Raw genomic sequence first — 71491 nt, 5'->3', positions numbered from 1 at the left:
CAAAAGACAAAATTGCCTTTCAATTTTTTTTAAAAGCTCCTCAGCCACCAACCGCCAGTGGCCAGACCACCCCGCCGAATAAGCCATTTGAACTCTAACAATAGTAGTTGGATCACTATCAGAGCTCCGACGTCAATCACCGAACTAGCGAGGGAGGCAAATTATTTTTTTTTTTAAGGTGGCCAAGGTGGGGTTTGAACCCATATCCTCTTGGCCGTTAAAAAGATTGTTAACTACTAGGCTAACAAATCCTTTTAATTATATAATGCAAAGTTATATATATACTTAATTTTGTTTTCACTTTTCATATCAACATTTATCAGAAGTTCAATAGTTACTTGTCATTTTACAAATGACTTCTTATTAAACTACTAATGGGACTTGCTAAAAAATTTTAATATATACTGATTTTTATAAATGCTTACTTGTTTTTATTATCAGGAATAACAAGTTTTCATTAAAAATTTAACAAGTAACCATTTGTAAAATGACAAGTCCCATTACTAGTTTTAAAAATTTTTCTTAATAACTTAACAAGAAAATTTTAGTAAAATAATAAGTTTCTATGAGTTTTTAATATGTAAAATATTAGAAATAAAAATAAGTAAACATTAAAAAAAATTATTTCATATTAAATTTCTTTGACAACTCCCCATTTATAATTTAACAAGTGATCATTTGCAAAATGACAAGCCCTATTACTAGTTTTAAAATTTTCTCTTAATAATTTAACAAGAAAATTTTGGCAAAATAATAAGTTTCTATGAGCTTTTAACATGTAAAATATTAATAATAAAAATAAGTAAACATTTAAAAAAACCACTCCACATTAATTTTATTTGACAAATCTCCGTTGATAATTTAACAAGTGACTAATTGTAAAATAACAAATCCTATTACTAGCTTTGAAAATTTCTCTATAAAATTTGATAAGAAAATTTTAGCAAAATAATAAGTTCCTACGAACTTTTGACATGTAAAATTTTAGCACAATAAATTAAGTAATGGGGCTTGTCATTGTTACTTAATTTATCATGACAAGTCCCATTACTTAATTTAACAAATAGCCATTTATAAAATGACAAGTAACCATTAAACTCTTGATAAGTGTTGACATGAAAAGTGAAAGCAAATTTTAAACATAATGGGGCTTGTCATTTCCCAAATGATCACTTGTTAAATCATCAATGGGGACTTGTTAAAGAAATTTAATGTGGAATGGTTTTTATAAATGTTTACTTATTTTTATTACTAAAATTTTATAAGTTAAAAGCTCATAAGAACTTATTATTTTGCTAAAATTTTCTTGTCAAGTTATTAAGAGAAATTTTCAAAGCTAGTAATGAGTGTTGTCATTTTACAAACGGTTACTTGTTAAATTGTTAATGGAAATTTATCATTTCTAGTAATAAAAACAAGTAAGTATTGATAAAAATCAGTGTGTATCAAATTTTTTAACAAGTCTCATTAGTAGTTTAACAAGTAGCGAATTGTAAAATGACAAGTAACCATTGAGCTTCTAATAAATGTTGGCATGAAAAATTAACATAGTTATATATATCTATAAAATCTTGCATTATATAATTGAAAAAATTTGTTAGCCTAGTGGCTAATAATTTTTTTAGTAGCCAAGAGAATGTGGGCTCAAATCCCACCTTGGCCACCTTAAAAAAAGTAGTCTGCCTCCCTTGCTGGTTTAGTGATTGGTGTCAAAGCTCCAGTGGTTGGTGGTTGAGGATTTTTTTAAAAAAAATTGAGGGGCAATTTTATTTTTTCACATTAAAAATTTATTACATTTTGGTCTATTGATATTGCAGTTTAATTTCATAATTATTTGGTCCTTGTTTGTAAATAGATTCCTCCAGCAATCCTTGAATGTAATTTTCCCATAGTTATAATACCTTAGAAGAACAGTGAGTCTAGGACAAAAAAGCTAAAACTAGAAAAGACATACTCCCTCCATTTAAAATTATAAAGCATTTTTAATTAAATCTTATTCTCAATAAAATAGTTATCTACTTTCAAATTAATCTTATATTTTCATATTTATCTCTATAAAACGCCCTACAATAAATATAAAGTCATTCATCAATAGGGGCATTTTTGAAAAAAAGGTAATGATTATATCTCAAAAAATTAAAAATGCCTTACATTTTTAAACATCCAACTCTTTAAAAAATACCTTATATTTTTAAACGGAGAGAGTATGATCTAGAAAGTTGCGCTATTAACAAGAAAACAAGTGTCAAAATATTAAAAATAAGGTGTTTAAACTAATATATAATATATATATTTTTACATTAAATAAAGTGCCCACATTTGAATACTTAAAGGTAAGAATAACATTTTAATTAAATTATTCTATTTTAAAATGTAATAATTTTAAAATTCACTTTTAACAACTAATTTAATTTTAAATTAATTTGATTATGTTTATTTGGATATAATTTCTGCTTTCAATTTATTTTTACAACCATAATTGTATGAAACATGATATATTTTAATTTAGTTACAACCAATTATAAGGACATTATAGTCTTTATAATACTTGTTTATTATTCTTTCTCTTATTTTCTGCTGTCTATCCAAACGAATAAATAATAACATTTTTTTTAATTTTTTCTTTTCTTTATTTTTTTCTCCTTCCATTTTCATTCATCTTAACTTTTCTTTTCATTCAAATAAAGAATAAATCACATATGTTGAACCATAATATCCTTATCTACTCATAGATATTATCTAAAATAAAATATTTCTGACAATATTAAAAATTAGATTAAACTGTAGGCTTTAAAAACAGTGAGAATGTCTTCGTAAATTTAACAAAGTGGAAGAGAGTTCATTATATTTTACTCTAAAAATTATTTGCCTCCTCTGTAACAATAATTAATTATTACCAAAGAAGGGTAAAGTTAAAATAATTCAAAATTATAACTACCTAATTGTTTTTCTTAGTTGTGTTTGCCTTAATTTAAAATATTTGAAACGAACGTAATGTATAAAAACATGTCTATTTTTTAACCAACAAGAAAATATCTCAAGCATGTCTAATTGGTATAAAATATTTCTTAATTTCATATGCCTAGTGCCAAGAGTTTGGCAATTTGGACAAACCGAGTTTTTTTTTAACATAAAAAATAAAATAAAAAAGCCAGAGTTGGGCAGATCGAGTTTTATTTAGGTTGATATGAAAAAGCCCAAATACACAAAAGTAATAAATAAAGAACCTCTGTACCAACAATTTGAAATAATAAATCAACTCGAAAGCCTGAATTGTTAGAATTTTTATCTTTTGGTATTTTATTTTTTTAAAACTTATCTCAAATTCTATATTCAACATCCAAATTTTAAGCAAAACTATAACACATTTACTCCTTACAACTGAGATTAAATTTAAAATTGAATATCATATATAATTTGAAATTGAAACATGTATACAATGACTCAATTCAACTAATTATACATGATACTTCCTTCGTCCTAAATTATAAAATATTTTTGAAGGAGATTCAATGTCATAAAATATAAGACACTTTAAAAAAATTAAGGTTTCATTAAATAGACTTATTTCAATATTATCAGTTCTTTCTATATGCAATACTAATTAATTGTAGATTTAGTCTAATTAAATGAAGGGTATTTTGATAGTTTTTATTTTTATTTATAAAAAATAAAATTACTAAGTGTATTTAATGAGGTTTATCACCATGTTGAATTTTGTATAAAAGTGTTTTATAATTTAAAATATAGAGAGTACATTAAATCATGAGGCTACGTCTTCTTCTTGTTTTTTTTTAAGGAATAAATGTTTGTAATATTACTCAAAACGAAACAAGGAACAAAAGATAGCAAAAAACAAAAACAACCTATATTCTTTAATCATCTTCCTCCCCCACATCAGTTGAAGGAGATTAAAGAGGCAAACATTTTCTTTCATAGTATGGGAATATCTAGCTAAAAAGAGAGCTCCCCTGTTACAATTCCTAGAAACATGAAGAAAATGAAAATGTCCCTCCCTAAGAAGGAGAGAATGGCCTTGCTCAACAATGTCCTTTAAAGGATAATTAACATCACAACTTTTTAAAAGAAGGTTAATGGCCTCAACAATCAGAAAAGATTTTCATTTTGGAAAACCTCTTCTCCCAGAAAATATTCAAACCCTATATAATGCTAACAAGCTCAACCATAGCAGGAAGAATATTGACTAATTTTGCTCTAAATCCACATATTCAATTATTGTTCCAATCTCAGATAGTGCCTTCACAACCGCTAATGCCATCACATTTTGCTTATCCATCCACTTAAAGTTTGAAGAATTCATCTTCTCCTCTACTAACCTATTCTTGTATAAGATTATTGGGGCCAAAAGGGGGAAATCATTCATTAGCTCCCTATCCATGCAAGCGCTAAATAAACTAGAAAAACCATCTTGAGTGATTCCCCATCCCTTGACCCAAAAGCAATATTACATCAATTAACATAAATGTCCCAACAAATATAACCAAATAGGATTACCCAAGAGATTTTCTTTGTAAATTCCTTTCCTAGTTTAGTCTTCAAATTCATCTCTACCTATTTTGTCCCTTAAAAGGAGCAAAAGATCTCCAATTTGTTTTCTCTAATTAAAGACTTCCACCTATTTATGGCATTAATACAATCATGGAGTAGGTGCATTGAGTCTTCCTTAGTATTACATCCCGCTAGGAAACTATCATTACTTTGAATACCCCTCCTAGCTCAAAGGTCCATAGTGTGTGCTCTTCAATGTGTGAAAAGCCACATCACCAAAGGAGCTTCCAAACTCTATCGGCTTGTCGGTGTGTAATAATAAGAAGAAATGCATAGGCATAGTTAATGGTGAAGGAACCATTAAAAGATAGTTTTCAAAAGTATTTATCCTCTCCCTTCTCTTCAAGGAGTAGTTACACTTGAGTCAGACAGTCTATAATATGCATGTTAAACCATCCATGAAGTTTCTCTCTATCCCACTTCCTATTATCCCTTACGTACTTAGAAACCATGGTATTCTTATCAATGAAACCTTCCAAACCCATTACAAGATCAATTAGAGGAATATGTATTTTTGACTAATTGTCAAACCAAAAGAAAATATTTTTCCCATTTCCAATCTTCTTCCCCACTCTTGCTTTAAATTTGTTTCACATTTCATAAATTCTCCTCCACAAAAGAAAAGAGCTCTTCTTCTTTTGAATGTTGAGGATTGGGTTAAGATCATGTATTTGCTATGAATAACTTTCACTAGAGTTGGTAATTTAGGTTAAGCCTGATGGGTTAGCCTGAATTTGCCTGAAAAAGTAAGAGCTGTGCTTAACTATATAAGTTTTTTAAAAAGGTAAGACACTTTAAGCTCGATTCGAATAAGCCTAGCACAACCCAAATAAGCTCGATCGCTAGAATTACCGGCTCTATATGTGGTATCAGTTTTAGGTTTATGATTCCTTTTTCCTACTTGGCACCTTAAATACATTACTTTTATGCTCTTTCTCTTTTACCACTAACCTAGACTAATATTGTTTTTCTTTCTCTGGCTTGTTCCTTTAGGAGGGGAGAAAGGTCCGTACGCTTGTGGCCGTATACCTTTCAATTCTAATATGGCTCGAAGGGGAAGGGGTAGATCGAGGAATGAGGAACAACCACCACCTCTACCTCCTTCGCCTCCACCTCCACCACCACCACAGGGGACAGATGCAGTCATGGCTAGGCTGCTTGAAGTTATGGTGGATATACAGTAAAATCTTAGAAGTCATACTGTTCCAGATCAGCATGTTGACTTAAGTGCTGGGCAGGGATCTTCTAGTACTATGGGAGCTCATGCACCAGTTGTTAATAATCGAGAGGATGACATATTCGAACCTTGGAAGGAATTCTCTCGCTCTAATCCGACCACATATGATGGTAGTATGCTTGATGGGAAAGCTGAGGAGTGGTTGGATCGGATGGAGCAATTATTTACTGTTGTGAGGTGTACATCTGAGCAGAGGGTTATCTTAGCTACGATGCAGCTTGTTGGTGAAGCCAAGCATTGGTGGGATTCTGTTAAGCCCACAGATAGAAGATCTATGTCTTGGGCTGAATTTAAAGAAAGATTTTATGATTTTTACTTTCCACCAGCTTTCAGAGATGAGAAAGAGGCAGAGTTTCATGCATTTCAGCAGGGGAACTTAGACGAGGAGACTTTTATGAGAAAATTCAATCAGCTGTCTAAGTTCTCAACATATCTGAAGGCTTCTAATGATAGCAAGTGGAAAGAAAAGAGGTTATTAGAAAAGATGAGGCCAGAATACTGCCAACAGCTATCTTTGTTAGGCGAGGCGATATATGATAAGATGTGCAATCGTCTGAGGATTGTCGCTCGTCGAGGCTGAGACACAGAGAGTAGCCGGAGTAGGGATACACGAGGTCGATTTTCTTTTGGGTTGGCTCCTACTGGTGGTGTATCCAAGAGAATGGGTTTTAGCTCTGGTTCTTTTTCTAGTGGCTCCTTTAGAACCGGGTCTTCTTCTGCTTCGGGTAATTGAAATTTAAATAGGGGTTCAAGATTTTAAGGTAATCGGGGTGGTAATATGAGATCTGGGGGTTCTCGTTTCTCTGGGAATGCTCCAGCATGTTCTTCACAGACCAGTCAAGCCCCAATTCTAAGCACAGCGAGGTCACCTTGCAATAGATGTGGTAGGGTTCATTTTGGTCGCTGCTTTGCTTGCTACAAGTGTGGAAAGTTAGGCCATTTGATCTGTGACTGCCCTGATTTATATGAGAGCTCGGACCGGAGGAACGTGATTCCTGGTAGAGTGTATACAGTATCTCAGGAGAAGGCTAGAAAGTCATCGAATCTAATCACTGGTATGGTTTCTATCTGTGGCCTCGATTTAGAAGCTTTGTTTGATTGTGGTGCGACGCATTCTTTTATTTCTGCTGAGTGCTTAGATAAAATGGCTATGCCTGTTGACCAGTTGCCCCATGATATAGAAGTTTCCTTTACTTCTGGTTTGATTGGTCGATCCAGTGTGGTGTGTAGGAGTAAGATGACTTTTAATGGGCGATTGACTTGGGTGAATATGATCAAATTACCTATGCAAGGGATTGATTTAATTATTGGTATGGATTGGTTGACAGCTTATGGTGCTGTCTTAGATTGTGTGGCTAAGACAGTGACTTTGGTAGAAGTACCGAAGGTGATCAAGGAATACCCTGGTCATTCTTGTTTTCTTTCTTCTTTGCAAGTTGAAAGGTTGATTGAGCAGGGTTGTGAGGCTTACGTGGTAGTGCTCGCTACCCAAGGGTCTGAGACAGGTATAGTGGATGAAATTGAGGTTGTTAGGGAGTTCCCAGAGGTGTTTTTTGAGGATGTATCAGGATTACCTCCAGAACGTGAGGTTGAATTCTCGATTGACCTGGTAACGGGGACTCAGCCAATTTCAAAGGCTCCCTATAGAATGGCTCCTTCAGAGTTAGCTGAGTTGAAGAAGCAACTTGAGGAGCTGTTAGATAAGGGATTTATTAGACCTAGTGTTTCTCCTTGGGGATCTCCTGTCTTATTTGTGAAGAAGAAGGATGGTAGTTTAAGATTGTGTATCGATTACAAGCAGTTGAATAAGGTTACGGTGAAGAACAAGTACCCACTGCCTCGCATCGATGATCTCTTAGATCAGTTAGTTGGTGCCATGATTTTCTCTAAGATTGATTTACGTTCAGGGTACCATCAGCTGAGGGTTAGTGAGAAGGATGTGGCAAAGACTGCTTTCAGGACTCGATATGGTCATTACAAGTTTTTGGTTATGCCATTCGGGCTGACTAATGCACCTGCGGTTTTCATGGACTATATGAACCGTATTTTTCGACCTTTCTTGGATCAGTTTGTGGTAGTTTTTATTGACGATATACTGATCTACTCTAAAGATGAGGAGCAGCATGCCAGACACTTGAGGACTGTCCTAAGGTTTCTGCGAGATCATAAGCTATATGCCAAGCTCAGTAAGTGCGAGTTTTGGATGAGAGAGGTTAGGTTCTTGGGACATATCGTGTCGGCAAATGGTATTGTAGTTGATCCATATAAGGTTGAAGCAGTCATGCAATGGGAGAGACCAAAATCGATAACTGAGATCCGTAGTTTTCTGGGATTAGCAGGTTACTACCGGCGTTTTATCAAAGGTTTCTCTCAGATTTCTATACCTTTGGCTAGACTCACAAGGAAGGATAGGCCATTTATCTGGGATGATAAGTGCGAGACAGCTTTTCTTGAGTTGAAAGAAAGGTTAACAACAGCTCCAGTGTTAGTGATTTCGGATCCTCAAAAGCCCTATGATGTGTATACTGATGCCTTTCATAAGGGTCTTGGTTGTGTTCTAATGCAAGATGAGAGAGCAGTGGCATATGCATCTAGACAACTTAGACCGCATGAGGAGAATTATCCAACACATGATCTCGAGTTAGCTGCGGTGGTCTTTGCGTTAAAGATCTGGCGTCATTATCTTTATGGAACAGAGTTCAGGGTCATGAGCGACCATAAAAGTCTCAAGTACCTGGTGGATCAAAAAGAGCTGAATATGAGACAGAGACGTTGGATGGAGTTTCTTAAAGATTATAATTTTAAATTTAAGTATCATCCGGGAAAGCAAATGTGGTAGCAGATGCTCTTAGTCGCAAGACCTTACATGTAGCCTATTTAATGGTTCAGGAGTATAGATTGATGGAATCTTTGGTTGAAACTTCTTTGGGTATGACTAAGTTCTCTTTGAATGGTCTTAATACTATGGTTATTTCTAATGAATTTTGGAAAGAGATACGAGATGCTCAGCTTCAAGATCCGATTTTGTCAAAAATAAGTCAAGACATCGAGAATGGTGAGATAATGGACTATTGGTTTAGTGATGATGGGTATGTGGTTTTCAAGGATAGGGTGTGTATTCCTAACAATGAGTCTATTCGGAAGAAATTGTTGGATGAGGCACATCGAAGTAGCTACACCTTTCATCCCGATGCTACTAAGATGTATCATGACATGCAGTGTCATTGGTGATAGCCAGGCATGAAAAAGGATGTCACAGAGTATGTTAGTAAGTGTTTGACCTGTCAGAAGGTCAAAATAGAGCACCAAAAGCCATCGGGGTTATTACAGCCTTTGGAGATTCCTAAATGGAAATGGGAGAGTATTTCAATGGATTTTGTATCTGGTTTGCCGAGGACCCAGGCTAGTTTTGACTCTATCTGGGTAATTATAGATCATTTGACTAAGTCAGCACATTTCTTACTGGTTAAGACCACCTATACGGTTGATAGGTATGCTGAGATCTACATTAAGGAGATTGTGCGACTATATGGGGTACCGAGGGATATTGTTTCAGACCGTGATCCTCGATTTACATCAAATTTATGGCAAGCTATGCAAAAGGCTATGGGCACGGATCTGAAGTTTAGTACGTCTTATCATCCACAAATGGATGGACAAACTGAGCGGACGATCCAGACATTAGAGGATATGTTGAGGTCGTGTGCCCTAGAGCTTCAGGGAAGCTGGGATAAGCATTTACCTCTGGCAGAGTTTGCTTATAATAACAGTTATCATGCCAGTATTCAAATGGCTCCTTATGAAGCATTGTATGGAAGACGATGCAGATCGCCTCTTTGTTGGTATGAGTTGAGTGAGAGGACAATGATGGGACCGAATGTGGTAGATGAGACTACAGAGAAAATCAAATTGATCCAACAAAAGCTTCTTACAGCACAGAGTAGACAGAAAAGTTATGCAGATAATCGTCGTAAGGACTTGTCTTTTGAGGTTGGGGATCATGTCTTTCTCAAAGTTTCCCCATTGACGGGCGTTGGACGCTTAATTCGGGCTAAAAAGTTATCTCCTCGATATATGGGTCCTTTTGAGGTTTTGAAGAAAGTTGGGACGGTGGCTTATCAGTTGGCATTGCCGCCTCAGTTAGCGGGTCTACACAACGTGTTTCATGTGTCACAATTGAAGAAGTACCAGCCAGACCCATCGCATGTGATAGAACCTGAGGAGGTTGAAATTCAAGAGAATTTAACCTACCGGACTGAACCAGATCATATTGTGGATGCTAAGGATAAGCAACTCAGAAATAAGACAATCCGGTTGGTAAAAGTGATTTGGAAAGGGACAGTTCCGGGAGATGCAACCTGAGAGACTGAGGATCAAATGAGGAAGGAATATCCACTACTATTTCCCTAGATATGTTTATCTCTTTGGTTCATGTATTAGCTTGGATTTTGGGGACAAAATCCTTTTTAAAGGAGGGGAGAATGTAACATCCCGAAATTTTAAGACTCGAATTTATAAAAATAAAATAAAATATCTATAATTAAATTAAAATTTAGAATAATTTGATAGAGGTCCAGAGTTTGAATTTTACTAAGCAAAAGTTTAGTTTTATTTGATTTTTAACTATGGGAAAAAATTACCAAAGTTGACCTGGGCTTTTGTGCAATAATAAAAAATGTTGGGCCATTTCTTGTAATTTTTCCCAAACTTTTAGATCAGCTTTTAGAAGAGGAAAAACAGACCAGAAACGAAGAAAAGAAAACAAGGAAAGGAAAGGAAACACGTGAGAGAGAGAGAGGAAGAAGAAAGGAGAAAGAGAGGGAGTTAGGCTCGGATCTAGGAGTCTTTGCGACCGTTGCGAGCTCGGCTACACGATAGGTAAACTTTCTATTTCAATCCTCTTCTCTTTCTCTTAATTTTCTTCAATTTCTGGAAGAGGAGATTTTTGGATTTTGATCCCAAGGGCTTTATTCTTGTAAGCTTTTGTTTCTTTGGATCCTAGGGAGCATGTTTTGAGTTTCTATATAGTGATCTAATTTTGAGTGGATAATTGGATGAAAAGAGGTGTTTTGGGCATAAAATAAATCCTGAGAAATTGGGTTTTTGCTCTTCAATGGTTTAAGCTTATTGATTTAGTTATAATTTTGCTATTTGAGCCCAATAAGATTTAAATTAAGGTTTGGTTTTCATTATAAGGGCTAATGGTGAAAGTTGGTGGCACTAAGTAAAGGTTTTTAATTGATTGAAAATTTTATATAAATTAGAAATTTAGCCTAGTAATGGATAATAAATGATTTTGATGGTTAAGTGATGCTATGTGAATGGTTGGTTAAATATATGGACCATTGGGATGGATTATGGCTCATAGACCTAAGTTGTGTGGTATGAGTTATAGTCTTGATTGATGCTATTTGTCATGATAAGTGATGTGGATCACTTATATGTTGTAGAAAATTATTGGTGGAACTTATTGAGAAGTAAGGAACAAGCCGAGCCCTATTTTGTACAAGGGGAACCCTTTTGGTACCAAAGGGTTGAGGTAACAGGGGAATTTATATTTTTTATTACTTTGTTTTAGCTATTTTTGAATAAATATTACTAGTTATCATGCATTACATGTTTTAAAAGATTAAATGTGCTTTATAAGGGGTTATGGGGTACTACTTTGATTATAGTGCAAATATGTTTTCTAATTGTTTAATAACAATATTTTTATGGAAATGAGATTTATAAATATTATACTACTTTAGAGTGTTGAATGGTCAATACTCAGGAAAGGTAGACAAGAGTAAAAGGCATGATCTCGGTGGGAGTTCACCAATAAGAAGGTGTGAATTTTTGATATTCTATGGCACACTGTCAGTACTCAGTGTTGTCTTACATATTGTGGGCTCAGTGCACTAAAGTGGTTAGTGTATTGAGTGTTCGACACCTCTCAGTAGGGGAGGGAATCCAACATATGAAGTTGAGGTTGAGTGCCTAGGCCAAGGTAGCCCTCACATGGAAAGTAAGTTGGGCTGGCTCTGGGAGGGAGTTAGCTTTAACTGCTTAGGATTCACGTCGAAGGGGCATAGGAAGTTCGGTGGATTAGATCATGCCTTAGATTATGTTTTGTGCCTGTGGAGGTACAAGTAGGTATAAGGTTTACCTGCGAGTTAAAGAGTACCAGGGGGCATTCTGTTGGTCATGAAAGGCCATACCGGCCTAGGTCATGCATACATGCATTTTAAATGGCTAAATTATATACTATGTTGAATTTATTATTCGTTTATTTGATTATGGCTTACTTTGTAATAATCAATGTAGATTTCACTGTTACTGAAACTGTGGTTGTCTCACCCCTTTCTTTTCAATATTCTAGGTCCAAGCGAAGGATCCAGTAGTGGACAGGGAAAGGAGCAAAGCTAGGAGTTTGCTTGTGATTTGTAAAGAACTGCAACTCATTTCTTTTGAGCAAATATATTGTAATGTATTTAAGATTAGGGTGCCAGTAGGATATGATTATGTGTGCGTGTGTGTGAATATGTGTGGATTGTGTGCTTGTGTATGAATTTTTGTCTGTTTGCAGACTTGTGGCTAGGAAACTTGGTTATGGTGTGTGGTTTTGATGGATTTACTTAGTAGACCAAGTTTCTATTACAAGCAGATCTTTATTTTGATATATATGTGATTTTATAAGCAAATGCAAAGTGGTTGCATTGCAAATGGTGTGCTATGGGCAAACATACACCTTGGATAGAGAGAGTGGGTGCGTGGGCCCCACAAGGAGCTCTGAGCCAAGTGAAAATGTTTAGCATATGTATTTATATAAATACATGGTATTTAGATTGATTTGTGACCACCCTTGTATGATTTGTGTATTTTGGAGGTTTAGGGTCCATTTTGGGAAATGGCACCCGGGTGGTCAAATTTTGATGTATGGGGGTTTTCCATCATTTGAATGTTCTATTAGGTGTTTTTAGTCTTATTTGACGTGTCCAAAGTGTTTCCATAGGTTTGTGATCATTAGGATGAGATTTGGACAATTTTGAAAATGGTTTTTTTTACCAAAAAGCTGCACTTTTGCATCCGGGTGTCCGAATCTTAATCTGACCATTGGATTTCTCTAAAATTTGGGTCACAAGTAAAACCTTTTATAAGATTCATGTGGGCTTTGGAATCATGTCGATCGGATATCAGACGAAGAAACGATGCACTCCAAAATTTGGTCTGGAGGTGCTGTCATGACAGCATTAAATTGCTGTCATGACAGCTACAGTGTTGATTTTGTAACCTACACAAAATTCAATCCGTCTGTTGGATCTTTTCAAAATTTAGTATGCTAATAGTATTCTTTAAAAGTGACATGTGGGCTTTAGAATCACTCCGATTGGAGGTCAGATGATGAAATGGTGCACTCCGAAAGTTGGTCCGGAAGTGCTGACAGCAAAAATAATCAAATTTTTAACATGTCTAATTTTAAATCCGATCGTTGGATCTTTTTGAAATTTGGTATACTTATAGTACCCTTTGAATGTGACGTGTGAGCTTTAAAATTACTTCGATCGAAGGTCGAATGACGAAACGGTGCTTTCTGGAAGTTGGCCCAGGAGGGCTGTCATGACAGCAATTTAATGCTGTCATGACAGCATCTTTTTATTTCACTTTCGTCTAGCTTGCTTCCGCGTGCTATAGGTAGAACCTATAAATCTTTTTTTAAAAAGGCTTTAAATATTTACTTTGCAATTGTGTATTTGCTTAATGATTTAAATGGTTTGTTTCCTAAGTTGGTTTTAGAATTAATTCCTTAACCACACTTAGTTTATTTGAATTGTGTGAATTTTTGGATAACACTCGGGCAAGTGTTACAAAAAGCTAATAATTTAAGCAAAACCCAGGGAGCTAGATCGAACCTACCCGAAAAAAGTTAGGGTTGAGCTTGTATATATGAGCTTTTTTTAAAAAAAGGTAGGATAATTTAAGCTCGATTTGAATAAGCCTAGCTCACCTAAATTATCAGCTCTAACTTTTACCCATAAAGATTTATTATTGGTGAGAAACTTCAAATAAAGTTTCAGGATAAACACTTCATTTTGCTTTCTTAAATTTTGTATGCCTAATCCACCTTCATTTTTCTCCCTAGATATATGATCCCACAATATAAGATGGAGGCCATAACTATTGTCCAAATGACCCTAAAAGAAGTTTCAATTGAGTTTTCAATCTCATTTAGTAACTTTCTTAGTAACAGTATGGTTTGCATATGGCATGAGGGTAGGGCTAATATAAATGTAGCTCTACTTACTTTGTTAAGGAACTTCTCTTTCCATCAACAAAGTCTTCCCCTCACTTTATTAATAATAAAAGCAAACATAACGTAAGAAGCCCTTTTATAAAAGAGACATTCCTAAATACATACCCAAATCACATATTGTTAATGATAGGCTCTTAGAGTAGTACATCTTGGTTTAGCATTATTCATACTTTGCTTAAAAGAGTTACAAAATTTGTTCAAGCAATCAGTCATTACCTCCACTTGAGTACCCAGGCCTCTTCAAACAAAATAAGATCATTAACAAAAAAGACAAGTGGGAAAGTAAAGGACTACTAGGACAGAGTTTAATACACACCTATTGCTTATCTTCTACAATGTCTATGATTATGTGATTTAATCTTTCTATACACATATGGCAAAAATTTATGGTGAGATTAGGTCCCTTTGTCTAACTCCCCTTGAGGGATTAAGAGCATTTGAAGGTTCCCAATTCCATAGGACTTGAAATGAGGTAGATCTAATATAGGCCAAAATTAGACTATTAAGACTATTTAATAAACCCACCTACTTAAGTGTATCATAAATGAAGGACCATTCAAGCTTGTCATAAGATTTTTAAAAATCAACCTTCATCGTCATCATGCTTTTAAAATCCCTCTTAAGCTTTATGAAATGAATAACTTACCAAGCAATGATAATGTTATTACTGCTCTGCCCTCTTGCTATAAAGTTGCACTGATATTGTCTAATGAGTTTTCTCGTTACTCTTTATAATCTCATACTTATCACCTTAGAAATTATTTTCTACAAACATTATAGAGTGAAATAGGCCTAAAATCTTTCATCTATTCAGGATGGTCCACTTTTAGAATTAAAACCATATGAGTCTTATTCAACATTGAAATTTGATCTGAATTCTAGAAGGCTTCCTTTTACCAACTTACAAATTGAATTCCCTACTAGATACCAATAGTCTTGGAAGAGAAAAGCTTGGATACCATCTAGGCCTAGGGCCTTGAAGCACCCATATCAAAGACTGCTTCCTTAATCTCCTTACTGGTGACATCCACTATTAACATAGAGTATTCCTGCTCTTCTAGCCTAAGAAATTTATTCCTAGTTGTCACAAAGGTAAACTAATTTTGAGTACCATTGAAGAAATTTTGGAAATATGTCACAGTCAATTTCTTAAGTTCCTTATTACTCGAGATTCATTTAGAATTCAAATCCTTAAGACAATCAACACGATTTTTCCTTCTTTGACAATACTAGAGGCATAGAAGAATTGACATCCAATCCCCCTATTTAAGCCAATTTTACCATGACTTTGGGTACTAAATTTACTTTTCTTAGGCTACCAATTTATTATACTCCTACCATAAATATTTTTTAATGTCCTTAAGCCATTAGTTATCCCTTTTACCTCTAGCCCTTTTAATTTCAGTAATACGGTTAAACAAAGAGCGTTTTTTGGCTGGAATGTTCCCTACTTTCTATTTATTCCACTCTATAGATACAATCATAATCATTCAATATTCTCATTCCAATTGTTAGAGTCTCAAGATTCCTTAATAATATCACCAAAATCCTTCTCTAAAAACCAAGCTGCTTGGCAACAAAAAAGAAGATGGCTTCTGTGAGAATAACCACCAAAATTGCACTTAACAAAAAGAGGCCAATGATCAGAGCCAAATTTACTAAGATGGTAGACTTTTGCAAGAGGAAAGAGTTCCATTGAGAGTTAGAGAAAGCCCAATTAATCCTCTCCTTTATGAGATTCCTTTCCCACATAAAACGTTCTCCCATAAGGTCTAATTTAATGAGATCAAAGATAGAGATGCATTCATTAAAATTTTTCATAAGCAAACTATTATAAGCTGAGCTCATTTCTTATCTTCCAAAGACATATAAGCATTAAAATCACTAATGACTAATTTGATTTTTGCTCAAATTAATAATATCAATCCAAATATTTTTCCTCAAGATATAATTTAGTTCAACATAAATGCAAGAAAGCTAAAAATGCTAATTAGACTAACTTACAGTGACTTCAATGTGAAGAAATTATATAGTAAAAGACTTATATCTAATTGATATTTCATTTAGTTGTCAAAGAAGCTAAATTCCCCCAACATATCTCGTAACTTCCACTTGAATCTAGTTATTGAATCCCAACTTTTGAACAATAACATTACCCTTCATCCCACTAACTCTCGTTTGAGTTAATATCAAAATATTGATATCTTTTTCCTCTGATTAGGTCTCTCAATCTTCATTAAAAAGTTTTTAAAGGCAGAGCCTTGACAATTTCAAGTTATAAGATTCATAAAAGAAACAAAGAGGGGTAAAGAGGATCTCTTTATTATGAAAACCTAAGATCCATCATGTTCTCTGATTTTAGCCACCATACCTTCTCTTTCTTCTTTGTTGGTTTCAAACCATAAGTCTATATTTTTTGATTCAAAAGTGTACTTAGTTGAAACTTGTAAAGGATTGAGAGGTTTTTTTTAGGAGAATTCACAAGATGCTTGGCTAAATCCCTCATGTTACTCGTTATAAAGCTTATCGAAATTTCCCTAAGTTTTAGACTCATGTCCCTTCCTTGTTGTGAGTATTTATCAAGTTTAAGACTGGATGTGTATGCATGGTTAAAATCAAGTGGTCTAGTTCCTTGATTTTAGGTTGAGTTCCTTGATTTCTTTTCAGCCCATGGCCTTTCTTTTCATGTTTCCTTGGCTTCTCTCATTAACAAGCCCAGAAGGTTTACTGGGTTTTTCCTTTAGGGCATCTTCTCTTACTTTATCTTTTTCTTCTTTACTGCCTATAACATTTTTTATGCTCTAAATGAAGGTGAAAATCACTTTCAACTTGCTTGTTACTCTCCTCTTTTTCCATATTCACAATAGGTTTCCTCTTTTTTCTCTACTCTTTGCCACTTTGCATATCTGAGGTATAAGTTTGTTTTTATTTTCTTCTCCACATTGTCGCAGGAGCCTTCCCTTTGTTGTTATTCTTTTTCCTCTAGGCTAGTCATTATCATTAAGATTTGATATGAAATCAAATATGAATGTTAGGGATTCTTTTTATTCCTTGCTATTTGACTTCGTAGCTTCAAGCTTTCTTTAAAACACTTTTCTATCATGTCTACCATAAGGGATCTTAGTTTGAACGTCTTTTTATACTTCATCCAAGATCTATATGCCTCCTCAATTGAGAAGGTCGAGCATGGAAAACAATGAATGTTCAAGTAACTACTCCTCATCCTCTATTGTTTATTCTCCATTTTTGGTATTGTTTTTTGATAAAGATGGCAAGTACATCAACAACGTCACTTAGAGGGAAATTCTCTTGTGTATGCCAAATTTTCCATACTTGAAACTTACGATCTCTAACCCCCTATAAAACTACTAGATACACCTTTTTTTAGATGACAAAACATGATTGCATGGTTTTATTGAGGCTTATTTCCATACTAACTCTCGTGAATTTTCCCCTTTCCACATGTTGTTGTTGCTTTGATTTAAGCTAAGATGTTCAAGTCCACCATTAAACCCTTTCCAATCATGTTTCCCAATTCAAACATAAAATTGCTCAAAATAATAGTGCAATGGCAGAGAATAAGCTCAAACTCAAATGGTTAATTTCTTCACTTTGTTGCAATATGGATTAAAATTTAGGCTCCACCTCTAGATGGCTAGATAATGGCCTCGAATTATTCAAGGTCCATAAAATAATAGCCTTATACAAAGTTCTCTATCTCCTAACTTTAAAACAATAATCATTTTCTAAGTCTATGAGTTCTCAATTTTGTGATTTGAGCATCTAAAATAACCTATCTTTCATTTTGCTTAAGTTAACCGGAACCTAGTGAGAACTAAGGCATTCGTTGTAATGTCTATCTTGACTTTACCAATAATCACCTCAAACAATTACTACACACAACAATAGTGAGAAGTCATTAATTCCTCTTAACCTTATTGTAATCACAAAAGGGTTAAATTAATTAAATATTTGAAATACAATTGCAAACTTTTGAGATTCCAAAAATTCTTCAAATTCATAGTTTGAACCCAAATTAATTAGTCTTTAAAAGCATAAGAAGCATGGAAGGACAAAGAATGACATAACACAAAAAAGGGATAGAAAAGTCATTTTCCATACATCTGACATACATGCCACAGCTTGAGGTTTATATGCTACGTATATGACACATAAAGCTTAATTTTGCTTCAATGTCATACACCACAACTTATGCAAACATGTCGTGGTGCATATACCATTTCATGATACCAAAAGTTTTCATGACAACTTTTTGAGCCAGCTTTTGGCGTGTGCTATTCTTGCATCTGATATTTAATTGGAGTGATTCAAGCGTTTACGTGAAGCTTATTTGATAATTAAGCTAATTGCACAAGTTTTATTTCAATTTGATATCCCATTTAAAAATTGAATACTTGAATGTAAAATGACCATTTTAAAGTAGTTTCATACATTCAAGTTGCCCAAATCTCAAAACTTATATTATTAACCAATTTTAAGGCTTGAACCAAGTCAAATGAACCATTATACATCTAATTGAACAAACATAAACACAATAAAATATTATATTCAAGATTTCACCACAATTCCTTGATTTCACACAAATAGGGCCATTTCATGAAATTAAACATATTTCATTACTAGGTCAAATCTTCACAACACAGTACATCTAATCACAACAACATACACTTGTATTCCTATTTTAGCTTATTTCCATAATGTTTTCTTCAAACATACACATAAGGCTTAAATATCACAATATACATTACAAGTGTGGTTCAACCATATATACATTTATACCAACTTAGTGTTTGTATTAATATTTTAGCTCTTAAACATGTATCCCAAAACATATATTCTCAGGTTAAAATATCAAATACACAACTTATAAAAGTACCATGTAAAATATATGAAATCCCTAATTGGCAATCATATATTTACATGTACGTTCACATACACAACCCAAAATAAGGGCATTATTAATAGTAGACTAACTACTTTTTGACAGGCTAGAACTTGTAAAATAATAACTATAGGGTAAGATAAATGTCTTAATAACCAGAATGATTCACATTACTCATTAATAGGCAAAATTATAAACAAGTATTAAAGTAAGGTATTTAAAACAATTATAGTATATCATAAATAGACATATCACGTAAATAGCATGCAAGATCATAAATTCCATCTAAACCTTCGCTACTCTTGATTGAATTTGTAGACTTTACCACTAGACCAAACCACCTCATTCGGTATGCTCACTTTCAGTGAAAGAGTTACTCAACTAAACGCACTTTACCACTTTCACACTATGGATTTCTCCTATCACGCATAACTGCCTATATGTCTATGGAAATAGTTTGACCATATGAGTTTTTTTTTATCACTTCTTCCCAGGGTGAATTCCTACCCTCGTATTATGATTTTCACCATAATCACCATATCATACAATACCAATTCACCATAATCATCATGTATGTACAAATCACATTACCACAATTTATCAAGAAAAAATGCTCTAGTTTCAATTTAGTAATCATGCATTAGTTAATACTTTTACTCTCTTATTAAAAAAACATTTAGGCATGCATCACCTTTTAGTCCACATATGCTCTTATTACTTCCTTAATGTCAAGAAGATCCTAACTACTAAAATCTACAATATGAAGCACTATATGTCATTTTTTTCAAGTTAACGTTAGTACTTCTGAGTAGAATTTAACTAGATTTAGCTACCCACAACCCATATCATTTATCGTTGAGCTATTCAAAGCTACAACCCACTTATTATTCTCAATTAGCACTTATAAAACTCAATTACTCACTTAATCCACTCCTATAACTTCAAATTCCTAAAATCAAGTTAAGGTTTATTCAACCTACAACACCCAACCCCTTAAACTTCAGAAAATCACTCATCCCAAGATAAAGAAACTTAAATCAAACTCTTGGAGTCATATGCAAGCCTTTAAACATAGATCCCTAGCCCCTTCAACTCAAGACAACTATGCACACTCTCAAATCCTGTGAAAACAATATGCAAAGGTAGAAATGAGGAGTAGAAAGCTTACCCCAAAGTTTGGTCTAACTTAGCTTTCAAGATCACTCAAATTAAGGCCTTAGCAGAACATATCTTTTTTCCTTTGAGCTCACCAAAACATAAGCCTATCTTCTAATTTCTCAACTAAATTTCACACTTCTTAAAGCTAAAATTATACCACATGCCGCGACATGTGTGCACAAGCTATGATATGTGATACAATAAGTAATTCTCACTTTGCCCTATGCTATTCAAACCTAATTCCATCAAATTTTTGCCCTAGTCCAATCTTGAAGCTATCTATGATCCAAAATGTTAATTAACAACTAAAAATATGATTAACTTAATTAATTCACAAATTTACTAATTTATTCTTAATTAAAAATTAGGTTTCCAAATTAGAAACTTGAAAAGTTACATCCTTCCAAGGTAAGCATAGTTGTGTCAGTATATCAATAGGCAAGTCCATCTTAAGAAGGGAATCAACAATCTTCTTTTGTGCCTCAATAAGGATAGGTGTCGTATCCTCTTCCTCCTTTAGCCATTCTTTCATCTGTTCTTCAAAATCTTGTTCAAACTTCTCCTTCCCTGTAAGCTTTTCCTTATATGAAGTCTGCGTTTTTTGGTGTTTTGAAGCATCGTCTTGCATCTATTTCTTCTCACCTTGTGTTTTTGAAGGCTCAGCTTCCTTCATGTCCTCATCCTTAGAGTCTTTTGCTTTGTCTTCCATAACCATATCAGAACTCATCTTTTTTATATTCCTAGCAACCACATCTACTTCCTCTTTTGGCAAACCCCTACCCTCATGTCCAGTTAAAGAATCAATTGAGGCTAAAGGATTCGAGCTCACACTCTTAATCTCACAGCCTTTCTCGCTTATCTCTCTCTGTACACATCTTCTACTAATATTCGGTGAACGTGTTAACATGTTAAAAAAATCATGTGTAACTTTTCAATTTTTTTTCTAATTAATTTATCTGAAGTTGATGATAAAGGATTAATCAAGGAAACTCTTTTGAGATGAAAGTTTAAGAGGAATTAGTAGAAAAAAAGATTATAACAACCTATTTAATTAAATTAAATTACCCAACAAGCTAATTAGAGTTAAACTATTTGATGGATTATTTGAAGCAACAAATAATATCATTTTGAAATGGGACTTTTTGCATTTGACTGTAGACATTTCAAACTTTTCATTGATTTCAAATTCATAATTTTTGAAGATTTTGGAGAATACATTATGAAATTTTAAACATTATAATGTTACGGCTAAAGCATATTTTTAGTCATTTAATTTTGCGCCAAATTTTATTTTGATCTTTTAATTTTATAAATTTTTTTAAAATCTTTTAACCCTAATACTGTTAATTTCATTATAAAAAAATTATATATTAAACTTTCAAACATAAACAAGACGTTCTCAAATGTTAACATGTTAAGTTTAATTTTTTTTAAAATAATAATAATTGATATAAAAATTAATCATTTAAAACTATTGGTATTAGAATTAAAAAAATTAAAAAAATATTTTTTAAAATTAAGAGTTTAAATTAAAATTTTATATAAAGTTAAAGGATCAAGAGTGAAATATCTTTGGTTGATGAGTAATAAAGAAATAAAAGTGGGATGTGTTATCAAAGCAAAAGGAAAAAAACGATACCCCAAAAAAAAAAAAAAATCCATTCCCAAGTACCCAGACCGTTTTGTTTTTCTGGGAGATCAACATTTGACCGTTGAAGACGCACCAATTTTAAAAACCAAAACCAAAAACGGAACTAGCCGTTACGCTGATTATCTTCGAAGCCCTAATCTAGTGCGCCTCTTCGTGCAAGTGTTTCACAAATCGCATCCCACCAGTTTTGGGTTTTTTCTTCTATTCATCGTTCCTATTAATCGATTCAACCAAATCTCCCGCTTTAACATCATAACTCATCCGATCCAGTATCATATATTCTTGTCGATTCGAACATAGCCTCCTCTGTTTGCAATAGACATGGCCTCAAGAACAGTCGCTAAGGATATCATCACTCTTCGGGGTTCTGCTGCGATAGTTAGCGAGTTCTTTGGTATGTTAACTCTCCTTTGTTCTCTCGTACCGATTCCTTTCATCCAGAAATGGTTTGGGGTTTTCCGATCTGATTTTTTCTTTTTTAATTTTTATTTCTCCTGATCAGGATATGCTGCCAACAGGTGATCAATTCTGAACTAAATCTCTCGCTCACTATCTCTCGCGCTCGGTTTCAATTTTTTGTGTGGTTATACTGATAACAATTATTTTGATTGGAAACCTTGTCTCAGTATTCTTTACAATCGAGGAGTTTACCCAGAAGAAAGCTTTTCGAAGGTCAAGAAATATGGCCTCCCAATGTTGCTCACACAAGATGAGGGGGTCAAATCTTTCATTGCCAATCTAACTGCTCAGCTTACTCGTAAGGCCCTAATTCCTTCTTGGTATTCGACGATTGACGGTGGTTGATTAGCGTAAATTGGAACTTGAGATTTATTTGTACTAGGCAAAAATAGTATTAAACTTGCCCGCTTCCTTATCATTTTGATGCCGCCAATTCCAACTGAACTGAAGCACTTTTTGTTGTTTTGAAGCCTTTTCTTATACTATGATGGGACATGATTGAAACAATTCGTGGAGTGCCGAAATTTTGGGAACTGTAAATTTATAGCGACTTGGTAGTTATAGGATTAAATATATTTCCAGTTCATCATCTTCTTAATGCTGCCAATTCCAGCTGAACTGAAACAGAGCAGTATTTTAATGTCTGGAAACTTTTTTCTTAATGCCATGCTTGGAAGTGATTGAAGAAATTCACAGAATAACTTTATTTGGAGGCTTTAAACTTACTTCGACTTTATCATTGTTAGTATCAACAGACCCACTGGCCTTATCTGTGCTGTCAATTTCAACTTAACTGTGTGTGTGTGTGTGAGTGAGAGAGAGAGAGAGAGAGTAATTTTGATGTCTTAGACCATTACTGACGATTGAAACATCCGAATCTCTCATGTTGTGAAGAATGGCTTGAAGCTGGGAAGTTACAGAGGGTTGTCCTCGTTATAATGAGCAAGGCCACTGGTGAAGTCCTTGAAAGGTGGAATTTCAGCATTGAGACCGACTCTGAGGTTGTTGAAAAAGGGTAAAGTAACCGAGTCGCTATATGAATTTTCGTTGTCATCTTTTGTCGGGAACTACGAAACACAGGCACTTGAAAAATGAAGCTTTGTTTTATTGTTCAGACACTTGAAAAATGAAACTTTGTTTTATTTTATACACTTGTGTTAGATGAAACTCAACAATATGTTTTTCGTCTTCTTATTAATTCTAGTGTCTGAAGTACTCTGCTCTTCATTTATGCTTTTCTTTTTGATTTGATCTTTCAGTGTATCAAGGGAAAAGAGTGACAAGGAAATAATGAGAGAGATACAAGCAATTATGCGACAGATTGCTTCAAGCATTACCTATTTGCCATGCCTTGATGAAACTTGTAAGGAATCGATAAGCATCATGGATAGAAAACTTCCCACCTCTGCATTTTCCCTCGTTTCTTCCTCTTAACTAAAACGAAACATAACATCGATATGGGGTCCGCTTGTTTCAGGTGTTTTTGATGTGTTGGCATACACTGACAAAGATGTGGCGGTTCCATTCACTTGGGTTGAGAGTGATCCAAAACTTATTGCAAATCCACAAATGGTGAAATTGCATTCCTTCGATACCAAGGTGAGCAATCTACATGCAGTTCAACTACTTGTATGTTCTGTGGTCACTCACAAATTCCCCCCCCCCCCTTCTTATTTTGCAATGCAGATTCATAAAGTTGATACTCTCGTTTCCTACAAGAACGACGAGTGGGATGAACAGTAGATTCATACTTATTTTCCTGATTTTGTTCTATTCCTGTGTTTGTCTACCGTGAATTTCTATTCACAAATTGTCAGAGTGTCTTAGGTCTGTCCATGCGTATGATGGTCAACCCAATCTGAGACAGTACAAACCGCTTTTCTGTTGTATTGTTCAACTTGTTTGTGGCTGCAAGAAATGTGCCACGTATGCCAAAATTGTAGTTGACTATGATTTCGGTTGTGATGATAATTCCGGGCAAACACTGATCAGAGTGTGATCGTAATAGAAAATTCTTCGTTAAATTAGTATAATGATTCGTTAACTTCTTGGTTATAATGTTCTTGTTTAAAGCTCAGGCATTTGCTGACAGCGGATAAATAAAGGGGTTTCAAATCACATCATCTGCTGCATTTTTGCAAACCCTAAACCCACAAAAGGGGGGGAAAATTCCCTTTGATATAAAAAAATTCGTGCTATTTTAATGAGAAATCAGATGAATTTGCAAGCCATCTTGAAAATTGATTAAATGCTCTTGCGACTTGCTTTTGTCGTTTTACACCCAAAAAAAAAAAAAAGGACACTTGTGCTGTCGACGAAGTTCAGTTTCCAGTTTCCTATGATATTGGAGAGGTCTGTAATATTTTTGTCGAACACTGCGATATTTTTCTAACAATGGTAACTTCTCTAACAAGAAGATTATAGCACTAGAAATTGCTTATTTACATACATGCTGGATCTACAGAGAACAGCATAAACTATGCACATCAATATTCCTACAAATATACTTCCAAATAAAACCCCATGATTGTGCTGCATGAATCTCAAAGAGATATATACAGTCCCCTAAGTTCTCTAGACATATTAAGCGGATAGCCGAAGATTGACATACCATGTGCACCTGTCTTCAACTCACACCACGGTACACGGCACCAGGTTGAAGATCATCCAAGTTGTCAATGTTTCTATATCCATCGAATTCCCTTAGACAAGTCCAGCCCCGTCGGGCCATAAAATCACGGTGATCTTGTTCGGTGTAAAAGATTTTCTCTTCAGTATGAACATGGATTTGGTCAGACTCATCATAGTGGCATACTTTAATGGCCATTCCTGCAATCATAATTTCAAGTCTTACTCAGCAAGCACACACTTTGAGTATGAGTTTCAATTTTTCACATGCAATCAATCGTTCAGATTAATAATGGGACCACGAACTAATGAGCTGATCACCTAGCAGGAAATGACAAAGTTTACTCCATTTTTATTTGTGTGTTTGAAAGAGTTTACTCCTTATTCATGGGTTTCGTTGCTGACTGAACCTAACTTCCTGGCACTGGCTAAAAGTTACATGATTCAACAGAGCAGATTGCTCAGTAATTATTGATGGACTAACATCAATGGCATTAGGTAAATCAAAATAAACCAACAATTATTCTCGCTCCATTCCATCCTCAGCCGTCTGTGCATGGAAGTAACGCACTTGTCAGAACCAACTTGTGTCTACAAAACAGAATGATTTCTAGAAGATTTAAATAAGCTTAATATACCTTCATCAAGGTGAAGAGTGTAATTTCCTAGAGGCATATCTCGGTCAAGACTCCTTATTATCTGGTATTCATCCTCCAACCAAAACAAACGTTTGCTTCTCAACCTAAAAGCAGCTCTTATTGCCTCTTTGATGGCTTCTGAAGTACCATCAATGCCTATTCTTCTTGTATAGTCGCCCCATTTGACTGTTATAACCCTTCCACATGATTGACCTTCCCCACCTGCTAAAAATATTGAAGATGAATAAACAAGAAAAGTATTAAGATAAAGTCAAATGCTTCTACAAAACAACAACAACAACAACAAGCCTTTATCCCATTAGGTGGGGTCGCCTACATGGATTGCAAAACGCCATTGTGCTCTATCATTTATTAAGCTTTTAAGAATATTATTAATTAAGAGATCACGTTCAACAACTTCCAAGAGTGTTCTCTTAGGCCTTCCTCTACCTCTCTTAATCGGACTCAAAGTTATATGTTCCACTCTTCTCAAATGCTTCTACAAAACAAAATGCTTTAATGTCGCCCAAATTTCCATTTTCCAGAACGGAAAATCAAATAAAATAGCATTCAGCACCAAAATTTAAAAGAGGATAATTTTGGAAACTTCTTAGGAAAAAGAACATGGTTTATAAAAACAAAATAGGGTTTAAGGGTTCACTGTGTGTGGGAAATAGGAACCTTACAAGACCCGTTTGTTAGAACATTTACTCCAAGTTTCTACCCAAAGTTAATATGGCCTTTATTGTATTATAATTACCCTTATTAAAACATTAAATTAAGATAAATGAATAGATGAAAAAAATATTAAGGAAAGGAAAAAAAATAATTTATTTACAAGGACGAACTTAACCTAAGATGAGAGCCTAAGGCATATGTAACAGTTAGAGGACATCAAAATTCACGTAATTCAAAAGGTAAAAATGTGTTACTTGGTTGGTATTTTTTTAAGGAAAATATATTATTTATTTTCATAATAATGAAATGAAAGCAAAATGAGTGAGCTTACATTGTGCCAAATTCCATTCAAAATCCATCATATTGATTTTGACCATGAGAACTTCACCTCCATGAACACACTTGTTTGAATTAAATATGAAAACAATGACTTCAGCCCTCAATAAAGAACATGTTCCATGTCTTCTAATGGCACTGAGTCTGATACATTCAATTTCACACAAAGGCATCATATTGCATTATATTCCTATGGCTTCCTTTCATAATTTTTGGGCAGATATGCGAAAGCAAATTAAAACCAAGAAAGGGAAAAGAAGTACCAGGCAAAAGAAAGAAAGCGAAGAGCAAAATCAAGGCAAAGCCTATCACTAAGCAAAAGCAAGTCAATCATGTTATGCTCTTGCATCATCCACTATAACGCTAGCATACCAAGAAAATGAGAACAAAAAAATAATAATAATAAGAATAATAATAAGTAATAAAAGGAAAGAGAAGAGGAAATAAAACAGGAAAGTACAAGAAAAAAGAAATTAAAAAAAAAACAACACAAGCATTAGTCCTTTCAAATCATATTGAATTCAACCCACTAGGCGTTAGTGTTGAGTCTGATGCATATGATCTCAACCAAGAGAGCGTACGCCTTCCTTGGATATATTGGAATGTTAGAGAATGGGATACAAGATAAAGGAGAAAAACAAGATGTTTTCTACCTATTCCTGCCCATATTGTCACGAGAAGGGATGAAACAACAACAACAACAATAACAAGCCTTATCATGTACGATGTCAATGAGAAGGGATGAAAGAAGAAAGAAAAAAATTTCTACCTTTCCAAGCAAGCTCTAATTCTCTCTTTCTATTCTTCTCTCTCTCTCTCTCTCTCTCTCTCTCTCTCTCTCTCTGCACCTCAATTTTCTTGTCTCCCTCTTGCTCCAATTCTTTTGTCTCTCCCCTCCTCCTTCCTCCTCCCTTATATAGACACACATAGGGTTTATCTCATTAATGACTCAGCCTCACCAAATCAAAATTATTTTCATCATCATTGATTCAAATGATGAAGGAATCAAAGATCATATAAAAGGAAGGTCTTAAGAATGCATAATCTTTGAAATTATTATTGGGAATTTTATAATCTTTGAAGGTCATACTGATAAAATCACTTGACAAAAAACATGGCTCAACAAAAGTAAGTCACTTCAAACAGTTTCATATGTAATACTATTAATTGAGAACCTTTAGCCATGCAACATTAATATTTCCTGTTTATTGTCACTTTCTTCTCTCTTTGTGATCAAGCACACATCAAACAAGGAATCTATATATAGCTTACCGCTTATAGGAGTTTCTCTCCAACTCCAAGGAGGAACTCCACTTGTGGCAACAGTATCAGCTGCAGTAATTGCAAGAGGATGTTCATCGTGATCCAAACGATTCTCAAGATTGAGTGTTGATCTGCCAGTGGCTGAACCTGAACGCCAGGTACTTGAGTAACATGAAACATACGAAGTGCCAAAGACTACCACGGAAGGAATAAACAGGATATGTGTAAATGAAGTCAAACATATATCTAATTCAAGCTTTTTTGAAAAATAAGAATACTTCAATCAGTTTACAGTTTTAATGTCTTCTCTAAATTGGATTAAATGATGATGATTAGTGTTAAATCATTCTTAAACATTAAAGGGCTGCAACAAACAGATGCTAAGTTAGGGTAAAAAACCGATAGAGGACAATTTGTAATAGTTTGAGATAAATTGTAAATTACATCACTAGCCTGGAAACCTATTTATAATCACCGAACCCAGGAATCCCAAAGTAAAATAAAAATCCCCTACAGGAAAATCAATTTCACAAGGATTCCTAATTTTACTTTCTTTCTTTCTTAATGTTTCCTGCATCAAATTGCATTTAGTAATACGAATACTTCCGATTGCTATATGAAATATGAACCAAAAAAGAAAAAAAAATCATCATCATCATAAAGTTAACAAGTTTCCATGCGCATTATCATGACCAAAAAACCCTTCATTCTCATGCTCTAGAAGCATTTCATTATTTATCCCACTGTTCCTATCATCACGTGGAAACAACCACTAGTTGCCGACAAACCTCAATTCCACATGCATATTTTGTGTTCTTGATCCCTTGAAGATATTGAAATTCTCAGTAGTAGTTTTAGGGATTGTAATTGGGGAGTTTTACCCTGGTATTTGAAAGGTTGGTGGCAATTATTGAAGGTAGGTAATAATAGTTTTAACTTTTCTGTTAACGTAACAGTATTTAACCATCAGACCATTAATACCAAAAAAAGAAATTGATGGAAAAATGATGCAGGTTTCATGCGATCTAAATGCAGCAAACACTTACCAGTGCAATTGACCAATAACTAAAATCAAAATTCCACAATCAAATTATGATCCTAAATGATATATAGCAACCATTATCAAATATGAAATTTTTCAGGAAATCAAACAAAATTTGGAGAGGAACTTTTATATTGATATACCTTCAACAGGCCCAAAAGAAATGCTGGCATCCTCCATACCTGTACAGCCACATAACTAGTCAAACAATCTTTTTGTAAAGGAGAACGGAGTAAGTTCATAAGCAACAAACATTAGAAGGGCATGACTACCACCAAAACCATGATTTTGATGGTTTTCAACATGAAACCAAACATGCACTAAAACTTCATTTGAATCGGAAAGCTATCCTGGACTGAAGCAAGATCACCATTCAACCTCTAAATTTTTGGGACTATAATTTCTGCCTGATGAGCCACATACAGAGTTAAGCATCAGCATGAAACAATATTTTATCCCTGAAGCTCCATTTAAATTTCATTTTTGTCCCTAATGTTTTTTCAGGTGTCCATTCCTATCCTAAGGTGACAGTAACATGATACTGCAATCGTGGAGATATTTGATATACTATTACTATAATAAAATCAATGTAATAAACCTCTATCACAAGAGAAAGGAGCATTCTATTTATAAATTCCTGCATGGCAGATCCAATGAATTTTTTTTAGAATCTCCTAGGCCACTAAAGTGGTATCAAAGCCGATGTTTGACCATGATAGGTATATGGTGACCCAGGTCTGGCGATCGGGAGGCAGTCACATAGAAGCAAAAGCTCAATGGTAAGGCTCTTGTGTCAGCATGTCATAAACCCACACTTAAAGGAGATGTTGGGATCAAGTATGAAAAGAAAGTAGAAAGAAATCGCACGTTGAATATATTTGGGATGGAGGGGAAATATATAATGGGAAAAGACCATAAACCTAATGCCAGAGGTTTTGGGTCAAGAGGAATTATCAAACTCACATATTTTCTTAGAAAAATACAATAAAGAGAAATGTGTACTGGATCTCTCCGATGTCTGAGACACCCCCAAGTGCCAGCAAGCCTTAGAGTCAGCTGGTTTTTGCAATTTTTGCTGAAACTTATGAATCCTATAAATCAAATAATAGAGATGCCATCTTGTCTGCTCAATTTTTTCAGAATTCGGAAATGATTAGCGGATTTGGCGTCATGCATAAGGCAGTCTTCTCCAATTATAACTTGCACAAACAGTAAATAATTTTGTTGTTTAGCCTATAGACCCATTCCCTTTTGTGAGAAAAGAAGTACAACCTAACAAAACGATGGCAGGATATTTCATGACAAAACCAAATTTGTTAGAATTCAGAAACGATAGGACAATAAACAGCTGAGCAATGCTGCTCGGACAATCCCTCTTCACAAAATGTGCGAATCACCCACATAGATTCAGTCACAGGCAAATCAGAATTGCAAGTTGCAACACAAGGGAACAGTGGATACCTTTATCAGAGAAGTGCATATAGGATTCAACCTTTGGAGGAGTAAGGCTCTTGTAGCACACACTCTTGCTCCTCTCTTTCAAAATCTCCTCGATGTCTTTGTAATACGACATCTTAGCGGACCCAGCTCCCCTATCTTGATGCTTCGCCTTCTTAAACTCCTTTAGCAGATTTCTCCACTTATCCGTACACATAGTCGGAGATCGATCAAATCCCTTATCTCTCATCTTCGATGATATTTGTTCCCACAAGTGCTTATTAGATTTGGAGGTATTAAACAGCCCATCCATTTCCCGACGAAAAGCAATGAGATTTCTCGTCTCGTCTTGTACCCAAGTCTCAGCGCGCTTCTTTGGCGCCTTAATTTCAACCTCGTGGTCCTCGCCACTACTGTCACCGAGGATCATTTGATGTTGCGGAGGTTGTTGAAGTGGCGGCGGCGGAGGAGGGAGTTCGGCATTGGACGCAACCTCAATCATCAAATCTGGGGTTGCTTCTTCTTTGTAGAAATCGATGGGCCGGGGTTTCTCCGATAAATACATCCAAACAGAAACGAAATTCAGAGAAAGGCGAGTATCAGGAGTTAGAGTTTGAAAAGCATTAGACTAAAACAGAGAGTTGCAGAGAACGCAGTAGCGTATTGCAGTGATAGTGAAGTTGAAGCTTTCGCATATGGAATCAGATGGGCTTGTCTCTTCATGTCTTCCGCTTCCAGTCCAACATTTTCCAGCTGATTTCATCTTGCGTGTCGGTTTCAACATTCAACAGCAAATCAATCAATTTCAATATGAGAAGCTTTATACGGAGCCAACTTTCTTTTTCCTTTTTTTTGGAAAATCAACAATCAAGACTCGTAAAAGAACCAAAGCACTCTTGATTTATATAAATTAACTTTACTTGTTAATATGGCCTACTTGTCAATACATGATCGGTAAAGTTATGGCCATGAGTTCATTTAATAATGTTAGACAATAAATATATATATATATATATATATATATATAATAATCTAAGTTCAACAAAATGTTTCCTTGTTAATTTCTCAAGGAAAATTATTATTTTATTGTATTTACTTGTTAATTTAATGTGACCAATTACAAATTAAAAAGTTTAAAAATTTATGTACTTTACAAATTTTTATTTATAAATTCACATTTCATTTGCAAATTCACATTTAGAAGTCATTAAAATAACTTATTTATATATGTAATAAATTTAATTTTAAAACCATTTTTTGTTATAGAATAACTTGTTAATTTTTAAATAGCACTTGTTATTTTTTAAAATTTATTTATTCATCTAACATGATCACTAATAAATTAAAAGAATTAAAAATTCATAAACTTTACAAGTTTTTATTTATAAATTGACATTTAAAAGTCATTAAAATCACATTTAAAAGTCATTAAAATTACTTATGTATAAAGGTAATAAATTTAAGGCCCATTTGTTTTAACGTATTTAATAAAAAAATCACTTATTTGTCAAAAAATTTATTTTATAATTTTTTATTATGTTTGTTTAAATTTTTAAAAATAATTAGAATCTAAAAAATATATATTTTTAATTATTTTAAAAAGCTACTTTGAATAGCTTTTAAAAATAATATAATGTGATAAATAGGAGAAAAGGTTTTAAAGGGGCAAGATATGGAAAGATATTATAAAATTTAAAAATAATATAATAATAAATTATTTTTATAAAAAAGTCAAAGAAGATATTATAAAATTTTAAAATAACTAAGTAATAATTACTTTTTTTATTTTAACTAAATATAAAATAATATATGCTTTTTATAAAATCTCTTCAAAGCTCTTTTTATAAAATATCTAAACTACCAAATTACTTGTTTTTTAATATTAAACAAACAGACCCTTAATTATAAAACTATTTTTTCATAGTATAATAGTAGCTTATTAATTATTAAATAGCATTTGTTATTTTACAAAATTTACTTGTTAATATGATATGAACAATTATAAATTAAGAGGTTAAAAAATGCATTAAAAAGTAAACTTACCAATCATGTATTGACAAGTCAACGTTATGTAAGATACATAAATTTTTAAACCTCTCAATTTATAATTAACCATATTAGATTTATAAGTAAAATTTTGAAAATAACAAGTGTCATTTAAAATTATCAAGTCACTATTATGCTATAAAAAAAGTTATTTTAAAATTCAATTTGTTACCTATATACAAAAGTGATTTTAATGATTTTTAAATGCCAATTTATAAATGAGAACTTGTAAAATACATAAATTTTTAAACTTTCTAATTTGTAATTAGCCATATCAAATTAACAAGTAAAGTTTAGAAAATAACAAATATCATTTAAAAATTAACAAGTCAATGTTGTGCTATTACAAAAAAGTGATTTTGAAATAAAATTTATTACCTACATGAATAAATTATTTTCATAACTTCTAAATGTCAATTTATAAATGAGAATTTATAAAATATATGAATTTTTTAAGCTTTTCCATTTGTAATTGGTCATATTAAATTAACAAATAAAGTTTGAAAAATAACAAGTGTCAAGAATTAGCAAGTTACTATTATATTATAATAAAAAAGTAGTTTTGAAATTAAATTTATTGCCCATAAGAACAAATTATTTTAATGGCTTCTAAATGTTAATTTATAAATGAGAACTTTTAGAGTATATGAATTTTTAAACATCTTAATTTGTGATTGATCATGTTAGATTAACAAGTAAAGATAATAAAATAACAACTTCCATTCAAGAATTAACAAGTAAATTTTCTATTATAAATTGGAAGTAGTTTGAAAATTTAGATTACTACATATATTAACAAGTAAAGACTTTGTGGCTCGATGGCCATCACAATTATATTTTATGGGTGGCCAAGGGGTTATGGGTTCAAACCCCTTGACCACCTTTCCCACCAATTAATTTAAATCAATTGGTCATCGCTGTTAGAACTATAGTGACTAATTATCGTTCGTTAGTCTAATGGTCAGCACTAGTAATCATAAGGTTGACTTTTCATTTTTTTTTTAAAAGTAAGGGTATTCTTGTCATTTTACACTCAAAATTATGTAATGTTGCTTAAGTAATAAAAGTCAAGCTTTTTAAAAATACACTTCCTCCTTTTTATAATTATTATTTTTTATTACAAATTTTTTCATCCAAGTCTAACTTTAATAAAAAAATATGTTTTTAAAATACATATATTTAAGACAAAAAATTAAAAATTTATTAAATTTTTAGATATATTGTTAAATTTTTTATTTTTTAGCTTCAATAACTCATTTAATGTTATGAATTATCTTTTTAAAGTATTGTGTTTAAAATTATAAGGCATTTCATGTCTTTTAATTTGTAATCAATATAGTTTTTCTAAAAATACTTATTGTGCTTGGATTAGTGAGGATTTATATTTGGTTCAAACCCTTCATTTAAATATAAATTTATTTCTTATTACAATTTATTTGTAATTTTAAATTTTCTTTGCACTCTAATTATTTTAAAATCTAATTACTTCAAATATATTGTTCTATTCATATTTTTACAATTCGAGATTCTCATATATTTTTCATCTCTTATTCATGTCGATTGTTGATAAAAAAATAGAAATATTTTTGTTCCGAATCTAAACTCAGCTATTTTTTAATTTGAAATTTTTTTAACTATCCAAATAAAAAATTTTAAATACATTGATTTTAATTGTGATATTTTAAATTTAAAATTTAAATCCAAAAATTACCCTAATTAAATGTGTGATTAATATGATTATTTAACTAAGACAATATATTAAATAAGGATAAATATAAAAATAATATATAATTTCATATGTCATTAATTGACTTATGGAGATTGTAACTTAGTTAAAAATATATCATAAAATTGAAGAAAAAGGGACTAAATAGCATCTAGGATCATAAATATATAATATTCTCTTTGTCTCAATTTATAAAATATTTTTTTATGAAAATTTGATGTCTCAAAATATATCTAACATTTTGAAGGAAAAAAAGGTGTTATTAGTTATAATTATTCTAATATTACTTATGATTATTTTATTTTTTAAATATTCCCTCACTATCTCATTAATAAAATATATTTTTAGAAGGATAGAGAAAAATTAAGATTACAAAATTATATTTAATAAATTTATTAGTATATGTTATAAATTGAGATGGAAAAGGCAGTATACATGTATCCGGGGGTGGATCTGCTTTGAAAAGCGGCCCATTTTGAAACAAGTTGGTTTGGGCATGATGCGTTTATCTTGTGTATCAAAGAAGGATGGCTTATTTTCAAGGAAAAATGTCAACCAAAAATCTCTGGAGAAAATGCATATTAGTCAAGAATAAATATTTTAAAAATTTTTTATTGCAGTACTTTAATCCTCAAATAAAATTATGAAAAAAAAATTATCCTTAAAGTTTAAAATTTAAAAACCACCCCCCACTATCGCTAGTGTCAACTACCAAAAACTTTAATAGTCGTGAGGTCGTTGAATCTTCAACTCTAATAATACTTTTATTTAAAAATAATTAATAAAGGTGATTAAGAAAATGTTTGATCTTATAACTTTTTAATTATTTAAAAAGTTTGGTGGCCTAAAAAAAGATATGAAATAAAAGACTAAAGTTAAGAACAGGAGGAACTAAATAATATCCAATAAGGCACTTTAGCTTTAGAAGGCTACAACTTCAGTATGCCTGTGCCAAGGTGATGTTAGAATGGCCACCAAGCCAATTTAATTATATATAGTAAAAAAATATAAGTAGTAATTTAAACTTCAAAACTACTTTCATATTTTAACATACAAGTGTGTTATTAATTTATAAACGACACTTGTTATTTTATTAATATTATTTATTAATTTGATATAGATAATTATAAATTAAAAGTTTTAAAACTTCATACATTTTATTTGTTAAAAACATAAGTGTATTGTTGTTAATCATGAATAATTATTATCAAAAATTGAATAAATATTTGTTGATAAACGATTGACACATACAATCAAACATATTCTATTAGTTTTCTAACTTATTTAAATTTGAATGGGTTGTTGTTAATTTTAAATGAGACTTAAATGGATACTTATTTATAAATGACTAATATTTATACAATTAAGCTCATCTTATTCATTTTTTTAAGTTGTTAAAGCTTGAATGGAGTGTTATTAACTTCGAATGAGTTGTTGTTAAAATCCAAATAAATACTTGTTGATGAAAGATTAATATGTACAGTCATGCCCATCATATCTATTTTTCTAGCTTGTCAAAATTTGAATGGATTATTGTTAATTTTAAATAAGTTATTGTCAAAACCTGAATAAATATTTAATATTGATAATTGAAAGCATAAGTCTAATGGAACAAGTGTAAAAATAACAAGTCATTCAGGTTTTGACAATAAATACATTCAAAATTAACAACAATTTATTCAAGTTTTAACAAATTAAAAAAAATAGATAGGATGGGTTTAATTGTACAAGTGATAGTTTTTCATCAACAAGTATTTATTTAGATTTTGACAATAACTCATTCGAAATTAACAATAATCAATTCAAGTTTTTACAAGTTAAACAAATTGATAAAATGGTCTTAATTGTATGTGTTAATCCTTCATTAATAAATATCTATTTAAATTTTAACAACAATTTATTTATAATTAATGACAATACATTTAGACTTTTAACAAGTATAAAGCATAAAGTTTTAAAGCTCTAAATTTGCAATTATTCATGTCAAATTAACAATTAATATTAATAAAATAACAAATATCGTTTAGGAGTTAACAATCCACCATTATGTTATAATGTGGAAGTGATTTAGAAGTTCATATTACTATTTATATTCTATCGCCAAATATAATTAAATGGGCTTAGTGGCCACCAACTTTTTAGATGGTCAAGAAGTTATAGAATCAAACCCTCCCTTAGTTATATTTAACAATTATTCTTGAATAAAAATTGTTACTGGCATTGGAGACCTTGCTGCTGATAGGGTCTCCAGCGATAATCTGGTGGCTTGCACCGATGATAGTGGGGGTGGCTTTTTTATTTTAAACTTTAGAAGTAATTTGGCCATTTTGTGCAAAACATTAATTTCACTTGAGAACTAAGAATAGTGAAAATTCAAAATCTTTTGGTCCTTAATTGATATAGATTTCCTCTAGTGATTCTTAGTTGATATTTTCATCATTTTCAACCACAAAAAAAAAAGGATGGCTTATTGTATATAAAAAAAAAGGTTGGCTCGTTCTGCCCTTTGTCCTTCTATTTTTAAATATGATCATAAAGATTTTACAGTGACTAATATGTACATAAACTTTATTATTTTTTGTGCTAACTTAATAAAATTTATGATGGGTTTATGAAAAAATGAGTAGGAGGCAAAAAAATAAAGGACATTAAATTAGAATTTTTAAATATGCAATAGATGAAACTTCGTAAGGAAGAAAACATGACGATTAGGACAGGCAAATAGAAAGGTCAATGGTTAGTTTGCTAATACAATTTTCAATTCATTATAATTTTATCAGCTCAACAATGGAATTAATAGAGTAATGTACACATTAGGAGATTTAATTATGTTAATGACAATAAAGATTAATATTGTAGACAAAAAAAACTTAAGGGGCTAGAGCAACGGAAAATATAGAGATTCATCATTAATACCAACACATGTTATAAGTATGAGGACGAAAAATTATATTTTTCCAATATAAAATAAAACGCTTCTGATTTATTCTATTTTTCTTTTTTCAGTCTCACTCTCCTCATTCATTGTGAAGTGAAATGCGTTGCAATATTTGGTGGATGTATCTGTGATGCTCTTTCTGTATCTGACTTAGCTCATGATACTGGTTCTCATTTTGGAGGTCTTTAATCATCTATAATTATTTTAAGATAATAATTTTTTATTCTTGATTATCGATTTAACTTCTCAAGTTAATTCTTATCAATTTTATCTCTTGTATGAATTATCGGTTTGATCTTTAATGTAATTATTTTTGTAGGGAAAAAAAGAAAATGGACTCAAAAATTTAAAAACAAAAAAATAAGATAAGGACACAAGAAGATAAAAAATGAGAAAAAAATGAAAAATAGATATAAAAAAATTTATTTCGTTTTTATTTAGTTACATTATGTCAAGTTGTCAATATACTTTATACATCAAATTAATTTGAAGGCCAATTTATATTTTAAAATTTAAAGGACCAATATTATAATTTAAGAAAATGTAATGAATTAAATTAATAAAAATAAAAGTTGAAAGATCAAATTAATAATTAAGAAAAAATTGAGGGCTTAAAATTTTCGTTGACCTATTCATTTTTGAATGAAACTATCCATTTCCATTTAAAAAAAATTGTGGGTGTATATAATTCTAAGATTCAAAAAACTTAATGGAATTGGTTCCTCTATTTTTAGTGTTGTTTTAGTCTCTATACTTTTTTTCATACTTTTTTTTTCGTTGCTCTAAACCCCTTCAATTTTAGAATGAATTACATACAAGTTCATAAATTCAATCATCAATAAACTTAGAAGTAATTAATTATATTGAACGGGGTTTTAAAGTAATTTTTCTAAATTTTATCTGCAATGTTAGTTATTATCATCACTAACGTAGTTAAATCTACTTATGTATATATGGCTTTGTTAATTTTGTTATTAAATTGGTAAAATTATGATGAGTTGAAAATTATATAAACAAAATAATTACTAATATTTTTTGTTTCTTTACCCTAACTATCATGTCTTTTTCCTTATGAAGTTTAATCATTTAAGCATTTAAAGATTATGATTTAATATCCTACTTGTTTATTTTGCCTTCCACTCATTTTCTAAACAACTCATCATAATATTAACAAATCACATGATAAGTAACAGACGATGTATACATTACCAACTGTTAAATCCTTATAATTAAATTTAAAAATATGCAGACTAACATTTTAAACTGATGAAATTTACGAAACAAAATGAAGTAGCACGGTATGAAACGGTTTTGGGAAGCTCCAAGGGTAAACTTCGAAGGAATGAAGACAAACAAATGCAGCAAGCTCTATTGCGGGTTTCTATCCACTACCCTTCGTTTGATTGGAGATTTTTGGATAGAAGATAAAGGAAACTCCTTGTCCTCCTTCGCTCCAAACTTGGGTGCTTTTAGAGAGAGGGTATTATTTTAACTATTTCCTCCTCTCTCTCCTTCCTAATCAAACAACAACAACAACAACAACAAGCCTTTATCCCACTAAGTGGGGTTGGCTACATGGATTGCAAGACGCCATTGTGCTCTATCATTTATCAAGCTTTTAGGAATATTATTAATTAAGAAATCACGTTCAACAACTTCCAAGAGTGTTCTCTTAGGCCTTCCTCTACCTCTCTTAATCGGACTCAAAGTTATATGTTCCACTCCTTACTGGTGCCTCCCTTGATCTTTTTTGTACATGCCCAAACCATCTCAACCGATTTTCCACCATTTTTTACTCAATAGGTGCCATCTTCACTTTTTCGCGTACGTGCTCATTTCGAATTTTATCTTTACGTGTATGTCCGCACATCCATCGTAACATTCTCATCTCTACTACTCCAACTTTATGCTCTTGCTGTCTCGTTAGAGCCCAACATTCACTACTATATAACATTGCCGGTCTGATAGCAGTGAGATAAAACTTTCCTTTAAGTTTATTAGGCACCTTACGGTCACAAATAACTTCTTTAGCTTTTCTCCAATTAAACCACCCAGCTTGAATTCTATGTGAAATATCTCCACTGATTTCGCCATCATTTTGAATAATGGCTCCCAAATATCTAAACTTTTCCACTTGAGATATAATTTGATCTCCCAATTTCACTTCCAAATTATTGTTGAATAATCCTTTACCAAATTTACAATATAAATATTCCGTCTTACTTCCTAATCAAACAAAAAATTATTAAAACCTTTCCTTCCTCTCCTCCCCCCTTAATCAAACAATGAATCAATAAAACCCTCCTCCCCTTTCATTGAACCAAACAAGGGGATTAGAGTTTGGAAACAGCCCCAGGCAGAAAAACAAAAAAGAGGTACTTATTCTTCTAATTTAGCTTTGATTGTCATAAATTCCAAATCCTATATAAATTAAATAGGGCAAGACAATTTTGCACATAATTTCCGAGTCTGGGAGTTACCATCTTCATCTCCTGAAACAGAAAGGAAAAAAATTGAGGGCTTGATTTGAAATTGAACCCAAACATCGCACATGGGACCCTGACTCCCTCAGCTTAGTCATTGAAAGCAGCAGTGTAAACAAATGGTCTCAAACAAAATTTGATAATTTAACAACATGGATCAAAGTCAATTCCTAGACTTCTTTCTGGACTTAGACGAAGGCTTAGTTTGCTCAGAGGCAGCATTATGTGCAGCTCCTTTGGAGCCACCTGCCTGGTGTGATTTTGGATTTGAGTTGTTGGAAGATGCTCCAGATTCCTGCTTGTCTCTACTCACAGAGCCCTGAGAGCCTCTCACTTGAGCAGCTCTCTTGTCCTTTCTCTTGGGCCTATAGCTTGATCTCTCTCGCTTGGGAAGCCACCTTTCTGGATCTGGAGGAGGACCTGGGTTTGCAGGGTCAAACCCTTAGGGTACCTTGGCTTTCTCTTTCTCTTTTCTTAGCTTTTGTCTTGTTCTTTCCTTCCTCGCGAGTTTCAACCGCACTGACGTTAATAGAACCCTCGACATGTTTTGCTCCAGAAGTCTTCTCCAAGGTATCTACATTAATACCCTTCAAACCAGGCAATGGCTTTAATTGCTTTTCATAAAGTTCTGCCTTGTTAACATCCATGCGGGCAACTGTTGTTACCAGCCCAACTAGTGCTTCTATGCTTCCTTGGCTTTTCACAAGCTCTTCATACAGGCCAGCGGCTTCCTCCTCCTTACCATGTCTAATCTTGAATGAAGCAGCCTCTTGCATAATAATGTCAAGCTTATTGTCCTCTGTCATGGCATTAGACCACCATTTGATCGCAGAGTCAAGCACTGCAGCTGCACCATCAATGTCACCAGCACGCTCTTTTAGAGAGACAAGGGTGGCAACAGTGGCAGGCTTGTGCTGGATATCCGATATCCTAGCCAGAGAATGCTGCGATATGAGGGTGGCCAGCAGCTGCAGCCACCTGAGCCTTGCTAAGTAAGCAACTTTGGACTTCTCAGGGAACTTATCAGCAACTGCGCTAGTATTTCCTCAGCCCTTCCCGCTCTGTTTTCTCTTACCAGCAATGCAGCTTGGAGTAATATGGGCACTACACTGTCAGGAAACATGTCTGGTAGTCCAGAGACGAGTTCTCGGGCCTATAATCACAACAATCATCAGAAAGATGCTTACATGCCAAATAGCTTGTCAACCAATTTTGAAATAAAATAAATGTGGGCACATTTTTAATTAGTCAGGTAGGGTGACTGAAGACAATGCAAAGAAATTAGAAGACACAGACAGGAAAAAGAAAAGAAAAGAAAACTAACCTGGTCCAACTTTTGGCATGAAGAAAAAGCAGGACACGATTTGTGTATATGGCTTCCCTTTGTTTGGCTGAAATTTCAAGTCCAGTCCATGAGCAATCTGAAAGCTCGGTGTCTCTTTCTCTTTAAGCCGATCAAGTTTCTTTAGGCTGTCAGAAACATCTTTTGGACCTTTCAATGAAAAAGGTTGTTCACTGCCACAGCAATTGATGATTCATCGGCCAGATCTCGTTTAATTATGTCTGTGTAACCTTCCACAGCATCTTGCTTACGCCCAAGAAGCTGTTCAAACATCATGCTTGATAAATTAGTGGCCCTTGAGAACTAACAATGTTTCCTTAAGTGAAATAATAAGTATGGAAATTTCAGAATTTTTACCTGCTGGACATAGGCCAATTGCACAGCTATAGGAGACAACTCAATTTCTATTGCGTCGTCAGTTGCGTTATCTTCCATAAGTGTCTCTTGACCAATTCTGACACAACACACATAACATAAATATTAGCTTATGTAGGGGGCAAGTTTCAGGGTAATAAGTTTAATATGCTCATGAGAAGACATAGCATTGAAGATGAAAAACTGATTAGCAAAACAACAGGGTGAAAACTAAAGTCTAAGAAACAAAATAATAAACAATAAAAATTTATCTTATCTCTCATGCTTCATTCCGCAAACCCATACCAGCATATACAAAAGCAAAAAAAAAAAAATATCTACACAAAAAAGAGTCACTGCCAAATGTAGAAACTTAAGGGAACCCAGAATTTTATTTTGCGGGTTAAAAAGTTTGCATAAATTTAATCTGCATATTATCTTAAACTATATGATATGAAAAGAGTAAATAAATAAAGAATATCTCTACAAAATTTACATATTCAACTCATTGCTGCCAGAAGTTAGATTGCCATATCCAAATCTAATCTTCAAACCATCATCATGGTGTCACGCCTCCAAACATTGCTTATCTATCGAAGATCATTACTAGACAGTAGACACTGCTACACTTGCTATCACAGCCAACCCTGGGATCTTCTATTTACATCTTACTTCCTTGAAACCATCATCAATTCTCTCTCCGAAAGAGAGTGTCCTTCAAATGAGGGGAGAAATAACAGGATACGGAATTAATTAGATTTGAAATTTTTATTTTATTAGAATGACTTTAGGATTTGATTTGAATAAATATAATCTTTTAGATTACTAGGTTATCTTTTAAATATTAGAATATTTGCATTTAATTATTAGGATTATAGAATATTATGCTTTTAATACTTTTATTTCTTGGGTTAGGTTAAGGCTTATAAATAATGGCTTAACGTATTTGCTTTGTAAGCCTTTTGAATGAATAATAATTGATATTGATTTGCTTCTCCTCTTCTTCTGTCTCAACCCTTTTCTGTCTCTACTCTCTCTTTCTCTATTCCTTCCTCTTCTCTCTTCTCTACCTTCTTTTTGTCTCTACCCCTCTTCCATCTTTACTCTCTTCATTCTTTTTCTCTTCTCTCTTCCCCCTCCCCCATCTTATTTATAAGTTTATTCAATGCACCCTTGACCACATTGGCACAAATGTGTATATAAACCAACTGAAGAGGGAACAAAAAAAGAGCAGTTATTATGCCAAGTTTAATTTCCCACATTTTAAACCTGCTATTTATTATGATTTCTACAATTAAAAAGGGCCTCACCTTCGAGCTGACAGCAAGAGTTGCTCTGCATCAGTGTGCTTATTCATTTCAATTAAAGAACAAGAAGTGTTGTATGCCAGCTCAAAGCTACTAGTTGGCTTAACCCGAAGCAAATCCAAAGCTCCTTGAACTTCAGATGCCCTTCCAGCCATGACTAGGCCAGCAACAGAATTATTTCCAAGTTGTCAATCTTGGATTTATAAAGCTTCTGGTAATTATCCACACAAGCATCCATTTTCCCTAGACGATACAAAATCTGGGATTCTAGGAGCATGGTTTTCATCACTTTTCTCTTGTCTTTTCAGAGACTCCAAGGCTTCATTTAACTTGTTTTGTCTGTATAAGCAGTATGCCTATTTAGAAACAGCAAAAGGGAAACAACAATATCAATTGGTAATCATTGTTCCATTTGAGCACACACAAGCTGCATCCACACAATGAATTTCCAAAAACTAAACCATTGAGAAATACATCCATGTTTAAACATATAAATGTTTCAAAAGAAAATGATGCTTGCATGCATGCATATATACATAATACATGCATGCGCGTATATCGGCATAGTAAATGGTCCTGCTGATCAAGTTGATAAGCTTGAATAAGAGCAACACATTCACTGATCCACTAAAGAGAAATAAGCACCCCCTTCATCTCTTCCAAAAATTCAAGCACTGGTATACATTTATGTCACTGGTAAACAAATAATAAGTAGCCCATGGATTACAGCATAGCCTAAATAAATCAAGAGGCCAGTGGCAAATGGTGGCAGCCAACAAAGAAGAAATGAAAAAGTGTCTTCCAAATTTATACATACCAGATTGCACTTCCCATTTCATCCAATATTATGCCTAACATCAGTTGCGGAGCCACATTAGCTTGAGGGGGAGCAAAATGCACCCCTCACATTGGGAAAAAAATACAAATGGATGTGTAAATTTTAGAACTTTGCACCCCCTATTTTTGATATTTTGCACCCTCTAAACCAAATAAAAAATATTTGGCTTAAAAACTTATTAGATATATAATATTTTAATGATCTAGATAAGATATGAAGAGTATCTTTATAATAAAAGACCATATCAACATGTACAATATAATTTTTTAAAATAAAAAATGACAATCAATCTATTTATATAATTACAATTTTAGTCCTAGCATGATTATTATTTTTAAAAAATATTATTTTTTCATTAAATTATTCTGCATTCTCAGGCTCCAGGTCTTGGCTCCACCACTGCCTAACATGCTTCATGCCTTCTCCATTCAATCACCTACACTACTTGTTTCTTCAAGAGAATATGAAAAGAAGATAATTATATGATTTTGAGTATAAAAGGATGAAATCCAAGGAATATTATGCATTTATAATGCTCACAATTGTAGCTTAAACTACAAGTTTTCTGTTGTACTGCACGTATTACAGCCTTTTAATTTTTAAAGGGCAAAAGAAAAGGAATTGGCAACAAAGAATTCATCTAGAATATCCACAGTTCACATAATATCGTACTAGGAATGTAATCTATAAACGATTGGCCTGGTAGAGCCAAAATTAGTTCAATAAAAACGCCCGTGAAGCTTATCAATATATGTTTATTAGCTGATAGTTGACCTCCTAAGTTGTCCTACACTAAAGATTCTTCCAAATTTCCAATTTTTTTAAAATCATATCTCATCCTCAAACCCTAATTACACACGCTATCTTGTATGCAAACAAACCAAAATTCACAAAGCTATGGTAGCTATACTATGTCAATATTACTCAATCTATGAGACACAAAGTAGAGGAAAAGAATTTCATGTTAAGATTAACAACAAGCATATCCTTTTTTTCATTTATTGATGCAGCTAACTAGAGTGTATAGAGAACACATCTCAATGCTAATTCTGCATAACAGTGGAGAAATATAGCCATGGGTAAGGGACAACAAAATATCCACTTAACTTGCCAAGACCAAAAAGCATTTGATTCTGATATTTATATTAAATACGAAATCAAATTTGAGTTAAGTTCAACTCAAGCATCCCAAAACTCAGCCTTTAAAAGTCTGTATAACATTGATTATTGAGAAATTCCAGCTGATTTCCTTGATAAAATCATCGCACTCCCTCACGGCCTCATGGATTAAATTTCTCCATGCAGCAGCCAAGCTTGGTCACAAACAAGCACAACTTGATAAATAATCGAGTTTCTACCCACAGCAAAAGTCAATTTGTGAACCGAAACACTACAAAGGAAGTCGAAATTACATACTTTAAGGAAATTGAAATCAGCCGGCGACCTCCGAGAAGATTGAATCGTGGAGAGTGCCTCTTGAAAGCCATCAGGTTTATCAGTTTTGATCAGTGCCACAACTTTGCATCGAAGAGCATCCTCGTCGCCAGGTGCAATCGAGAGAACTGGAATGAGTTTCAGACATCAAAAACAAAGGCGAATGATACAGAAAGTGAGAGAGGTAGGGATGGAATACAAATCAACAAAATTGAAAAGCATAGTAAGCGCGGAACGAACTTTGATCTGCAACTTTAACAGCATTCTTGTAGGCGGAACTGTGTATGTGCCTGTTAAGCGTGGTGAATAGATCTTCGATCGGAGGGGGAGGCTGTGACGCCGGTGAAGCAGGTTTCGACTTATCCTTCGACTTCGGAGCCATAGATTCACTCCGCCAGAAGACCAAATCTTTTCTCGCTCGCCAAACAGGCTATGGTGTTAGATCTTCAGCAAACGACGTTCGTCCCCTTCACCATCCAGGGATCTTTGCCCTTTCCGGATTTCCCAGTGCTCCATTCCCTCACCGGACTGCCAAAACCATAACTGGGCCCAAGTCTAAATGCACTGGGCCTTTGAAGTCATTATTGGCCCAAATTCTCAACTTTTGTGTAGTCAATAAACTTCCGACCCAAATGTGGCTCACCGACCGTTATTCAATCTCGTTGCGCGTTAGCTTTCACTTTATTTGTTTTTTGGACCGACAGTCGCCAGCCTGCACTTGGTAATGTTAAATTAAATTATAAAAAGAAAAGTTTAAATACATTTTCCCCTTATAATTTCCTTTTAGAGTGGTGGACACCTTATATTAATAAGTAAAATATTTTTTTAAATTATTTTTTAATTGAGCAAAATTCTCCTCCATTAATGAATTGTTAATAGAAAATGAGATCTCAAAAAATAATAATGAGGTATACAAATAACAATGAAATTTTGAAAAATATCACAATTCTTCTCAAATTTTTGGAGATTTTTTTAACATTGATATTTTTTTGTGAAATAACCAAAACACTCTCAGTTTAAAATTAAAAAAATATTAGTAACTACTTTAATTTAAGCATTAACTATTTTTCTTTTGATAATAATTAGAATGGAATAAGCAATTATAACTTCATTGTGCAAACTTTTCTTTTGGCAATGATCAGAATGAAATGAGTAATTATAAGTTTTCCTGTGGTAATTGTTTGTTCCACTATAGTCATTGTTTAAAAAAAATAATCATTACTTAAACTAAAGTAATTACACGTATTTACAACATTTGGACTCTACTAGATCAAAAATTTTTACTAAAAAAGTTATAATTATTTGTTTCATTTTAGTTATTATCAAAAGAAAAGTAGTCATTATGTGAATTAAAATAATCACTAATATTTATTTTTATTTTAAATTGAGGGTATTTTAGTTATTTTATAAAACTCATTAATGTTAGAGAGGTTACTTGAGAAAAAACATAAAAATTTTTTAGATTTCATTGTCATTTATATATTTTAGGGGGTTAAAGTGTATTTTTACTCTCATGTTTTCCTTTGAAAAGCACTTTGCCTCGTGCACTTGTAAATAAAATATTTTCTCCCCGAAACCATTTTTTCAAGGAAAAAAATCCCCCTCAATTAATTGATCACTATTAGTACAAGATCCTTGACATTCCTCAAAGAAAAATATAGAGAGAAAAATATAATTTTACCCTTATAAAAAATAGAAAAAACTAATCATTTCATCTTTATAATTTTAATTTAATTATAATTTAATCTTTAAATTTTTACTTAATATAACTTAATTTTTATCATTCTAACTATATTGTAAGTAAGTTTTTAAATTTTAGCTCTTTCAATTTAGTTATTATAATTTTAATCATTTAAAATATTATTTACTATATTTTTTAAAAATAAAATTATAAAGATTAAAATTATTTTAAAATTTTAATCTTTATGATCTGTATAAAAATTAAAAATATTTATTATTTTAAATATAAATTCTAAATTTTAGTATTATTTTAATTTTTATAATTTTATCCTTTAAAATATAAAAGTTAAAATTTAAAATAGTTAAAATTATAAAGGTTAAACTGCAAGGGTTAAAATTTATAAATTAAAATATAATTGATTTAAAATTATAAAAATTAAGTTATAATAAGTTAAAATTTAAAAATTATATTATAATTAAATTAAAATTATAAAATTAAATAATTAATTTTTTACAAATATAAGTAATATAATTTTTTTATCTAATTGTTAGAAAGGAAAAAGAGGAGAAGAAGACGTGAAGGATGGAAGAGAGAACCTTGTAAGGCCAGCTTTCGTCCAGCTTATTAGAAATTTATTCATTATTTAATATTTAATAATTTAATATTATTTTAAATTTATTTTTGGAATTTCCATATATACATTAATTTCAATTTAGTCATTTCACTTCGCCCGAAGCTAAACAAATTTCCCTCGCACTCGAAAGTTTTGTGACCGAGAAAAGACCAGAGAAAATGACGGGAAGTGAAGAAAACAGTGAGAAAATGGTCAAACAGAAGAGAGACAGAAGCCTACTCGCCTTCACCGGAGCTGCAGCTGTGCTTGCAATTGCCGTCAACCTTGGCATCACTGCCATCAAACACCAGAGGGAGAAAAATCGACGAAAAAAAGGTCCAATTATCTCTTACTTTCTTATCTTGGAGTTAAGCTGTCTGGTTTGTTTTGCTTTGTTGATCTAATGTGGTATACATATTTTTTTGGTGTAATTATATTTTAAGTGAATATATACTTGTTTCTGAAATCGCTTTGGGTAACGTTGTAGATCTTCCGGGCTCCAATGTGCGTATTAACCTATCAAAATCTGAGATTCTTAAGTTGGCAGACCAAATCATTGCGAAGTCAAAAGAGGTCCATGATGCTGTTGCTTCAGTCCCCCTCGACAAGGTATTCTTAACTGTTGCACTTCTTTATTTTGCTTGATGGTATTCATGAGGGAGCTTCTTCATGCACCGTTGGTGTTTTTGCATGTTATTTGTGGCTTGTTCTTATGGAGACCTTTAGAATATAATCCTCTTCAAATTTCTTGTTCGTGTATATTCCTAAGTTTCTCTCTATCTTGTCTTCATTGGTAAAATCATAACTCTGTCATTTCTGTTCGTTGATACCAACTCCCCCCCCCCCCGGCAAAAAAAAAAAAAAAATTTAGTCGTCACTGTAAATTGTTTTCTTAGGCTTGCTTAACTTAATTTAATGGTCAAAAACCGCAGGTTACATACATGAACGTTATATCACCTCTAGCAGAACTTGAAGCACATCAATTCCCGTTGATACAATCTTGTGTTTTTCCAAAGCTGGTATCCACTGTGGAGGATGTGCGCAAAGCTAGTGCAGAAGCAGAAAGAAAAATAGATGCTCATATGAACTTGTGCAGGTTTGGTTGATTAGTTTATTAGAAAAGAGGTGGTGGTAATGTTTAATTGTAATCTATAAAGAGAAGAAAAGCTATTCATTTTACTTTCTATAATGGCTTTCCCTACTATACTTGTTTTTTTTTTTTTTTTTTCACTAGAAGCAAAGAAAGGAAAACTTATGGTCTTATTATTTTGTTGTTTTCCTTGACTTATTCAATATGTGTCATTGCAAGATATTAAAAATTTAACTCTCTCTTTAATTCAAGGATTATAGAACTAAATATAATACTGTTCCGTGCAAGTGGATCAGCAAACGTGAAGATGTATATCTTGTTGTCAAAGCATTTGCAGCAAAGGGGGAGTGGATGAGTGCTGAAGCTAAATGCTTTGTTCAAATTCTGGTAAGACAATTTCTATTTGTAATCATAATTTTTTTGGGAGACTTTGTTTAGAAAATTAACTTTATTGTGCTACCTGTGTTTTGTTAAACTCAATTTAGTATATTTTAAAATGTTATCCATGTAAAAAACAAAATCCAGATCTTGATTCTTGCCTAATCAGTGACAGGTGAGAGACTTTGAGCGAAATGGAATGAACCTCACTGCAACCAAGAGAGAAGAGTTACTGCGTTTAAGAGCTCATATTGATGAATTAAGCTTAAGATATGTCCAAAATCTTAGCGATGATGGCAGTTTTCTTCTCTTCAATGAGTCAGAGTTAGCTGGTTTGCCTCCAGAGTTTCTCAAGGTTTAGTATGATTTTTCTTCCCTATTTCTGACAAAACTATTTAGTGACTCTAGAAGTTTAGACTTAAGGCCTGTTTCCCAAAATTTATTTTTTCCCCATTGAGATCCTTGGACCAAGTAAGATATTAAGCGAATGCTCACCTATCATGGTTGTTCAAACTTATGGCTTATAAAATTTGTTCATTGCAAGTATGGATGATAATATATACCCCTACAAAAGTTAATTATGAAATAACAAAGAACAAAGTATGGCAAAAGATCAAGGAAGCGGCAAAACTACCCAATCTCTTTGCATATTCAATAGAGACCTCTTGAAGGAACTCGGAGAAGACCGAAAGTGAATCCATAGACACTATTTTATTATACATTTATTGTAGAGGTAACAAAAGTATGAAAAATTTCAGCATTTCTCTTTAATTGAATGCACCAAAGCACTGCATAGACTCTGCAATACCTCAGAAATATCTTGTTCTTATCCGAACTTTTGTGCATTGTTGAGAAATCACTTCAAGGTCAGTAGGTGGATCCTTGTTCAGTTGGTCACCAATGACTCTGAACAGCTTACTACATAATAAGTCAGCCATCATATAATGCAAACAAAGGGCATGCAGCACTGCTGCTGATTCAAAATTAGACAGAAACATATATTTGGAGAATGCTTTGTTTGACTTTTGGTCCTTCGATTCTACATTAGTATTATTAAGTACAAATGACTTGAAGGAGCTTGGATTTCCAAATGTACCTGCTAAGTACAACTCTTGGTCTGACCCTATTAAGGGAATAAGACTAGGATGATTAAGAGTCTAAATTCTCCCCTTTAAATGGAAGAAAAATATGCTGTCTATGAAATTTGTTCTTCTTAAAAAATTCAAGCAGAATGGAAATTCCCAGAAAATTTTGAGTCTTTATGAAAAGAGGAAAGATTATAAAGTGAGTGATGGTTTCCGGCCCTCCAAAATAGAAACGTCACCTGGTTTGGTCTCCTCCAGGATCTTGTAGGAAGCTTATTTCCTTATCTTAAGTAAACAAGTGGTGTGTAAGTATCATAGGGTTGAGAAATATTTTTTATAGGGCAAGCATGAGTTGCATACCGCTATTGAATATTACATTAGCTTGTCACTCATTTCATAATGCAAACATACAATGACATCCTGATTAAACAAAGCAATGTTTGAGCACCAGGGTGAGATGATTAGAAGTTATACTCTGTGTTATCTTACCATTTTGGTAACACTCCTCAAACACTTTAAAAAAATCCTCCTTAATAATGTCACATTGGGAAAAAGTAAAAGTAAAAGTTGAAACCGTTGGAGCTTGGTGGTTTCTCGTTATTTATATCACAATCGGCTTTCCAAGCCTCCAAAATTTGTGGCCAAGTAGATACGATGTTAATAACTGATATAGAGCAGCAGCCCAACCTGTTGATAAACTGCCTGCTGGAAACTCCTCTTTATAAGTGTCAGGGTGGAGATAAACTATTCCCCTTATCAGCAATGGCTCAAATGACTGTGGTGAAATTGCACTGTCTTTTTTTTTACCTGCTGTAAATTGATGATATAACATAGACATGGATTATTTAGTTTGTCTGGGTAAGCTTTATACGATTATTTTATTTAATTCTGCTCAAAAGATCTATTACTGTATGCATTCATAAAATCAACAATGCTTTTTGACTAATTTTGTTTTGCGAACTTGGAATAAATTGATTCCATTACAGGCTTTAGATACATCTGAAAATGGAAAATTGAAGATCTTTTTGAGAAGTCATCATGTTTCAGCCGTACTTGAACTTTGCAGGGTATGTCATTTGAAGTATTAACATATGTTTGCATATTGCTTTGCCAACTGAGTACCATATTATGGTTGGGCACTATATTGATTTTTGTATCCCCTTGTACTACAAGGCGTGCGAGGTTCATGAACCTTATCTTTGATAAATTGGTATTTTGGTCTTTATAGTGGTCTGCCCTTTGGCATTGGTAAAATGTCTCATTGTTATTTTCCACGGGTATTTTCCTGGAAAGGACATACAGTTATAAGAAAAACAAGCTGCCTGGAAATAGATACAATGTATTGAACATTATTTCAAACTTGATTTTGCCAAAGGAATTGTTGTGCAGTTGATTATTTTTTATAATAATTTACCAAATGATTATCATTCTTAAACTTTTGTGTAGTACAAGATGAAACCTACAACTAATTCTGTTGAAAAATGTGAGTTGTAAAACAGTATTTGCCCACAGTAATGAAGGGATTGACTGAGAATAACTATATTGTCACTATAGATTTTTGAATTCATTACATGTGCACAAGCAGAAATATTAATTGTTTCTTTATATGATCCATTATGTCTATTGTTGTCGTGGTGATGGGTGCATCTTTTTGGTATATCACCATTTATGTTGAGAACTTTTACTTGCTACTTACATGATCGGTAATATTTCCTTGAGCTTGTGAAGGTAGGAACTACAAGGCAGATGGTAGCAAGGGCATATGGGAAGAGATGTGGAGAAGTCAATCTTTCGCTTCTGGAAAATCTGGTAATTTTTGCAAAGGGAATCAATCAGTATTAGGACTTCACTTTCTAATATCAAGGATGAGCTAATTGTGAGCCATGAACATTGGAGTTATTGGTTATTTGGCCCAAAGCTGGCTTTGTCGTGGGTCATCAATTTGTAAACAACTTTTGGTTATTGAAATTGTACTTAGACTGCTAATAGGTGTTTGGAAATAAAACGAACAAACCATAAACCAAAATCTTGTTTCATTGGGAGTTATTGATCTGCGAGCAACTTTTAGTTATTATACTTGCTCTACCAATACAAGAAAATGCTACAAAGTACTAAAACACCAGAAGCTGATTTTTTAGTAGGTCATTGAACATTGAGAGGTGTTGAGGGAACATTTATTTAACATTTATTTGCAAGCAACCCAACCCTTTGTTATTGTGTGACCAACTGTGGAATTTAGAGGTGTTGAAGGAAACTAAAGAAAATGTTTCTCTGTTTTTTCCCCTTATCATCCAAGGCATTATCTTTTGATACAAATAGAAGAGACTTGTGTTATGGTTGACTACATTCCAGTTATTCAATGCCTGATCTAATCCCAATAAAATAGGAAGTTAGAGACATCATAATCCTCTCTGATCTCTTTGGCAGATAAGTTACGATAAGATTTACTTAAAACAAATTAAACAATTAATCTTCAAATAATAACATTCTCTAATGTACACACGCATGCTCCCTATCTTTCTCCTCGCTAATTCTGCATGTAAGTGTATAATTCTATGTATGCTCTGATTCAAACATCTTATTCATGATTAGTAAGAAAATTGAGTTCTTTGGACAAAAGTTATAAATTATAAATGTGAATTTGTGAACTAGTATATCAGTCATTTTGATTAAGTTTTGAATTGCATTTGGTATTCGCATGAGCATATTATATTTAGGTGTTGAGTGTATGTGATCCTTGATTTTGTATTTGTTGTCTTGTTTCTTGCATTTTGATTTGATACATTTGTATAAACTTGTCTATGCATACTCTTTTGGTACGATTCAGGTGGAACAGCGACATAAATATGCTCGTTTACTTGGCTATTCAAACTATGCTGAATATGTTGTTGATATTAGGATGGCAAGGACACCTTCAAAGGTTTGTGAAGTTGTACTAGATATGCTGTAATCTGTTACAGTTAGAGGCTTATAAGCTGGATTTCTATTGGAAAATGTTTTTCTAATTAAAGTCAAAATAATTTCCCATCTGATTTTCTTGTCAAATAACTATATGGTAACTTGTATTACATTTCATTTTGGGATGCCTGTTCAGTGGGATGTGGTATGTGGAGATTGTGATATGAGCAGTTTGTTTTTCTAGTCTGGTTTGACTTTTGCCTTCAATTTATCTATGTTTGCATTTACATTTGGTGGGAAGAGGGGAGTAAAAATCAACAATGCATCTATAAAACATTGAGTCAGTCCAAAACATTTCTTGCTCTTATTTCTGCTATCTTTCTTCTCTTTCATTTCTACCTACTACCTAGTGCACTGATTAGATGAAAAAGTGGCATATGTAGTTATGTTGAATTGGAATACTCCCTTTAGTCCTATTCTTAAGAACTTTTAACTAAATCACACAGGTTAAGTCAGGTGGTTGAAATTAGTTAAGAGTCTAGATTTCTTTAAAGTTTACTATATTATTCCCATCCATAATTAAAACTATTAACTTCTACTTTTGAACCTTAAAGTCAAACATGCCACCCCAATGAACAAATTAGATATTTGGGCATTTTTGAAAATAATTCATTAATGCTTCACTAAATTTCGTAATGTATCTTATATTAAGGATCAAGCAAAACTTCTAGAAGATATATTAAGAACCAGAGGGAGTGTAATAAATATTCATGATCATTGGTAAAGTCATATTCTTTATAGGGTTAAAATGTATTGAGCCGATTTTCATCTCTGAATGTTAAGTACATGCTTGTTGGTGTTGGATGTTGTCAAAGGGTACCAAGTATCAATACTTATTACAAAATAACTTTAATACTAAGAAGTGAGTTTTGTAATAGAGTATATCTCTAATGCTTAAAAAGTTTCTAATTTATTGTACAAAAAGAAGTTAAACTGTCAAGATTGATAGTGAAGCATCTTTATGTGGGAGAACAAATGTGAGAGATAAATTCTTCCCATGTGTATTCTGTTTGAGTTGATTTCAAATGATTGCACTATGAGACATCTCTAATTCTAGGGGAAGACAATCTTGGCAAATTGTCTAGCTGAGAATGGAGTTACATTTTTTGGGCATGTTCTGAGGAAAATGTTATAGGAATTGGAGGCATTGTCTTCTTGTCACGATCATGTATTTTTCCCTTCACTTGTTCCATTAAGCTTTTTTGTTTGATGTCTAAATTTTATCCAGGTGTTTGAGTTCCTTGAAGGCATATCATCCAGTTTAGATGACTTGGCCATGAAGGAACTTGATTTGTTGAAAAATATGAAGGTTTGTACATTTTTTGGTATCTTCTGTGGTTTTATACCTTCTGATTACAAGTTTATTGTCTTTTCAGAAGAAAGAGGAAGGAGAGCGTCCGTTTGGAATTGAGGATTTATTGTTTTATGTAAAACGAGTTGAAGAGCAGAATTATACTCTGGATTTTGGCGAGCTCAAACAATACTTTCCAATTAGTTTAGTGCTATCTGGGATCTTCAAAATTCTCCAAGATATATTTGGTATCATTATATCTGATAATCTTTTCGTCTTTTTGTATTTTGTTGCCCTGACCATCAGATTTTCATTTGACGCAGTAACTAGAGTTCTAACAAGTTTTAAGATATATTGATTACTTTTTTCAGTTCAGTACAAGTTATGCTGATTTTCATTCTTGTTATTTCCCACACAGGTTTAAGATTTGAGGAAATTGTAGGTGCTGAGGTTTGGCATTCTGATGTTTGTGTTTTCTCAGTCCTTGATTTAGGTTCTGGTGAACTATTGGGTTATTGCTACCTTGATTTGTACTCAAGGTTTTTTCCTCACTACCTCGTATTTCAGTGTTTCAGTTATTTATGTTTGCTAGCAGAAGTTGGAAAAGTGGTTGAATTTTTTAACTATAACAGGGAAGGTAAATATGGCCATACTTGTGTGGTGGCTTTTCAAAACAATGCATCAAAAATCAGTGCGGCACATCAGGTTATTTTTTTGCTTAGCATTTGTTTTTCTAATATTCTGATTCAAAGAATGGTTTAGATGTTAGAGTTGTCTATTTTTTCCCCTCTAAACATTTGCTTGTGGTAATGAATTATTTACATGCCTTATTTCTATCACTGCTTTTACTGATTTACTTGTGATTGAACGTGGCAATCAGGAGCTGAAGCAAGGATCTTTGTCTTAGACCCTACTAGAATTTCAATTAACATGAACAATCCTCATATCTCTTGCTCTGAAAGAAAGATAAAACTTCTAATTGAGAAATTTCCTGCATAAATAATTTTATGCATGGGTGATTATGATTCATGTGATGTATTTATGATCTGTTGTTTTGTTTTCAACTTATAATTACACTAACATACTTTTCATGCAAATTTGCTGAATGTCCAAGTGAGGTGTCGTTTAATTATTTATTTCAAAACATTGAATCTTGACAATTGCATGGATAAAAATATTATCATTCTGTCTCTCTTAAAAGTTATCCCTGCTGTTATGTTTTTCTGTATGTAGGTTCCAGTTGCATTAATGATCTGTCAGTGTCAAAAGGGTCTTGGCAGTAATTCTGGATTGTTGCGATTTTCTGAAGTGGTCAGTCTTTTCCATGAGTTTGGCCATGTGGTATGTTTGCTTTCATCTTAAATGGTTCCTTAATCTGAGTTGTTTCGTTTACTATGTTTATCTTATCGTCATTTTGATTTCCTTTTCTGGGGAAAAAAGGAAGAGAATAAAAAATTGCTGAATGGGAGACCCTGAGACATCCTACTCTTGGTACTTTAACATTTTTCCTTATTATTGTAGTAACTCAAGCTACAATAGAGAAGGGTAGATTGGTGTTTATTGCTGCAGTAAATGCTTTAATCTAATGACATCTTTCTTACTTAACTGCTTTTTTGGCTATTAAAGAGAGCATTTCTTATCTAGTTGTTAGGCCTTTATCTGTTTGTCAGGCAGTTAGGCCTTTAATATTAATTTTTTCTGATCTTGTATTTCATTCAAGAAAAATTGATCTTAATTTTAAATTTGTATCAGCTATTTCCTTGTGATTTTGGATGTTGAACATTGCTCTTCAACCCTATTTTTACTCAAACCATATTCCGCTTTCAATGAATTAGAATCAGAGCATTATTAAACTTGTAGTCTTCATAGATTGTACTTCCAATTATGTGTTTTGTGCACATTTTTTTCTTATGGAATCTTTTTAAATAAATTGTTAGGTTCAACAAATCTGCAATCGTGCATCCTTTTCTAGACTTTCTGGGCTGCGTGTTGATCCTGACTTTGTGGAAATTCCTGCTCAGGTGCTAGAAAATTGGTAATCAATCACTCAATCAATATTTCTTCACTGGTTTTTTTTTTTCTTTTTTTAAATCTCCACTGGGTATTTGTTGACCCAAGTTCATTCTTCATGCTTGTGAAAAACTGTAGGTGTTTTGAAAGCTCTTCTTTGAAGTTGATTACTGGATTCCATCAGGTGAGTTTTGCTATCAGTTTCCTGCATGATTTAGCCTTTAATTATTTTGGTCCCCTCTACCTGAAATGAGTAATAATAGTTGCTGATCACTTTAGAGGCATGCCATTCTCACTATCCAGTGTGTCTGATTTATCTGGGGCCAGCTGCACCAGAAATCTTGTCTCCAACACCGCATTCTTAATTGCATGACTATGAAACAGTTTGCAACTACCATTAATAATCTGAAATGGGTCTAATAAATACTACTTTTGATCACACTCTCAACTTATTAATTGTTACATTGATTTAATGAGTTGCAGGATATTACAAGGCCCTTAAAGGAAGGCATGTGTAAATCAATTAAAAGATGGAGGAACTCTTTTTCTGCACTCAAATTGAAGCAAGAGATTCTTTACTGTATGTTATATTTTTTCACGTCTTGGAATTAAACTTCATATTTGATATTACTATCTTATGTATTTAATTGTGCAATTGATCATTAATGTTTTTATTAGAAGTAATAGTTGATTGGAAATGTATCGTTAATTTTAGGTGGTACTTCTGTTGCCTCTGTTATAGCACTAATATCATAATAAAATGTAGCGAATTTGAGGCAAGGAATGCTTTGAATGTTTTGATTTTTTCCTCAAAGTAGTTTATACTTCTCCAAGTTTAACTGCCAAGGACAAACCAAATGGTTTAAAAAAATTCTTCATTCAGTGATAAAATTTCTGAAGTAAAATGTCTGGGATGTAAATGAATCGAATCTTATTGGCATACAGAAAGGTAGCTTAAACAAATATTCTGATGCGAGAATGTTACCACTGAAGGAAATGAGGAAGCTACATTGAGAAGTATATTGAACGCTCTTGTTTAAGGGAGAGACCCTGAAACTCCTTAAGATCATCAGATAACTACTTGTTGATCCTTCTAAAGACTTAGCTACTGATTTATGCCACTTCCCTTTAGTAGAATTCAAGGGTGCAATGACAAGTATGTCCTCTAAGAGGACCGTCAACTTCCTTCACATTACGTGCATGTGCTTGCCTATTCATGGTATCTTTAAGATCTAAACTTTAAATTTTCTGGGCCGGATCTTGGTACTGGACTAAGTCTCAGGGGTTGGTTCCTTATTTCCGGGAGTTGTGCTAGGGGTGGGTTCTCTTTTGCTTCCTTATATGTATTAAAGAGCCTCATTGAACATTTAAGCTTATGTTTGGATAATATCTTTGACCACGAGGCAATTGAGTTTGTACTTGTCAATAGCTTTCTGTTGTTTTGGTCTTCAAGATGTTTTAAATTTCTTATAAATGTTAACTTTTGTTTTTTGATTCATTGTTCAAAATTGCAAGGACTAGCATTTTGGATACCTTTGAGCTTTTATTACATGCTAGAATCTGAATGTTTAGAAGAGCTACCTTGTTTCCTATCTCTCAATGATGTGCTAATTGTTAGAATGTGAAACAGTATTCTGTTGTATTTTATACTAGCAAGTGAAGTAGTAGTTATCATTGTTATTCTGAGCAGGCAGAGTAATAATTTTCATTGTTATATACTACTCTTGTTCCAAATTATGAGACACTTCTAAGAGAGATTCAATGTCCCAAAATATAAGGCTTTTTGACAAAAATAAGGTTTCATTAATAATATTTTTTCGATATTACTCTTCCCATTATATTTTCTCTTTAATATTTTTTTTCACAAGCATTGTATTAAATGAAGGGCATTTTTAAAAGTTTATATTTTTATTTTGAAAAAATAATATTGTAAATTGTATTTAATTAGCTTTATTAATATGTGTGACTTTATCTAAAAGTGTCTTATAGACAGAGGAGCAATATATATAGATATAATTTTATATATTGGATAAGCCCGAGGTCCATATAATTTGTTTTCAAGGTTTTTCAGTTTGTATTAGGTGTCAGGTGCCTTCTATTTTCTCCATTATTTTTTCTTTTGAGTAGGAATTGAACACGGTGTGGTGTGGTGTGGTGCGGTGTGTTGATGAGGAGAATCTGTCCACAGTACTTCCATTTTTTTTTTTTTAATGCAAGTGATTTTTTTCCCTCTAACAGGTCTTTTTGACCAAATCATACATTCTGCTGATAATGTAGACATTCTAGAGCTGTTCAAACATCTTCACCCTAAGGTACATGAATTTATGGTATTACCTGTATGAAGTTCACACTGAAATGAAAAGGTGAAAGGAAGATAATTTTTATTTCCCAGGTGATGCTAGGCTTGCCAATGTTAGAAGGAACGAATCCAGCTTCATGTTTTCCGGCCAGTGTTATAGGTTATGAGGCTGCTTGCTACAGTCGTATTTGGAGCGAGGTACGAGTAACTCACTGCTTCATCAGATACAGATAGCAATACCGTAGTCAAAATATATCAACAGTTAAAACTCGTAAATGTTCAGGTTTTTGCTGCTGATATATTTGCCTCAAAGTTCAGCAATGATGTTTCAAACCATCACGTTGGCATGCAATTTAGGAACAAGGTAAGTAATGTTATGGCATTTTCCCCCAAGAATTATGTTGATGGTTTGTTATTAGTTTAAATTTTTAAAATTGTCATGAAGCTATGTATCAGTTACCTTATGAAAATCTCGCATATCGCAATTATTTAAGCTTTTTATTTGCTTCTTTGATCAAATATATTGGCAGGTATTGGCCCCCGGGGGATCAAAAGATCCCATTGAAGTTCTAACAGCCTTTCTTGGAAGAGAACCATCAATTCAAGCTTATATTAATAGAAGGGCCAACTATACTTTGCAGGGAGTTTAGCAGGATCGTCTATCGGGTCGTTACTCTGCACGCTGGTCTTATTTATTGGCCCGTGAATTTGTCTGTGTATTGACCTTCGTTGAAAAGATCAGATTTTTATGATAATTGTGCTGTTAAATTTATATGCTTGGGTTAATTATGCAGGTAGGTCCTTTTTATTTTTTGCCAGAAGTACACAAATACCATCTGAGCTAATAAAAATTTATCAAAATAATTGCCCCAAAAAACCATAAAAGTAAGTCAGTAGATTTTATCACTTGCTAGTTCTTCGTACATTTTATTTTCTAGCCGACCAAAGTGTAAATATTCATGGTAGTCTCTGGGACCAGGTATTTATAGGTCTGTAAATAATGAGTTTTCTCTTCTTCTTTCTTGAAAATTTAATTATTTACTTTTTTAATTATTTTTTATTATAATTTAGTCTTTAAATTTTGATTTAATACAATGCTTAAAAATTAATATTTTAAATAGTTAAAATTATGATGGTTGAATTATATCAAGTTAAATTTTAAAAATTAAGTTATAATTAAATTAAATTGTAAAAATTAAATTGTATCAAGTTAAAGATTAATGAATAAATTATAACGGTTAAAATTATATATATATATATATATATCTAATAATAATAATTATTATTATTATTTTAAAATTTTGTGTCTTCATGATTTGGGCGTGGATGACCTGTTAAATCCGAAGTTTTAGAGATTCCCCTTGACAGGTGAGATAGATGAAGAAAGAAAAGTTAGAGAGAGAGAGATAGAGAGAGAGGAAAAGGGTTGTGGTAAGACGATTTAGGCCTTTAGGGCATGTTTAGATGCGATCCCTCTCTGGCAGCAGAGGAGCACGTGTGCAGAACCCTGAGCGAAATGCTGATGCTAATGCTTTCTTTCTTGGTTTATTTACTTCTACACTTTCCCTGCTTATGTGTGAGCTGGATTATTCTATATTTTACTCCTAGGTATATGCGCTAGGCTTGTAGAGGAATCATGGGATTGCCAGCTTCATTTTAATTTCTTCCTCTTTTATTTCTTTATTTGTGTAATGTTTGGGCAATCATACTCACTTTTTCTCTCTTTTTTAGTGAAACACTTTTTTTTTTGTCGTCTTCTTTTGTTCTAACCAAATGGGACTTTTGTTAACACGGGTTAAGTTGACTTGTTCTTTCAGCGAAGTGATTTTTTTTTTAAATTTTATAGTATATACGGATAGATAAATATTCATGTAATTTTCTTTTTCTTTTTCTTTTTTGGCCATGACAATGACACGGTACATCAAGTCATATAGCGTTCAATGATGACTGCTTAAATTATGCCATATCAAGCTTGGGAAAATGGTGTCCCCACTTCCCTTCCTTTCATTTCCCTCTCGTCATTCTTAATCAACTTTTCAACAGTTTAAATTTAATTTTTAATAAAATTATTATTTTAATTTTATATAAGATTTATAAATAAAATATTATAGTTTATAATTATTTAGATTAAAATTTAATAGTTTAAAATATTATAGTTTAAATTTATAAACTATAATATTTTATTTACATATCTTTATATAAAGTTAAAATAATAATTTTATCAAAAATCAAATTAAATCATTAAAATTTTAATTCAAAAGTAACGAGAGAAAAATGAAGGGAAAGAAAGTGAAGACACTCTCTTCCCACTAAGCTTTTGCTTATTCCTCTTGCGAGTGGTGCAAATTCATTCTGTCAATGAGTATTTCATATAATATGATAATAATTATTTAATTTAATTATATATTTGTAAGAGATTTTGTGGTGTCAGTGAAGGGTGTGTTGATTATAAGAATTATTTTAAATTTTTTAGAATAATATATTTTTACTAATTTTTAATTATTGATAAAATCTAATAAATACCTTTGAGTGAGTGAATTTAAATTATTTATCAAATTTAAATCTTAATACTCTTAAGCCTTTGAAAAGAGGCATGATTTTCCCATCTCATTTCAAGGGAAAGTCTCTTACTTTTCCCTTATAACTCTATTGTTTTGTTGTCAATATATATATTTTTTATTAAAAAATATAAAATATTTTTAAATAAATTTTATTATAATAAAATAGTTATTTATTTTTAAATTAATACCATCTTTTCATATTTATTACTATTTTATAAGATATTTTACTTTAAAATAATTATAAATTAATTTATTTATTAAGAATACTTTTAAAAAAATATAATGATTATACATTGAAATATTAAGAATATTTTATATTTTTTAATATCTAATCTCTCAAAACATTCCTTACGTTTTTCAACAAAATAAGTATATATTACACACAGCTTGCATGTATGTGTATGTATAATATACTCATTTGCTTGGGAAATATGTTGGAATTTTAATTTATAATATATTCATTATTTTCCCATGCAATATCCATTTGTTCAAACATCTTCAAGCCCCATTAATAAGATTGAGCTGTCAGTATTTAGTCCTAATTTAAATGTTGTCAAATTAGTTTTAATTGAGTTGGCCAAAAAATTAGTTTTAATTGAACCTTTTGTACTAGCTTTTAAATTCGTTAAAAGAAAAAAAAAGGACCTTCATCTTCTATATGTTTACTAGATCCTACGTTTTTTGGCCAAAAAAAAAAAGATCCTACGTTTGTCTTCCTTCAGTTTCATTTCACCAAACAAAAAATTGAAACAAAAGAAAACCAAAGCCAAAACAAAAGATAAAATGCACAATTTTATTGTGAATTATCTGTGGCGAGCTTAAAATTTTAAATATTAAATTACATAGTAGTTTCACACTCCGTTCTTTGTGCTTTTGCTAACCACAAAAGCTCTTCTTCCAGGGCCTTCAATCTCAATCCGGGCCAAAGAAGTTCCCTTTCGTTGACGTTCAGAATGCGTGATTTTGATTTTGATGTGACCGACGACGGTGTCGTCTCGAATTGAGTCTTGGCCAATTGATGTTTTCTGGTGCATATCTCGCTCGCTTCGTCGCTTCTGTTTTCTGCTTTGACGAGTGGCGAACAACCGGATCCGAAATCAAAGAGAGGAATGATTGAATTAGAAGAAATTTTTTAATGTGTACTGGTAATGAATAAATTTTCCGGGTCAACAAACAACGACGAGGAAGATAAAACCGTGTTTGCTCCATGTATAATACGACCCTATAATTACTTACAATTTTTTCTGTTGCGTTGTTCTTTGAGTTATCTGGATGCTTGCATTTGCATGTGCTTTTTCCGGGTTTGCTTCTTTATTTATTCATATAGTTATTATTTTTTAGCTGGGATATATTTTATTCTCTGCAGATTGTTCGAAAATAATCTTTTGTTTTTAGGAAACAGAAGAACTGAAAGGGGAATCCGCGGAACATTCTTCGTATTTCTCTCGCGGCTCAAGTCAAAGAAACGGAGGGTGGTGGTTAAAATTCTGAATTTTGAATAGCGTCGTGAAGATTATTGCTCCCGATCTTTGCTGTGTTTCGGAATCTAGTGCGAAGGTTTGGTCTTTTCTGACCAATTATCTCTTCGACTTGTTGGATGAGCTGTATTTATAGTTTTAAGTGAATGAGATGAATACTTGAAGGCTATGTTTTGATCCATGGTTAGAGAAGTGGGTTTCTTTATGCTCCCCAGATGAACAGGGGATTTCATGCGGCCACCGTATGTTTTTTGTCATTAAGGGACATTCAGTCAATATGTGTGTCTGGTGTTTTCTGTACATGATTTTATGTCATTGAGGAAGGTTACATGAATCTTTGTTTATTCCGCACAACAGAAGAAGACGTGTGGTGCACAAGCGTAAGTGATCAGTATTTCAGATTTCTGGCAGGTGTTAATTCTATGAATTATGTTCAAACAAATACTCAGTAAGCTTCCTCGAAAGTCGTCTAAATCCTCTGAATATCGGGAACACGGTGGAAGTGGAAGCCCTGCAGTTCATTCAAATGCTTCGTCCGCCTCTCGAAGCGGTGATCTTGGGAGCAGTAAGTCCGGAAATTCTTCCGTATTGCAAGCCCATTATTCTGCTTTAAATCCGGGACAGAATCATGGTAACAGAGTTTCCCTTGGTGCGAATGTAAATCTGACTGGGAATTCGGTGCCTACCTCGTATGAAGCATTACCAACATTCAGGGATGTTCCTAATTCTGAGAAGCTGAACTTGTTTATTAAAAAGCTGAAGATGTGCTGTGTTGTGTTTGACTTCACTGACCCAACTAAGCACACCAAAGAAAAGGAAATTAAGCGGCAGACCTTGGTAGAAATGGTAGACTATGTGACTTCTGCCAGTGGTAAATTCCCAGAAATTGTAATACAAGAAGTTGTAAAAATGGTAACTGTAAATATATTCAGGACGCTTAGTCCTCAACCGCGTGAGAACAAATTTGTTGAAGCCCTTGATGTGGAGGACGAGGAGCCTTCCATGGATCCTGGTTGGCCTCACTTGCAAATTGTGTATGAGCTTTTTCTAAGATTTGTGGCGTCACCTGAGCTGGATGCAAAGTTGGCTAAAAGATATGTTGATCAGTCCTTCATATTGAAGCTTCTGGATTTGTTTGACTCTGAAGATCCTAGAGAACGAGAATATTTGAAAATGACTCTACACCGCATTTATGGAAAATTCATGGCGCATCGCCCTTTCATCAGGAAAGCTATCAATAACATCTTTTATCGTTTTATTTTTGAGACGGAGAAGCATAATGGAATTGCCGAATTTTTAGAAATTCTGGGGAGCATCATTAATGGTTTTGCACTACCATTGAAAGAGGAGCACAAACTGTTTCTTGTTCGTGTATTGATTCCCCTTCACAAACCAAAATGCTTAGCAATGTACCATCAACAGTTGTCTTATTGCATTACCCAATTCGTAGAGAAAGATTGCAAGCTTGCTGATACCATTATTAGGGGATTATTGAAGTACTGGCCAATAACAAATAGTTCAAAGGAAGTGATGTTCCTAAGTGAGTTGGAAGAAGTTTTGGAAGCAACTCAATCTCCAGAATTCCAGCGCTGTATGGTGCCATTGTTTCGCCGGATAGCACAGTGCTTGAATAGTTCACATTTCCAGGTATGACATCTCAATGTTTTGATCTAGTTTGTTTCACCTCATCACGATTCTATGTGGACATTACAGTTTATTTTTGAAGAGGGTTTTCATTAGCGATCTCTGTGTTACTGATGATATTTATTTCCTTTATTTGAGAAGACCTTTTGGCCTCTAGAAAAGGAGGGACCTTTTGTATCACTTGATTTCCTGGTACTTCCTTTAGGTTCAAAATCAAAACAATGAAAAATGATTGTTTTCTTAGGTCACAATGCCTTTCTGATGGGCCCCAATATTCAGGGTGTATTCTGGAAGGGCCAGGAAGGAAGGCTGTCGTAGGCTGTTACACAATGACTTTGGGGTGGTTTGGGCAGGGAAAATTCTGTTCTTGCCAGAATGAGTGGGTGTAAGTGAGTCTGGGTTATGAAGAAGTCTTATAAAGAGTGAGAAAGGTTGTGGAAGAGTTTAGATTGGTTTTGGTGGGAGATGGTTGGCATCCCAAAGGCCGGGCATTGTTTTCTTTCTTCTGTTTTTATTCCTTGATCACTGTACAGGCAATTCTGCCATTCTGATGGTTTGCCTATGTTTTGTTATATAAATTCCAGATACGTCTGTTATTTCTAATATTTACTCTAGAATATTTGTCTGGGTTCCATCACTTTCTAAAGCATGGAGATCATTCAAATCTTTTTCTAATTACTTAAGTTTTGGATATATCTAGCAATCCATCTTTGTTTTATAGGGCATAGAGTTGGGCCTCTAAAAGAAAAACGTGGATGTTTGAATTCGAGTCTTTTTTTGTCTTATGGTTATCCAATTCCAATAAACTGGAGCACCGATCGCCTGGCATATGCAGTAGGTGTCATATGAAGCATTATCTCATGCACACAATAGTTTAGTAGTGTAGTTCTTATATTCATACACGCACACAGAAAAAGGGAAATCTTTAGTTCTTCAACTTGGCATTGCATGCCTAGGAATGGCTTCTTGGTGAGTGTTGGAGATTGGAGTTTGTTCTTCTCTTTTCTTCTTTTTTGAGAAAAGGGGGGGGGGGGCGCGTAAACTCTTAAACTTTGCTCTACCTGGTCTTTCATGTTTCTATTAAGTCCAAAGATAAGTTGTCCTAACACTCTCTCCCTCCCCCCATTCACATAGTTTAGTCTAATTCCTCTGACATTTCATTAATTATTGGTGCTTCTTTCTTTCTGTATATTGCTGGAAGGTTTTTCTTGTCTCTGAATATTTAAGTCCATGCCTTGGAGGTCTTATTTTGTGCCAGTTCTGCATTATGTTCAAATAGATGAAACTATTTTGAATTGGATATTTCTTTCTTGACAAAGAGAGCATGGATTTTATTAATTATGAGGCAACGACAACTTTCTTCTGAGATGTGCATAGTAGACTGAAATTGAGTCAATTCTCCTTTAAATCATTCATTTGTAGCGATTCAGTCATTTGCTGGATTACATTGTACATGAAATCATCAGTAATTTTTTGTCACTCAGTTTTTTTATTCAAAAAAATGTGTATTCCGATTTTTTTTTTTCCTTGGATACTTATCAAATTTGATGTTTTTATTGTAATCTATTTTTGTATGAGATCAAGGCGATCATAACCTTTACCCTTTAATTTTCATTATGGGTTGCCTGCTTGCCTTTTGTTGGAACAACAATATGATGTAATAGACGCTACCAGTGGTGTAGATAAGATCAACTTCCGTGTCATTGACTAATGTGCTATTTTTAATGTTCCCATTCATCCTTAGAATGACGTGCTATGGAAGTTAAATTCACATTTTTACCTTCCTTGCTCTTTTTTTCTTTCTTTTTTCTTTTTGGCAGTTTTTACACCTAAACATTAGTCTTCATTATTTATTTATTTATTTATTTTTTGACCAATCACCTAAGCACTATTCTGAGGTTGAGTTATTTTCTAAGTGAGGAGAGGGTCCTTTTACTTACTGACAATATAGGGCCTGTTTGGTTTTTATTCTCATTTTTTGTTTTTCAAAACTGTTTTGTAATACAGTTTTTAAAATTATTTTTAAAACAAAATAAAAAGAAAATTCGTTTAGTTATGTTAGTTAAAAAACAGTTTTAGAATTAAAAAATAAACTGATAGTGATGGTTATAGGTAGTTAATTGTAGTGATTAATAATAGAAATTAATTAAGGTAACTATAATTTCTAATAATTAAATGTAGTATATTTAAAAAAAAAAGAAAACAGCTTTTTAAAAAAAAATGAAAATCATTTTAAAAATAATTAAATGAAAAACACTTATCCAAACAAATTTTTAAATTTTTCTGTTTTTACAAACAAAAAACAGTTTTTAAAAACAGAAAAGAAACAAGCCCATAGTCGCCAAACGTTTATTGGCATCTCTACAAGTAACTAAAAGAACTTTTTGGCCATGCTTTACAGATGCTTGATTGGCCCTCCCAAAAGAATTTGGCTTTGTTTAAGTTTTCTTATTAGAAAGGTGGAGAAAAAAATGTCATACCATTATTCCAGTCTCCCTCTTGTTTGACTTTTAATAATTTTCTTAAGGCGTTCTTTGTAGTCTAGATGCACGAAAGTACCAATAAACTGCAATTTGCTACATTCAAGAGAAAAGTTAACTTTTTCTTATCACACAACATTATGATATTTTTTTTCTTATTTAAATTTTTTCGTTGAAAATTTCTCCTTCCCCTAAAAGTAATCAACGGCACTTGTAAATAACTCTTTGTATTAGTCCAGCCTATAAACTAAGGAGTTATAAGCCAGCAATATTTGTTTGCTACTGTACTGTTATTTGATTTTGTACTTTTAAAATTAAAACCTTATAATTCTTACTTTATATGCAAAACTTACTGTGTGAAGTGTCACCAAGCTGAAAGAAACCTGATTAAATGAGCGATGTAATGTTAGATTTAGTGATGCTTTTCGTTGATTACTCATGCTTATGGATTGGAGCATGTCTCGTCCTTGGTGTAGTCCATCAGCCAAATGTATGATTGGTGCTATTGTCATGCTAAACTTCTTTGCATGTAAGGGAATTACTTTATAGTTTTCAACTTTTATTATTCCATGTCTTTGCCTGACGCATGCTGGATGCACATATTAAATACAAAACAGATACTGAAAATTATACGCAAACATAAATCTCGCGATTCTGCTTTCAGGACTCAGGTGGCAGTGTTTGTTCTTGTGAAACAATGATCTCATTGAGAGCTTGCTTTGTAGTGTTGATTTTATAGTTTAGGTCCATCAACATGTTTATGTCTAAGACTGACTGGAAATGCATATCATAAAGTCACTTCTTTTTTTTTCAGCAAAACAAAAAGAAAAAGCACTGGACATGCATATCAAATACTCCTCTAGTCCTATTTATAGAATAGAGAGAGAGTATTTGTTTTGGTTTTATTTATAGAACACTTCTATGATTTTTGCTTCCATCCTTACCCTTTTGCCCCTATTAAATGCTGGGGTATTTTATTTTTAATGTTTGTATATTTAATAAGTACAATTAGAGACTAGTTAAATTTTTAGACAGTGTGACCTGGTTTTAGTGATACATGTTAAAAGTGATTTATAAATAAGACCAGAAGGAGTACAACTCTATAAAGTATGCACAAACACCTCTGTCGCCGAGTTCTAAACCTGTGTCAGTGTCCGTGCATATCAATTCATACTATCTCCCCACAGCACAGACATGAATGTTGTGCTTTTGTTTTCAGGTGGCTGAAAGGGCGTTGTTCATGTGGAACAATGATCATATTGAGAACTTGATAAAACAAAACCGCAAAGTGATACTGCCCATTATCTTCCCAGCACTGGAGAGAAATGCCAGAAGCCATTGGAACCAGGCCGTGCACAGTTTGACTCTAAATGTAAAGAAGACTTTCTATGATCTTGATCCTGACCTGTTTAAGGAATGCTTACAGAAGTACGAGGAAGATGTATCAAAGGAAGATGAAGTTACAGCAAAACGTGAATCTATTTGGAAACGTTTAGAGGAACTTGCTGCAAAAAAAGCTTCAAGCAATGAAGCAGTCCTTGTTCATTCTCAAGCTTCCCCTCGTAGCTCTTCAGGTTAGGAAGAATTGGAATCTGTAGTATGATCCAATAACTTCATTTTTGAAAAAAAAAAAAAATCTGAGCTGGAATTTTATATTATTTGTTCGTTTTATTGATGGGGTGGCTAAGAGCAGTAATTTCATGAATATTTTCTTACTTTCTCACAGAGCAATTGAAGGGGATGATAGTAACACATAATGGAAAGCTTAGCTAGCATATTGCATTTGAACCCCAAAGGTATTTTGATTTATTAGTAGATATGAATATGTGGTTAAGTGCATTGTTAATATGTTCAAATCTTTTAAGCCAATCCCAATTATTTTGGGGTAAGACTTCAAGAAACATTTTGTGAATTATTTACCCTTCTTTTTTTGGGACTGAATATTTGTAGTTTCTAAGATAAACATGATGTGTGAAAGTTTTATGTACTTTTTTAAACCTTACATTTTCTTTATTTTTTACATTGAAGAATTGTCAAGTAACGTAAGGGGCATTTTTGTCTATGGAAGTTTTGTAAGGGGACATTTATAAGTTTGTCTTCTTTTTTTTTTTTTCATTTTTAACTCAAGTCTTGGAGCATTCATTTATTTATGGAAAATTACACTTAAGTCTCACAAAAGAGAATTTATTATCAAGATGTCTCATGAAATTTACGAAATATTTTGAAGCCTGAATCCTACTTATTTATAATTTGACAAAAGGTATTTATAATTTATTTTTACAAGTTGTCATTTTTTTTATAAATTGTAAATACTTCTTGTCCAATTATAAATACTCTTTATTAAGTTATAAATGTACAGGATTTAAAATTTAAAAATATTTTATAAATTTTATGAAATTTTTTGATAATAAATTTTCTTCTGTGAAATTTAGGTGCAATTTTTTCATTTATTTATTGAGTCAAGAGAACGCGGATGTATGAATAATTGAAACAATTGCAGTAAAATTAAATTAATTTTTTTTGGGGGGAATTGACAATTGTTGTGGCTCTGGTTCATATTATGGAAGCTTATATGTTAAGCTTAAGCCATCATGATTTGACTGACATTTTTGTTTTTATGTCTTTTCGATGACCAAATTGAGATGATAATTTAAAATTTTACAAATTGAAAAAAAAATATTGTAAAAGAATTCCGGCATTTATGAGAGCACATGAACTTGCCTGTTTCATATATTCAGTCATATACACCAAAGAAAAAAAACAAATATCGAAAAAATTACCTGTTACTCGGGTGGTTAATACTTTTATCCCTTTGATCGTCTAATATAATTGCTCACTAGATTGTTGGCCAAAAAAAAAAAATTTGCTCACTAGATCAAGACGTAAAGAAATTTAAGCATGCTATAGGTTAATAATTATTAATAATGCTCCCAAATGGTCTTTACACTTTACAGTTTATCTTTGTCGCTCATTTAGTCATTTTAATTAATTTTTAGTCCTTCAAATTTCTTTCAATTATTAATTTAGTTTTTGAAGTTTAATATTTATTGATTTAATCTCTTATGTTTTATTAAATTATTATATTAGTCTTTTTAAGTTTTAAAATATAAATTTACTTTTAAATTAATCTAATATGTAAAGGGTACCACCTTAAAATTCACACCTATTTTTGACAATAAAGGCAATTTCCCCAACAACTTTATTCATTAAACATACACCATGGTAGTAAAGATTCTATCATATTAATAAAGAGTAAAACTTATTTTTTAAAAATATTATCATGATAAATAAAAGTTTATCATAATAGAAAAGACTTTAAATAATATTATGAAATCTTATCATGATAAAAAAAAAGAGTTATCATGATAATTAAAAGTCAAAATTATTTTTACAAAAGCATATCATGGGAGAAAGATGTCTTCTTACGAAAAAAACATTTTTCAAATTGGATTACCATATTAAGAAAAGGATATATCATAATAGAAAAGATTAAATATAGTAAAATAGACCTACTATGATAAATAAGGAAGTAAATAACTCAAATAAATAACCATCGATAGAAAACTAAGTTAAATAAAATGTACTTCATGGGATCCCACTGAAAACAAGTATATAAATCTAATAAAATGATAGAAAAGGTAATTAAAAGTGAAACATGGTTCCCATAGACTACACTGTTCAAATATAAGTTTATTAAGGGTAAAAGAGTCCAAAATAATCATTTCAAAAGTTTAAAACTTAACGTTAGCAATTCCAAAAAAAAATTTATATAATATGATGCACCATACGTGCCACATGCTGTGATAAATGGCACAGAGAAAAAAATACATTATTTATAACAAGTACTTTGTGAACAATATCAATAAATTTCAAATGAGTATAACTTTACTGCAAATACCAAAATTGAGTAATTTAATTATCTACACAAATCTTATTAAAAGATCTAGTTAATGGCTTTGATTTAGTACAAAAATTCCTCCAAGTGAAGATTTTATCTATTGAAACACATTAAGATACAAAACATGACTTTCCAAATACTTAACACTTCACAAACCAAAACCAAAGCTTCTAACCATTGTGTAAAACACTTGATCAACTCAAACCCATTTAACAATTTTACACTTTGACACATGCATATACAATTCTTATAGTTGGGTTAACCACCCAACATAGTATATATATAATGCCATAACATCTGGTATAGGAAAATTTTTTTCATCTAAAATACTTAAAGAAGCATATCTAAGCATATCAAAGACCATGAGTGTCACCAAAAACTACTTTATGGCATTTATATAGGGAGTTAATTAAAAGTATGAGAGTTACGTGCTTATTTGCAAAACAAATGCCCTAAGATTGATAAAATATACATGACCAAACAGAATGATGCCTAACACTACTAATTGGTAAAAACTGGCTTCTTTGGCTAGACGCTTCCCTGAAAAATTATTAATCATGAGGAATAAGATACAAAAGTCTTAATAACTAATACTAATATGCCATAATGTAATTCATGCAACTAATCATATGATTGCTAAGTGAATATATAAAACATTTATCCAAACAACTTAAATGCAAGCATACCAAACAAATAATGCACAACTACACCTCATCTTCTCCTTACTCCATGGATTGATGTCCTTGCCAGTAGCTTACTCCCACCTAATCAAATGTAAGCTAGTCCAAGCAATAGAAGTCACTCATTGGGTTCAAATAAGAGTGTACCACATGGTACAAATTTAATTCTCAATATTAACCACCCTCTTAATGAAATCCATACATACAGAATTTTCAAACAAATACAATTGCTAAAAATTAACATATTTTCTCAAAAATCATAATTTCATGCTGAACATATTTATATGCAATTATACATTCCACTAGCAATACATTTTTTCAAACAACAATTATACACTTTTTCCAGACATAATTATGATATTTTGGAACAATCCATTCAAACTTCCAAACAAGAACTTAATTCATACTGAACAATATATATATATATATATATATATTTCAATGCAACAAATTATTTCTCAAACACACATAACCAATTGCATGACATAATAGTAGATGTTACTTTTACTCCTAGCAATCAAAATTCTTGGACAATTGATTTCTTACTACCTTCAATTCCTTTATCTACACATAACATAATTCTAA

General features: G+C 32.6%; 5 protein-coding genes across 10 annotated transcripts; 3 read left to right on the top strand and 2 right to left on the bottom strand.

The window, feature by feature from the left end:
* Positions 1-21956: 21956 nt before the first annotated feature.
* On the top strand, positions 21957-24303 carry LOC129293178 (mitotic spindle checkpoint protein MAD2). The gene is made up of 7 exons (XM_054930985.1): positions 21957-22205; positions 22314-22329; positions 22438-22568; positions 23165-23285; positions 23530-23633; positions 23748-23869; positions 23957-24303. Exons 1-7 carry the CDS (start codon positions 22133-22135, stop codon positions 24011-24013), a joined length of 624 nt encoding a protein of 207 aa, XP_054786960.1. The 5' UTR covers positions 21957-22132; the 3' UTR covers positions 24014-24303.
* Positions 24304-24579: 276 nt separating this feature from the next.
* On the bottom strand, positions 24580-31150 carry LOC129293177 (trihelix transcription factor GT-1-like). 3 transcript variants are annotated; one of them, XR_008589110.1, is made up of 6 exons: positions 30317-31150; positions 28999-29037; positions 27823-27960; positions 25537-25761; positions 25220-25448; positions 24962-25099 (listed from the first exon to the last, which is right to left on the bottom strand). XR_008589110.1 is itself a non-coding variant. In XM_054930983.1 (5 exons), the coding sequence occupies exons 1-5, from the start codon at positions 30855-30857 to the stop codon at positions 24897-24899; spliced, it is 1146 nt and encodes a 381-aa protein (XP_054786958.1). In that variant the 5' UTR covers positions 30858-31144; the 3' UTR covers positions 24580-24896. The 3 variants fall into 3 exon arrangements, 2 of the variants coding, with proteins under 2 accessions (XP_054786958.1, XP_054786959.1); XM_054930983.1 differs by lacking the exon at positions 25220-25448 and having other exon boundaries at positions 24580-25099; positions 30317-31144; XM_054930984.1 differs by lacking the exon at positions 25220-25448 and having other exon boundaries at positions 24580-25099; positions 25537-25758; positions 30317-31142.
* Positions 31151-39428: 8278 nt separating this feature from the next.
* LOC129293288 (uncharacterized) lies at positions 39429-45285 on the bottom strand. Its single transcript, XM_054931166.1, is given in 14 exon segments — positions 39429-39945; positions 39947-40427; positions 40429-40483; positions 40486-40515; positions 40518-40638; positions 40806-40886; positions 40889-40989; positions 40992-41088; positions 41185-41281; positions 42492-42666; positions 42669-42768; positions 42770-42844; positions 44743-44888; positions 45001-45285. Coding segments are annotated over 14 exon segments (1998 nt in total). The 5' UTR covers positions 45143-45285; the 3' UTR covers positions 39429-39648.
* Positions 45286-47182: 1897 nt separating this feature from the next.
* On the top strand, positions 47183-58937 carry LOC129293194 (probable thimet oligopeptidase). Its single transcript, XM_054931007.1, has 20 exons — positions 47183-47390; positions 47542-47663; positions 47987-48150; positions 48441-48531; positions 48698-48877; positions 50594-50674; positions 51336-51416; positions 52435-52527; positions 53794-53874; positions 53942-54104; positions 54275-54395; positions 54489-54561; positions 55090-55197; positions 55794-55891; positions 56005-56050; positions 56350-56446; positions 58105-58178; positions 58259-58363; positions 58449-58529; positions 58696-58937. The coding sequence occupies exons 1-20, from the start codon at positions 47234-47236 to the stop codon at positions 58813-58815; spliced, it is 2136 nt and encodes a 711-aa protein (XP_054786982.1). The 5' UTR covers positions 47183-47233; the 3' UTR covers positions 58816-58937.
* A 2646-nt stretch (positions 58938-61583) lies between these two features.
* Positions 61584-68103, top strand: LOC129293181 (serine/threonine protein phosphatase 2A 59 kDa regulatory subunit B' eta isoform-like). Of its 4 annotated transcripts, none has more exons than XM_054930991.1 (4): positions 61584-61935; positions 62129-63851; positions 67548-67902; positions 68055-68103. In XM_054930991.1, the coding sequence occupies exons 2-4, from the start codon at positions 62634-62636 to the stop codon at positions 68099-68101; spliced, it is 1620 nt and encodes a 539-aa protein (XP_054786966.1). In that variant the 5' UTR covers positions 61584-61935; positions 62129-62633; the 3' UTR covers positions 68102-68103. The 4 variants fall into 4 exon arrangements, with proteins under 4 accessions (XP_054786966.1, XP_054786964.1, XP_054786965.1 ...); XM_054930989.1 differs by having other exon boundaries at positions 62122-63851; XM_054930990.1 differs by having other exon boundaries at positions 62093-63851.
* The last annotated feature ends 3388 nt before the right edge of the window (positions 68104-71491 follow it).

The sequence above is a fragment of the Prosopis cineraria genome, unplaced genomic scaffold, assembly GCF_029017545.1.
Source record: "Prosopis cineraria cultivar Desert tree isolate PC_DT_omini unplaced genomic scaffold, ASM2901754v1 PC14, whole genome shotgun sequence".
NCBI lineage: Eukaryota > Viridiplantae > Streptophyta > Magnoliopsida > Fabales > Fabaceae > Prosopis > Prosopis cineraria.
Note: the sequence above shows the minus strand (reverse complement) of the source record. Positions and strands in the feature narration are given on the sequence as shown.

Excerpts from the sequence above, each read along its gene's own strand:
- LOC129293194 (XM_054931007.1), top strand. The coding sequence starts at position 47,234 with ATGACGGGAAGTGAAGAAAACAGTGAGAAAATGGTCAAACAGAAGAGA. Across the intron at positions 55,198-55,793 it reads TCCATGAGTTTGGCCATGTG|GTTCAACAAATCTGCAATCG; the intron begins GTATGTTTGCTT and ends ATAAATTGTTAG. Across the intron at positions 56,447-58,104 it reads GAAGCAAGAGATTCTTTACT|GTCTTTTTGACCAAATCATA; the intron begins GTATGTTATATT and ends TCCCTCTAACAG.
- LOC129293178 (XM_054930985.1), top strand. The coding sequence starts at position 22,133 with ATGGCCTCAAGAACAGTCGCTAAGGATATCATCACTCTTCGGGGTTCT. Across the intron at positions 22,569-23,164 it reads TCTAACTGCTCAGCTTACTC|AATGGCTTGAAGCTGGGAAG; the intron begins GTAAGGCCCTAA and ends CATGTTGTGAAG. Across the intron at positions 23,286-23,529 it reads TCTGAGGTTGTTGAAAAAGG|TGTATCAAGGGAAAAGAGTG; the intron begins GTAAAGTAACCG and ends TTGATCTTTCAG.
- LOC129293177 (XM_054930983.1), bottom strand. The coding sequence starts at position 30,857 with ATGTATTTATCGGAGAAACCCCGGCCCATCGATTTCTACAAAGAAGAA. Across the intron at positions 27,961-28,998 it reads TTCTTTTGGGCCTGTTGAAG|GTTCAGCCACTGGCAGATCA; the intron begins GTATATCAATAT and ends CCTGGCGTTCAG. Across the intron at positions 25,762-27,822 it reads GAGAGAAACTCCTATAAGCG|CAGGTGGGGAAGGTCAATCA; the intron begins GTAAGCTATATA and ends CAATATTTTTAG.
- LOC129293181 (XM_054930991.1), top strand. The coding sequence starts at position 62,634 with ATGTTCAAACAAATACTCAGTAAGCTTCCTCGAAAGTCGTCTAAATCC. Across the intron at positions 63,852-67,547 it reads TGAATAGTTCACATTTCCAG|GTGGCTGAAAGGGCGTTGTT; the intron begins GTATGACATCTC and ends TTTTGTTTTCAG. Across the intron at positions 67,903-68,054 it reads TTCCCCTCGTAGCTCTTCAG|AGCAATTGAAGGGGATGATA; the intron begins GTTAGGAAGAAT and ends ACTTTCTCACAG.